Source organism: Triticum aestivum, chromosome 3D (assembly GCF_018294505.1).
Source record: "Triticum aestivum cultivar Chinese Spring chromosome 3D, IWGSC CS RefSeq v2.1, whole genome shotgun sequence".
Classification (NCBI taxonomy): domain Eukaryota; kingdom Viridiplantae; phylum Streptophyta; class Magnoliopsida; order Poales; family Poaceae; genus Triticum; species Triticum aestivum.
In genome coordinates this window covers 425,097,247-425,168,170 of record NC_057802.1, presented here as the reverse complement: position 1 = coordinate 425,168,170, position 70,924 = coordinate 425,097,247, and the positions used below count along the sequence as shown (strand labels likewise).

The window sequence follows — 70,924 nt, the reverse complement described above, 5'->3', positions numbered from 1 at the left end:
ATGTATGTTTTGGTGATCAACTTGCGGGTTCCGCCCATGAACCTATGCATATGGGTTGGCACACGTTTTCGTCTTGACTCTCTGGTAGAAACTTTGGGGCACTCTTTGAGGTTCTATGTGTTGGTTGAATAGATGAATCTGAGATTGTGTGATGCATATCGTATAATCATACCCACGGATACTTGAGGTGACATTGGATTATCTAGGTGACATTAGGGTTTGGTTGATGTGTGTCTTAAGGTGTTATTTTACTATGAACTCTAGGGCTGTTTGTGACACTTATAGGAATAGCCCAATGGATTGATCGGAAAGAATAACTTTGAGGTGGTTTCGTACCCTACCATAATATCTTCGTTTGTTCTCCGCTATTAGTGACTTTGGAGTGACTCTTTGTTGCATGTTGAGGGGTAGTTATATGATCCAATTATGTTATTATTGTTGAGAGAACTTGCACTAGTGAAAGTATGAACCCTAGGCCTTGTTTCCTAGCATTGCAATACCGTTTATGCTCACTTTTATCATTAGTTACCTTGTTGTTTTTATAATTTCAGATTACAAAAACCTTTATCTACCATCCATATTGCACTTGTATCACCATCTCTTCGCCGAACTAGTGCACCTATACAATTTACCATTGTATTGGGTGTGTTGGGGACACAAGAGACTCTTTGTTATTTGGTTGCAGGGTTGCTTGAGAGAGACCATCTTCATCCTACGCCTCCCACGGATTGATAAACCTTAGGTCATCCACTTGAGGGAAATTTGCTACTGTCCTACAAACCTCTGCACTTGGAGGCCCAACAACGTCTACAAGAAGAAGGTTGCATAGTAGACATCAACCTCGGAGTGTTCGTTTGCTAGGAGAGTTTCCCAGCCAGTTCCATGTGGAGTGGTGCCACTCCAAGTTTGTGTTGCCCCTAGATGTTGTCTTCCATTCCCGTTAAACTTGTTGGGGAACGTAGCATGCAATTTCAAAAATTTCCTACGCTCACGCAAGATCTATCTAGGATATGCATAGCAACAAGAGGGGGAGAGTGTATCCACGTACCCAAAGCGGAAGTGTTTGACAACGCGGTTGATCTAGTCGAACTTCTTCTCGCTCCGACCGATCAAGTACCGAACGTACGGCACCTCCGAGTTCTGCACATTTTTAGCTCGATGAAGTCCCTCGAACTCTTGATCCAGCAAAGTTTCGAGGGAGAGTTTCGCCAGCACGACGGCGTGGTGATGGTGATGGTGAAGTGATCCGCGCAGGGCTTCGCCTAAGCACTACGTGAATATGACCGGAGGCATAAACTGTGGAGGGGGCGCCGCACACGGCTAACAATGTTTGTTGTGTGTTCTAGCGGTGCCCTCCCCCCCTCATATATATAGGTTGGAGGAGAGGAGAGGCAGCCAAGGGGGCGCCCCAAGTAGGAGGAATCCTACTTAGGGTCCTCCCAATTCTGCCTCCCCCTTTCCTATTCCTATTCGGAGTAGGAAGGGAAGAGGGGGAAGGGGGAATCCTATTCCCTTTTTCCTTCCCTCCTTCCCCTTTTCTACTCCAATTTGTCCAGCCCATATGGGGGGCACACCAGCCCCTTAGGGGCTGGTCTGTCCCTCTCTTGGCCCATTAGGCCCATATAGTTTGCCGGGGGTCGCCCGGAACCCCTTCCGGTGACCCGATACGTACCCGATACCCACAGAACACTTCCGGTGTCCGAATACTATCGTCCTATATATGAATCTTTACCTCTCTACCATTTTGAGACTCCTCGTCATGTTTGTGATCTCATCTGGGACTCCGACCAACATTCGGTCACCAAATCACATAACTCATATAATACAAAATCGTCATCGAACGTTAAGCGTGCGGACCCTACGGGTTTGAGAACTATGTAGACATGACCGAGACACCTCTCCGGTCAATAACCAACAGTGGAACCTGGATCTCATATTGGTTCCCACATATTCTACAAAGATCTTTATCGGTCGTACCGTAATGACAACATACGTTATTCCCTTTGTCATCGGTATGTTACTTGCCCGAGATTCTATCGTCGGTATCTGCATACCTAGTTCAATATCATTACCGGCAAGTCTCTTTACTCGTTTTGTAATACATCATCCTGTAACTAACTCATTAGTTACTTTGCTTGCAAGGCTTCTTATGATGTGCATTACCGAGAGGGCCCAGAGATACCTCTCCGATACTCGGAGTGACAAATCCTAATATTGATCTATGCCAACCCAACAAACACCTTCGGAGATACCTGTAGAGCATCTTTATAATAACCCAGTTACGTTGTGATGTTTGATAGCACACAAGGTATTCCTCCGGTATCCGGGAGTTGCATAATCTCATAGTCAAAGGAATATGTATATGACATGAAGAAAGCTATAGCAATAAAACTGAACGATCAATATGCTAAGCTAACGGATGGGTCTTGTCCATCACATCATTCTCCTAATGATGTGATCCCGTTCATCAAATGACAACACATGTCTATGGTTAGGAAACTTAACCATCTTTGATTAACGAGCTAGTCTAGTAGAGGCTTACTAGGGACACGGTGTTTTGTCTATGTATCCACACATGTATCAAGTTTCTGGTTAATACAATTCTAGCATGAATAATAAGCATTTATCATGATATAAGGAAATGTATAAATAACAACTTTATTATTGCCTCTAGGGCATATTTCCTTCAGTCTCCCACTTGCACTAGAGTCAATAATCTAGTTCACATCGCCATGTGATTTAACACCAATAGTTCACATAGCCATGTGACCAACACCCAAAGGGTTTACTAGAGTCAATAATCTAGTTCACATCGCTATGTGATTAACACCCAAAGAGTACCAAGGTGTGATCATGTTTTGCTTGTGAGAGAAGTTTAGTCAACGGGTTTGCCACATTCAGATCCGTATGTATTTGCAAATTTCTATGTCTACAATGCTCTGCGTGGAGCTACTCTAGCTAATTGCCCCCACTTTCAATATGTATCCAGATTGAGACTCAGAGTCATCCAGATTGGTGTCAAAGCTTGCATCGATGTAACTTTTTACGACGAACTCTTTATTACCTCCATAATCGAGAAATATTTCCTTAGTCCTCTTTAGGTACCTAAGGATAATTCTGACTGCTTTCTAGTGATCTACTCCTAGATCACTATTGTACCCCCTTGCCAAACTCATGGCAAGGTACACAATAGGTCTGGTATATAGCATGGCATACTTTATAGAACTTATGGCTGAGGCATAGGGAATGACTTTCATTCTCTCTCTATCTTCTGTCGTCGCCGGGTTTTGAGTCTTACTCAACTTCATACCTTACAACTCAGGCAAGAACTCCTTCTTTGACTGATCCATTTTGAACTCCTTCAAAATCTTATCAAAGTATGTACTCATCAAAAGTCTTATAAACGTCTTAATCTATCTCTATAGATCTTGATGCCCAATATGTAAGCAGCTTCACCAAGGTCTTTCTTTGAAAAACTCCTTTCAAACACTCCTTTATGCTTTCCAGAAAATTCTACATCATTTCCGATCAACAATATGTCATTCACATATACTTATCAGAAAGGTTGTAGTGCTCCCACTCACTTTCTTGTAAATACAGGCTTTACCGCAAGTCTGTATAAAACTATATGCTTTGATCAACTCATCAAAGTGTATATTCCAACTCCGAGATGCTTGCACCAGTTCCATAGATGGATCGCTAGAGCTTGCACACTTTGTTAGCACCTTTGAGGTCAACAAAACCTTTGGTTGTATCATATACAACTCTTCTTTAAGAAATCCATTAAGGAATGCAGTTTTGACATTCATTTGCCAGATTTCATAAAATGCGGCAATTGCTAACATGATTCGGATAGACTTAAGCATCTCTACGAGTGAGAAAATCTCATTGTAGTCAACACCTTGAACTTGTCGAAAACATTTTGCGACAATTTGAGCTTTGTAGATAGTAACACTACCATCATCGTCCGTCTTCCTCTTGAAAATCCATTTATTATCAATGGCTTGCCGATCATTGGGCAAGTCCACCAAAGTCCACACTTTGTTCTCATACTTGGATCCTATCTCAGATTTCATGGCCTCAAGCCATTTTGCGGAATCTGGGCTCATCATCGCTTCCTCATAGTTCGTAGGTTCGTCATGGTCTAGTAACATGACTTCCAGAGCAGGATTACCGTACCACTCTGGTGCGGAACGCGCTCTGATTGACCTACCACGTTCGGTAGTAACTTGATCTGAAGTTTCATGATCATTATCATTAGCTTCCTCTCTTGTTGGTGTAGGCATCACGGAAATGGTTTTCTGTGATGAGCAACTTTCCAATTCGAGAGAAGGTACAGTTACCTCATCAAATTCTACTTTCCTCCCACTCACTTCTTTCGAGAGAAACTCCTTCTCTAGAAAGGATCCATTCTTAGCAACAAAGATCTTGCCTTCGGATCTGTGATGGAAGGTATACCCAACAGTTTCTTTTGGGTATCCTATGAAGACGCACTTCTCCGATTTGGGTTCGAGCTTATCAGGCTGAAACTTTTTCACATAAGCATCGCAACCCCTAACTTTAAGAAACGACAGCTTAGGTTTCTTGCCAAACCATAGTTCATACGGTGTCGTCTCAACGGATTTAGATGGTGCCCTATTTAACGTGAATGCAGCTGTCTCTAATGCATAACCCCAAAACAATAGTGGTAAATCGGTAAGAGACATCATAGATCATACCATATCTAATAAAGTACGGCTACGACGTTCGGACACACCATTACGCTGTGGTGTTCCAGGTGGCGTAAGTTGTGAAACTATTCCACATTGTTTTAAATGAAGGCCAAACTCGCAACTCAAATATTCATCTCCGCGATCAGATCATAGAAACTATATTTTCTTGTTACGATGATTCTCTACTTCACTCTGAAATTCTTTGAACTTTTCAAATGTTTCAGACTTGTGTTTCATTAAGTAGATATACCCATATCTGCTCAAATCATCTATGAAGGTTAGAAAATAATGATACCCGCCACGTGCTTCAACACTCATCGAACCGCATACATCGGTATGTATTATTTCCAATAAGTCATTAGCTCGGAACATTGTTCCGGAGAACGGAGTTTTAGTCATCTTGCCATTGAGGCATGGTTCGCAAGTATCAAGTGATTCCAAAACTCCATCCGCATGGAGTTTCTTCATGCGCTTTACACCAATATGACCTAAACGGCAGTGCCACAAATATGTTGCACTATCATTATCAACTTTGCATCTTTTGGAATCAATATTATGAATATGTGTATCACTACGATCGAGATTCAATAAACCATTTATATGGAGTGTATGACCATAGAAGGTTTTATTCATGTAAACAAAATAACAATTATTCTTTGACTTAAATGAATAATTGTATAGCAATAAACATGATCCAATCATATTCATGCTCAACACAAACACCAAATAACATTTATTTTAGGTTCAACACTAACCCCGAAGGTAAAGGGAGTGTGCGATGGTGATCTTATCAACCTTGGAATCACTTCCAACACACATCGTCACCTCGCTCTTAACTAGTATCTGTTCATTTTGCAACTCATGTTTCGAGTTACTAATCTTAGCAACTGAACCAGTATCAAATACCCTGGGGTTACTATGAACACTAGTAAAGTACACATCAATAACATGTATATCAAATATACCTTTGTTCACATTGCCATCCTTCTTATCCGCCAAGTATTTGGAGTAATTCCGCTTCCAGTGACCGTTCCCTTTGCAGTAGAAGCACTTAGTTTCAGGTTTGGGTCTAGCTTGGGCTTCTTCACGGGAGTGGCAACTTGCTTGCCATTTTACTTGAAGTTCCCTTTCTTTCCTTGCCCTTTTTTTGAAAGTGGTCTTGTTAACCATCAACATTTGATGCTATTTCTTGATTTCTACCTTCGCCGATTTCAGCATCGCGAAGAGCTTGGGAATCGTTTTTGTGATCCCTTGCATATTATAGTTCATCATGAAGTTCTAGTAACTTGGTGATAGTGACTAGAGAACTCTGTCAATCACTATCTTATCTAGAAGATTAACTCCCACTTGATTCAAGCGATTGTAGTACCCAGACATTCTGAGGACATGCTCACTAGCTGAGCTATTCTCCTCCATCTTGTAGGCAAAGTACTTGTTAGAGGTCTCATACCTCTTAACACGGGCATGAGTCTGAAATGTCATTTTCAGGTCCTGGAACATCTCATATGCTCCATGGCGTTCAAAACAATTTTTGAAGTCTCGGTTCTAAGCTGTAAAGCATGGTGCACTAAACTATCAAGTAGTCATCATACCGAGCTTGCCAGACGTTCATAACGTCAGCATCTGCTCCTGCAATAGGTCTATCACCTAGCGGTGCATCAAGGACATAATTCTTCTGTGCAGCAATGAGGATAATCCTCAGATCAAGGACCCAGTCCGCATCATTGCTACTATCATCTTCCAACTTAGTTTTCTCTAGGAACATATTAAAAATAAAACAGGGGAGCTATACGCGAGCTATTGATCTACAACATAGATATGCTAATACTATCAGGACTAAGTTCATGATAAATTAAGTTCAATTAATCATATTACTTAAGAACTCCCACTTAGATAGACATCCCTTGAGTCATCTAAATGATCACGTGATCCATATCAACTAAACTATGTCCGATCATCACGTGAGATGGGGTAGTTTTCAATGGTGAACATCTCTATGTTGATCATATCTACTATATGATTCACGTTCGACCTTTCGGTCTCCAGTGTTCCGAGGCCATGTCTGTACATGCTAGGCTCGTCAAGTTTAACTCGAGTATTCCGCATGTGCAAAACTGTCTTGCACCCGTTGTATGTGAACGTAGAGCTTATCACACCCGATCATCATGTGGTGTCTCGGCACGACGAACTGTCGCAAGGGTGCATACTCAGGGAGAACACTTATACCTTGAAATTTTAGTGAGGGATCATCTTATAATGCTACTGCCGTATTAAGCAAAATAAGATGCATAAAAGATAAACATCACATGCAATCAAAATATGTGACATGACATGGCCATCATCATCTTGTGCCTTTGATCTCCATCTCCAAAGCACCGTCATGATTTCCATCGTCACCGGCTTGACACTTTGATCTCCATCGTAGCGTCGTGGTCGTCTCGCCAACTATTGCTTCTACAACTATCGCTAACGCATAGTGATAAAGTAAAGCAATTGCATGGCATTTGCATTTCATACAATAAAGCGACAACCATAAGGCTCCTGCCAGTTGCCGATAACTTTTACAAAACATGATCATCTCATACAATAACGTATATCACATCATGTCTTGACCATATCACATCACAACATGACCTGCAAAAACAAGTTAGACGTCCTCTACTTTGTTGTTGCAAGTTTTACGTGGCTGCTATGGGCTTCTAGCAAGAACCGTTCTTACCTACGCATCAAAACCACAACGCTGATTTATCAAGTTTGTTGTGTTAACCTTCAACAAGGACTGGCCGCAGTCAAATTCGATTCAACTAAAGTTGGATAAACAGACACCCGCCAGCCACCTTTATGCAAAACTAGTTGCATGTCTGTCGGTGGAACCGGTCTCATGAACGTGGTCATGTAAGGTTGGTCCGGGCCGCTTCATCCAACAATACCGCCGAATCAAAATAAGACATTGGTGGTAAGCAGTATGACGATCACCGCCCATAACTCTTTTTGTTCTACTCGTGCATATCATCTACACATAGACCTGGCTCGGATGCCACTTTGGGGAACATAGCATGCAATTTCAAAAATTTCCTACGCTCACGCAAGATCTATCTAGGAGATGCATAGCAACGAGAGGGGGAAAGTGTGTCCACGTACCCTCGTAGACCGAAAGCGGAAGTGAACTTCTTCTCATTCCGACCGATCAAGTACCGAACGTACGGCACCTCCGAGTTCTGCACACGGTCGGCTCGATGACGTCCCTCGAACTCTTGATCCAGCAAAGTCTCGAGGGAGAGTTCCGTCAGCACGATGGCGTGGTGACGGTGATGGTGAAGTGATCCGCGCAGGGCTTCGCCTAAGCACTACGTGAATATGACCGGAGGTGTAAACTATGGAGGGGGGCACCGCACACGGCTAACAATGTTTGTTCTGTGTTCTAGCGGTGCCCCCCTCATATATATAGGTTGGAGGGGAGGAGAGGTAACTAAGGGGGCGCCCCAAGTAGGAGGAATCCTACTTGGGTTCCTCCCAATTCGGCCTCCCCCCTTTCCTATTCCTATTCAGAGTAGGAAGGGAAGAGGAGGAAGGGGGAATCCTATTCCCTTTTTCTTTCCTCCTTCCCCTTTTCCACTCCAATTTTGCCAGCCCATATGGGGGGGACCAGCCCCTTAGGGGCTGGTCTGTCCCTCTCTTGGCCCATTAGGCCCATATAGTTTGCCGGGGGTTGCCCGGAACCCCTTTCGATGACCCGACACGTACCCGGTACCCGCGGAACACTTCCGGTATCCGAATACTATCGTCCTATATAAGGATCTTTACATCTCGACCATTTCGAGACTCCTCGTCATGTCCGTGATCTCATCCGGGACCCTGAACAACATTCGGTCACCAAATCACATAACCATATAATACAAAATCGTCATCGAACGTTAAGCGTGCGGACCCTACGGGTTCGAGAACTATGTAGACATGAACGAGACACCTCTCCGGTCAATAACCAACAGTGGAACCTGGGTGCTCATATTGGTTCCCACATATTCTATGAAGATCTTTATCGGTCGTACCGTAATGACAACACACGTTATTCCCTTTGTCATCGGTGTGTTAGTTGCCCGAGATTTGATCGTCGGTATCTTCATACCTAGTTCAATCTCGTTACCGGTAAGTCTCTTTACTCGTTCCGTAATACATCATCCTGTAATAACTCAATAGTTACTTTGCTTGCAAGGCTTCTTATGATGTGCATTACCGAGAGGGCCCAGAGATACCTCTCTGATACTCGGAGTGACAAATCCTAATCTTGATCAGTGTCAACCAAACAAACACCTTCGGAGATACTTGTAGAGCATCTTTATAATCACCCAGTTATGTTGTGACATTTGATAGCACACAAGGTATTCCTCCGGTATCCGGGAGTTGCATAATCTCATAGTCAAAGAAATATGTATATGACATGAAGAAAGCTATAGCAATAAAACTGAACGATCAATATGCTAAGCTAACGAATGGGTCTTCACTGGTAGAGAATAAGCCTTTAGTCCCGGTTCGCAAAGGCCATTAATACCGGCTGTGCAACCGGGACTAAATATGTGCGACTAAAGGCCCCCCCCCTTTAGTCGCGCCTCTTACGAACCGCGACTAAAGGCCCGTCCACGTGGGCGCCAGGAGTCCGTCGGGGCGGAGGACCTTTAGTCCCGGTTCTCGTGGCTAACCGGGACTAAAGGCCTCCTCCGCAGGTTTAGGGTTTTAGCCCCCCTAAACCTGGTTTCTTTTTAATTTCTAGTGTTTTATTTCTTTTATATTTTATTTTGTGTTTTATTTTAATTTTGATGAAGTTTCAGTACACATATTCTACGCTACTATATACATGCATATGAAATTTCAAACAAGAAGAATTCAAGAGGAATATATAATATATATATTCAATCTCGGGTGACCATATACAACTTCGAACAAGTTTCCATACACAATTAGGATGGATGACCATATACAACTTCGGACAAGTTTCAATCTCGGGTATGCATATAAATTTCTTCGTCCTCGGTATAGTGTTCTCCTTTAGGATTGATGACTTCCCTCATGAAAAATCTTGCTAATTCATCTTGAATTGGTCGGAAGCGAGCTTCTGGACTAAGCCTCCTCGACAAGTTATCCGTCGCCTTCCGCACGCTATCCGATGCCTTCCGCTCAGAGGTGTGTCTCCGGATGTTCTCACAAACATAGTATCCACATAGATTGGTCCCCGGTGGCTGCTTATCCACATTAACTAACCTTCTAAAATCTAGCTCATGTTTGAATTCACCGAAAATTTCTTCTGAGAACCGTCTCCAAACCCTACAGGGCAAAGAAAATTAAATGAACAAGGGAGTTATTAGTTACTTGATATTAGGAAATGAACGAAAGAGACCGATCGATATAGAGCTCAAATGATTGAAAATAATTACTTTTGCAGCATTTTTCTCATGTCGGCCCAATGCTTTGAATCCGAATCCATAGAGTCCATGATTAGAACTCTGGAGGTGTGAAGTTCAATATTTAGCAGAATCCAGTGGAACCTGCGGACACGTTACATGCACAGTCATGCATAACTCATCGATTAGACATACCATGCATGGAGTAAACAAAAGAGAATGGGCACAAGAGAGAAACACTCACCCAAAATGGTAAGGAAATAGAATATGACTTTTGAGTTGATGCTTTCTAAGAAACTTGTACAAGTCTTTCTCCACGTCTTCGGGGTGATTTTGTAACACATGTCCATTAACGATATGTGGGTCAATGAACCCAACATCATGGATGTTTCTTATTTTGCATTCCCAAATCTTCAATCTGCATAATAGCGTACGCAACAATATAGTTAGGACAATATATATATATATAGTGCAGGCAATGAAGAACGAGATGAGGTAGAAATAAATCACTTACAGAACGTAGCAACTCAGGATAGATTTGTCGAGCTCGCGCAGATTGAACAGCTGGAACAATTCACTCATATGAACTTGTACAGAGTACCGTTTGGTGTGATGCTCCTCTGTAACATCCGCATAAACATATTCTTTGTCGGCCCATGTTATGAATGCTTGTACCAACGTAGCAGATTTCGCATTTGTGGTGGTAGACTCTTTTCCCGCGCAGGCTCGACGAGAGGCCCATTCCGCACATATTGTAATGCTATCTCACATACTGGCGCATCCTCAAGGCCTAAGAAGGCACGAAGAGTCAAACCCATCTCGGACGCTTGTTTCATGGCACTCGCTACAGTCAATCCAAGTGCTGCCGCAGCTGCTATGATCTCGGGGTCCTCTTCCGGACCGGCTTTCACTATGAGCGGGGGGATCGATTGTTTATTCTGCATCCCGAGCTGGTCAACTTGTTTCCCGCTTTTTTTACTTTCTTCTTTCTCCTCCTTCAATATTTTTGCTTGCCTACGAAGTTCATGTCCACAGTCGTCAGGCATATTCAGCTCGGCTTGGGACGGTGTCGTCAAAAAATCCTTAGCCCACTTCTTTTGCTTCTCAGTGAATACTTGCTTGGGCTCAGGCTCTTTTATCGCCTTCATATCCGCCTTCCATTTCTCATAATGAGCAGACGCGGCCAATTTGGTTTCAGCTTCACTAAGTTCCCAAGGCCTTGGGAGGAGAGGCTTCAGTGATGGCTCCGGTACCCTTGTGGTCTTAGGTACATAAGGGTCCGGGTTAATAGTCCAGGAGCGGGTTTCCTTGCTGTCCGCCTGCTTCTGCTTCTTCGCCGGAGGTGGATTGGGGGGCGTCGTACCCGCCGGAGGAGGATTGGGGGGCGTCGTACCCGCCAGAGGAGGATTGGGGGGCGGCGGCTGCTTACCCGCCGGAGGTTGTGGATCGGGGGACGGCGTCGAATGGCGTGAAGGAGGTGTAGGTGAACCACCACGACCACCACCACCGCCACCACCACCACCACCACCACCATCGGAGGGGGGTGGACTTGTTAGCCTTGACGCCTCGCCTGGAAACACTATGTACTTCTTTTTCCATAGAATGATCTGGCGCTTGACATCTCCAAGTCTTCTCTCCCCTTCGGGTGTAGCTTTGTCAATCTCCAGGTCCTCAAACTCTTGGACTATGTCTTCCACCGTGACACGAGCATAGCCATATGCAATGGGGTTGTTGTGGTGGAGTGCTCCAGGTGTACAGGGTAAAGCACTGCCGGTAGCTACCTTCGTGGAAACGTTCCCCACGGGATAATGCAGATCACATTCTTTCATCTCCTTTACATCATCCACGGGGTAGTGAGGCTCCGGTGCACGAATCTCGATCGTCGGTGCATTAGCACCAGGCGGGGCATCTGTGGAAGCCACGCTGCTTCTCCGCTGCTGGCTTCCGCGATCCGCTTCATGATCTTCATGCGGCCCTGCAGCCGATTTTTCTTTTACTAGTTCATGCACGGTCTGCTTCAACTCATGGAGTTCCGATGCAAACTTCGCCAAAAGATTTGCATCCCGGTCCGTCTTTCTCTTACGGCTTCTGTAACAGTACGGGTCATTGTCCTGGGAAAACCCTACTTTCCACGGAATTCTGCCTTTGCCTCGTACACGTCCTCCGTGTTCATCATTCCCGAGGGCTGTTGTCAGTGCGTGTTTCTCTCTGTTGAACTTGATCAAGCCCTCTTGAGCTTGGGTCGTTGCGTCAATAAGGGCTTGGGTGGGAGCAAACTTTTTCTTCCGGTGAACACACACCCCTGTCTCCGGGTCTAGCGATCCCCCATGCCCGTACCACCAGCTTTTGGCCCTTGGGTCCCATCCCTCTGTACCTAGAGGGATTCCTCGCACCCTCAGGTCCTCCTCCATCTTCTGCCACTTAGGCTCCGAAAGGCGGTATCCTCCTGGCCCCATAATATGATGGAACTTTTTCTTACTCGCGTTATCCTTATTTTTTCGATATTTCCTTGAAATGCTCCGATTTCTTTTGCCTCACAAATTCTGGCCAATCATCTTTCAGTTTCTCATGTTGTCCATTGAAATCAGGAGTCTTGCCCTTGTTGACATAGTCACGGGTTAAATTTTTCTTGAAGTTCCGGAATGCTTCGGCCATCTTCTGAAGAGCGAACTCTTTAACTAGCCTCCTCCTCTCACGTCCACCCGGAACCTCGTTACCGAATTCATCGACTTTGTTGTATTCCGGAGGTAGAATGAAATGTTCCATAAGCTTTCTCCAGCAATCCTTTTTCGTTCTCTTGTCGACAAAACTGAAACCAAGACGTGCCTTCTTTGGCTCCTTCCATTCCTGGACGGTGATCGGGACGTTGTCTCTAACAACGACTCCGCATTGGTTGATAAACTTTGAGGTGTGCTGTAGGGGCTTGCCGGTTTCACTGACAAAATCAATGGCATATGTTTCTCCTGTTTTCATCGCCTTGGATTTGCCACGCTTTGTCGTACTCGATCCGGCCGAGGGCTAAAAAAAGAAAGAGAGTCGCGCGCGTTAATACATATGTATTCACATTTCAGTAAGTTTGTATCACGAGAGGCTCAATGTATATATATACCTCGCCGGAGGTGGTTGCTACTTGCAATTCGAGATCGTCGTTTGTTGACGGTTGACCTCCGTCGACAATGTCCATTCCTTCACCTTCTTGATCATCGACAATGTCTGTTCCACCGTCAAGGTTCAGAAAAGAAGAGACTACATCCTCTTCTTGCTCATATTCTGAGCCCGGCACATAAGGAATATCGTTGTTTATGATGCCCATTAAATAAGGTTCGGCCTCCGGATCCCTAAGCGGCTCGGCTCTATCGTCCGCCATATGTCACTCCTGCATGTAGTAAAAATTAATTAAGTATAAAGGAATTAAAAAATAAGATTAAGGGGACATAGAGGAGGAGCAGCGACGGTTGAATGATTAAGAGCTATTAATTTTTGCTTTCATTTCAGCCATTTTTGGAAAACAACAAAAACAGAAATACTTTAGATGTCAAACTGCATGTATAAGGTTGAAAACATGTGCCAAATGTTTCACTGAACATTTTGAGGTATTAAACATAATTTTTGGATAATTATTTAATTAGTTATGCCATTTTCTTTTTCCTTTTCTTTTATGACCAAAACAGAAAATTGATGTTTTTCCTTTTCTTTTAATTAGTTATGCCATTTTCTTTTTCCTTTTCTTTTAATTAGGGGCGGTGGCGGCGGCAACTCGTAGGGCAGTTGCGGCGGCGGTGGCAGCGCAGGGAAGGGGCGGCAGCACGCGACGGCGCAGGGGAAGGGGAGCGGAGCTCACTGGGGGGCGGCGGCGGCAGCGCGCAGGGGCAGGGGCAGCGGTGGCGGCGGCGCGTAGGGCAGGGCAGGGGCGGCGGTGACAGTGCAGGGCAAGGGCGGCGGCGTAGGGCAGGGGAAGTGGGGGCAGAGCTCACTGGGGGCGGCGGAGCTCACTGGGGGAGCGTGCAGGCTCGGGGAAGGGCGGCGCAGCAGTAGCCTGGCGGCGTCGGGGCAGGGCGTCGGCGTCGAGAGGAGAATGGGAGGTGGGGGAAAATTTACTAAGTGTTGTATATATAGACAGAGCATTGGTCCCGGTTCGTGGCACCAACCGGGACCAATGCCCCCCTTTAGTCCCGGTTGGGGACACCAACCGCGACTAAAGGTACCCTTTAGTCGCGGTTGGTGTCCCCAACCGCGACTAAAGGTTCTTTCGTGCCGTTTTCGTTCCCGCGCGGAAAGAGCCTTTAGTCGCGGTTCGTGTCACGAACCGCGACTAAAGGTCCTTTTTCACATACTTTTCATTTTAAAATCTTAAAAATACAAATAATATATCAAAAAATTCAGAAAAATAAAACTAATTCATTTTAAAATCTTAAAAATACAAATAATATATCAAAAAATTCAGAAAAATAAAACTAATTCATTTTAAAATCTTAAAAATACAAATAATATATCAAAAAATTCAGAAAAATAAAACTAATTCATTTTAAAATCTTAAAAATAGAAATAATATATCAAAAAATTCAAAAAAATAAAACTAATTCATTTGAAAATCTTAAAAATACAAATAATATATCAAAAAATTCAAAAAAATAAAACTAATTCATTTTAAAATCTTAAAAATACAAATAATATATCAAAAAATCCAGAAAAATAAAACTAATTCATTTTAAAAATTCAGACCGATTGTTTTGTTCTACATCCTCGATCCCTTGAAGGTTTGACAAAAGGTTTGATACATCATTCAGTTCATCGACCAAATACAAATCATCCGGATTCGCCATCATACGTCCTGTCGTGCATTTGGTATGCATATATGCACTCAGTAGCCACGGCAGGGCTGTATGATGGCGATACCGATTGTTTTGTTCTACATCCTCGATCCCTTGAAGGTTTGACAAAAGGTTTGATACATCATTCAGTTCATCGACCAAATACAAATCATCCGGATTCGCCATCGTACGTTTTAATTCACATGATCCATTCAACAAAGTTTGGTACAATAAATTATTACACATCAATTCTTCCCTTGTGTCCCTGCTTGCTTACGATTGTGCCGTATCCATGGAGCATCCTCATCATTTAACTTAATGCTTGGGTCAGTGTTCACTTTGAGGGCGGAATTTCACCAAACATATTATAATCTTTTGACATGTCTGTCTTGTCCTCCACTCCCACGATGTTTCTTTTCTCTGAAAGAACAATGTGGCGCTTTGGATCATCGCATGATGTACTGATTGTTTTCTTATCTTTCCGTTTCCTCGGTTTGCTACTCATGTCCTTCAAATAAAAAACCTGAGCGACATCTTTGGCAAGGACGAATGGTTCGTCAAGGTAACCAAGATTGTTGAAATCCACCATTGTCATTCCGTATTGCTCGTCCACCTTTACCCCACCTCCTGTTAGCTTGAACCATTTGCACCGGAACAAAGGGACCTTAAAGGAGGGTCCATAGTCAAGTTCCCATATCTCCTCTATGTAACCATAATATGTGACCTTTTGCCCATTCTCGGTTGCTGCATCAAAGCGGACACCACTGTTTTGGTTGGTGCTCTTTTTATCTTGGGCGATGGTGTAAAATGTATTCCCATTTATCTCGTACCCTTGGAAAGTCGTTATAGTCGAAGATGGTGTCTTGGCCAACATGTACAGCTGATCTCCAACATCATTGCCATTCATTAAATGTTTTCGCAACCAACTGCCGAAAGTCTCCATGTGGGCCTTTCTAATACAGGATTCAGGCTTCCCCGGGTTGTCCGAGCGTAAAATATTCTTGTGTTGCTCGAAGTACAGAGCCACCAAGCTGGAATTTTGCAGAACTGTGTGGTGTGCTTCAGTCATAGAATGACCGTCCATACATATCGTTGATTTCCTTCCGATCGTGCCTTTTCCACTTAGTCTCCCCTCGTGCCGCGATTGAGGAATACCAATCGGCTTAAGGTCAGGAACATAGTCAATACAGAACTCAATTACCTCCTCATTTCCATAGCCCTTGACGATGCTTCCTTCTGGCCTAGCACGGTTACGAACATATTTCTTTAATACTCCCATGAACCTCTCAAAGGGGAACATATTGTGTAGAAATACAGGACCGAGAATGGAAATCTCTTCGACTAGGTGGAGCAGGAGGTGCGTCATAATATCGAAGAAGGATGGTGGGAACACCAACTCGAAACTGACAAGGCATTGGACCACATCGTTCTGTAACCGTGGTAGATCTTCTGGATTGATTACCTTCTGAGAGATTGCATTGAGGAATGCACATAGCTTCACAATGGCTACTCGAACATTTTCCGGTAGGAGCCCCCTCAAAGCAATCGGAAGCAATTGCGTCATAATCACGTGGCAGTCGTGAGACTTCAGGTTTTGGAACTTTTTGTCCGCCATGTTTATTATTCCCTTTATATTCGACAAGAAGCCAGACGGGACCTTCATACTGCTCAGGCATTCAAAAAAAAATGACCTTCTCTTCTTTGGTAAGAGCGTAGCTGGCACGACCTTGAAACCATTCCGGATGCCGGTCATCTGGGTCTTTCAAAAGTTGCTGGTCCTGCCGTGCTTCCTTTGTATCATTTGTCTTCCCATACACGCCCAAGAAGCTTAGCAGGTTCACGCAAATATTCTTCGTAACATGCATCACGTCGATTGCAGAGCGGACATCTAGGACTTTCCAATATTCTAGCTCCCAAAATATAGATTTCTTCTTCCACATGGGTGCGTGCCCGTCAACTCCCCGCGGAACTGATTGTCCGCCAGGACCCTTTCCAAAGATGACTTTCAAATCCTTGACCATATCAAATATCTCAGCACCAGTACGTTCCGCAGGCTTCGGCCGGTGATCTGCCTTGCCGTTGAAATGCTTGCCTTTCTTTCTTACGTTATGATTTCGGGGAAGAAATCGACGATGACCCAGGTACACGTTCTTCTTACAATCACCCAAACGTACACTTTCAGTCTCATGTAAGCAGTGCGTGCATACATTGTATCCCTTATTTGTCTGTCCCGAAAGGTTACTGAGAGCAGGCCAATCGTTGATGGTTACAAAAAGCAACGCTCGTAGGTTAAATTCCTCTTCTTTGTGCTCATCCCAGACACGTACACCAGGTCTGCCCCACAACTGTAAAAGTTCATCAACTAATGGCCTTAGGTACACATCGATGTCGTTCCCGGGTTGCTTTGGACCTTGGATGAGCACTGGCATCATAATGAACTTCCGCTTCATGCACAACCAAGGAGGAAGGTTGTAGATGCATAGAGTCACGGGCCAGGTGCTATGGCTGGAGCTCTGCTCGCCAAAAGGATTCATGCCATCAGTACTTAGACCAAATCTTATGTTCCTTGTGTCAGCTGCAAAATCTTTGAACACTCTGTCGATCTTTCTCCATTGCGTTCCATCAGCGGGGTGTCTCAACTCCCCGTCGGACTTACGGTCCTCTTTGTGCCATCGCAACGACTTGGCATGCTTTTTGTTCCTGAACAGACGTTTCAACCGTGGTATTATAGGAGCATACCACATCACCTTGGCGGGAACCCTCTTCCTGGGTTTCTCGCCCTCAACATCGTCACCAGGGTCATCGCCTCTGATCTTATAACGCAATGCAGTGCATACAGGGCATTCATTCAAATTCTCGTATTCACCGCGGTAGAGGATGCAGTCGTTAATGCATGCATGTATCTTCAGAACCTCTAAACCTAGAGGGCAGACAATCTTCTTTGCTTCGTACGTACTGGCGGGCAACTCGTTATTCTTCGGAAACATATTCTTCAACATTTTCAGCAAATTTTCAAATGATGAGTCAGCTACCCTTCCCGTGCCTTCCATTTTAGCAAATCCAGTGTGCAGCCCAGCTTTTTCAGACTATTATCGCATCCTGGGTACAACGACTTTTTGTGATCCTCTAACATGCGATCTAAATTCTCCCTCTCCTTGTCAGTTTCGCAGCGTCTCCGTGCATCAGCAATGGTCCGACCAAGATCATCAGCGGGCTCATCATGTGCCTCTTCTTCACCTTCACCTAACCCTTCCCCACCTTCAGCATCATCCTCCATGAAAGTATCACCGAAATGATCATGATAGTTGTCATCGATATCATCCCCTTCTTCATCTTCTTCCATTCTAACCCCTCTTTCTCCATGCTTGGTCCAACAATTATAGCTTCGCATGAAACCGTGCCGAAGCAGGTGCATGTGAACGTCTCTTGAGGAGGAGTAACCCTTCCGATTCTTACAGACAGCACATGGACAGATAATAAAACCTCGCTGCTTGTTCGCATTTGCCACTACGAGGAAATCTTTCAAACCCGTAGTGAACTCGCCGGAGAGTCGGGGACCGTACATCCATTGCCGATTCATCTGCATTATTATTATATAAAGTATATAATTAACCATCATGCATTTGTTAAACTAACTAGCTAGAAATAATACAAATTAAACAATGAACTACACACATGCATATTTTATCAATGACACATGAAAGGTTCAAGTTGCTAACCGCGATCGCGGAGGAAAAATAAATGAGAAAGCTCAAGTGTGGCTCGGACACTTCATATCATGTTTGTTTCATGCTCTCGGGCATTTCATCGAACACCTTGTGTGCATAGGAGGAACCAAAAGCAAACCCACCACCCCCCTTCTGAATTGTGGCTAAGTGAAGTGAGCTGAGTCCTATATATAGGGATGGGCCTTTAGTCCCGGTTGGCCTGGCCAACTGCGACTAAAGGCCTTCGGGCCAGCCTGAGGACCTTTAGTCCCGGTTGGCCAGGCCAACCGGGACTAAAGCCCCTCCCGTCCGCGAGCTGTCGACCGAGCGCGCTGGGCCCAGATAGTTGGTCGCGGGTCTCCTCCCGAACCGCGATTAAAGACCCCTTTGGTCGCGGTTCGATTATTTTAGGGACTAATGGGGGCGTATGGAAGCCTCTTTTTCTACTAGTGCTTGTCCATCACATCATTCTCCTAATGATGTGATCCCGTTCATCAAATGACAACACATGTCTATGGTTAGGAAACTTAACCATCTTTGATTAACGAGCTAGTCTAGTAGAGGCTTACTAGGGACACGGTGTTTTGTCTATGTATCCACACATGCATCAAGTATCCGGTTAATACAATTCTAGCATGAATAATAAACATTTATCATGATATAAAAAAATATAAATAACAACTTTATTATTGCCTCTAGGGCATATTTCCTTCAAAACTCTGATATAGTGTCATCTGCCACATTGTTGTAGTAAAGAAGCCACAATGGCTTTGTTTCTCTTTAGTAAGGTCTGTGTTGTGATCATCATGTATGTCAGGTGGCACCAACCGATACCTGGGCTGGAGTGTGCGACGCTCCAATTAGAGAATTGGTGTATGACACAGATGCAGGTAGTTTGGTAGTTATGTTTGGGGCTACGAGGATCCCGCTGTTACAAGGAACACATCTCCCATAACAGTTGAATTCCGGACATGTCACCCCCCTCTGAGTGCCTACTCGGGTGCGACGTGACACAAGGCTCCGGAGTCCATATGCACTTGTGACTCAGTCCGTGGCATACCCGTACGACATCCTCCTCTGGCAAAGTATCCTTACTCACTGTTACACATCTAATTTTGGTCATATCGGCATGTCCCACTGTTACTCATATGTCTCACTGTTATTGGGTTTCAATTCTACCCCTCGTCCTTGAAAGAAGTTACAAAAGTATCCGTTGATACTTCACGACATTTATTCTCAATATGTATATCCGCGTTTCTAATAGCGCAATCATAAGGCAAATTAATAAACGATATCTTCGTTCGCAAATAAACATCTTCCTAAAAAATATCGCATCGACGCCTATATATACGCGTCGGTTGGGTTGCGTGCCCCGCCCTCGTGATTCTTTCTCTTTCGATCTGTCCCCTCCGTCGTTATTAGCTCTCCCGACGCCTTCTCCACTCCTAATCGCCATTACAATCCTCTTCCGCCGCCGCCGCTTAGACCTCGCCCCGTCGAAACCAAGCGATCCAGAACCACACCGCCGACCGTAACAAAAACAAGATCCGCCGCTAGGCCTACGGTCAACATCATCGGCGGATCTAGGCGACCCCATGGCCGGCGCCCCTGAATCGCGTGGCTCTGGCGTCCGCCGCATACCATTGAGGCGCGTTTGGGCGTCAACTTCAAGTTCTTCTTGCCCTTGCTGCTGCGACAATTCTCACTGGGGGAGGAAGGACAAAAAAGGTACAATCTCCTCGGAATCCAATAAGTTTTGAGTCGGCAGATGTAGATCAAAGTTTTTTTTTTTTTTTGAGAACTAGATGTAGATCAAAGTTTGGTAATTTGTTGAAGCGTTTGTGGAAAGTTTGGGATGGGCTTTCCCGGCGCATGGCTCAAAGCCCCCTTGGGTGTGATCTGAAAGTCCAATTTGCCCCCTCCGGCTTTCCGGCCTCCGCCTCCGGTCGGTCCCCAGAATTGCCCAGCAATCCGTGGTCCGCCCGCACGGGCGCGCCGCATCTCGGGTCAGAAAAAGAGTACCTGGCCCTTTTTTTTCTCCTCCGCTCTGGAAATTCGTACCGGACCTCTGTGAGTGTGAGGAAGAACGGGACACATCGCACGCCTCATCCCTCGTCGCCGATATATATAAATTCCCCAATCCAAATATTCTCGTCACTTTCTTTCTCTCCCTCCCTGTCTCCTGTCTGCCCATTTCGTCGCGCCGCCGCCGCCGCCGCCAGAACACTTTCTCGGCTCGCCGTTGCGGCCAGCTGACGCAGGTAAAAGCCTAGGCCGCCCCTGGAGTCCACCGGATCGGCGCCCCCCTGCCCACCGGTCGCCGGCGCGCAGCGGTAACGCTTGCGGCGGATGCCCGTGGGGACTGGGGGTTAGGGTTCGAGGGTTAGGTTCCGACCTGTTTGGTCGGCGATTGGGCGTTACAAGTCGTGAATGAATTCTCCTTGGCTGGTGGGAAGGCGTGCTAGGTTTTTTCCATCTGCTTTTAGATACGACCTGTCTATCTGTCAGTAAAATTCGGTGACAGAGTGCCCCTGAACCGGGTTAATCTGGCTTTACCAGGAGCCTTGATGGTTCAGTACACGTTCGTTTTGAGGTACTATTGGTGTTGGGTTCAGCCTAAACTCATAATTCTGTTGTTTTGTTGCACAGTTGTAGCGAAGCTGAAGCTCGACCTCTTTGTCAAATCCTTGAAGTCTGGAGCCATGTTAGGTGATGCGTTGGGGGATGATGATCAGAGTGTGTCCGGTGATTCCATGTCTGAATGGCGGTCCTGCGACCAGATCGACAATGGGAGCCCGTCGACGTCCCCTCCCTTCTGGGACACTGATGGCGAAGATGATGATCCTGGTGAGCAATAGACTTTCTTAGCCTAATATGCTTTTCATTATGTATAAGATGGGTAGGCATTTGTGATAGTAATTTGTTCGGTGGTAATGTTGGCTACGTTTTCATTTAGCTGATGTTATTATCTCAGGGCCCTGTCCTTCAAATTTATTCGGGCGACATACTTGGAGAATTCAGAACTTCTCAAAGGAGAAGAAGAGAGAAATGAAAAGTGAACCATTTGAAGCTGGTGGTTTTAAGTGGTAGGTTCCTAATGGTTAATTAAAATACTGGTGTTATTATATTTCTTTTCCCCACTTCTTTTTGGGTCTGATGATGAACCAAGGTTGAATTGTGTCTGGTTTATTATTCCTTTTTATGTCCTATCATGGATTCACAAGTATTATTGAACTTTCTTAACTTGAATGATTGTTGATTGCTAGTACAGTGCTTTCCGGCTCATGTTCTTTTCTTGACAGTGCTGTAAGTAAGAGCCTGTTGCCTGTGAAATCTTTCATAATGGTGTTTAAACTCTAGTTCCCTCGTTGTTAGTGGGCTAGTTATTATTATATTGAGCATGGTTCTAGATTCTTCATTTTGATTGTACACATGCTTAATTGTTCACCGAGTCCTGAAAAGAAAGCTTCAAGTATCTGTAAGGAACCAGCTGTATATAGTTAAAGCTTGCAATTATTGCTGATGTCTGATACAAAGGAGGTTGATCTATAGCTTGAATATCTCCGTTATGTTGAAAAGCTTTCTGTGTCTCAAATGGTTTCTGTTTGTTAAATTTCTTATGGTTGTGGTGCATCTTTGCTAGCATTAGGCATGGCACTGATTGATGTATAACATACTACCTTCCAGTGCGGCTATTCTAAAAGTGTTTTTCATTGTGTTTCACCTCTTCCCAACATTGAACTAAAACCAAGACAAGTATTATGGAACGGAGGGAGTAGTAGACAATTTTTGCACTCCAAATTTTCTTCTTCTTTATTCTTGTAATTTTCATACTTGCAAGACCCTTGAGCCAGTTAGTGATGCAAATTTTAAACTAGCTTTATTCCCTTATGGCATGCTATATCATTATCATATGTTGATACCTTAGTATGCGATCTTTATTTTTTGTAGGTATATTCTAGTTTACCCTCAAGGGTGTGATGTCTCCAATCACTTGTCACTGTTTCTATGTGTTGCTGATCATGACAAACTCCTTCCAGGTTTGGTGTTATTGTTTTACCATGTTGCCTAAGTAATATTTTGTCCCCAAACTTATTTTTCGGTCACTGGCTTGATACTTTCAGGATGGAGCCAGTTTGCACAGTTCACCATAGCTGTGGGCAATCTTGATCCTAAGAAAGTTAAATATTCTGGTAAAGATTGATTGGTGGTTTTTTCTCCATGGGGCTAAATAACCAATTAGAGGTTAACTAAGTAATTTTGCAGACACCTTGCACAAATTCTGGAAGAAGGAGCATGATTGGGGATGGAAGAAGTTCATGGAGTTGTCAAAGATCCAAGATGGTTTTCTTGTTAATGATGTTCTCGAAATCATAGCCCAAGTTCAAGTTATTAGGTAGTATTGAATTTCAGGATTGATGCTTCAAACAGTTTTTCTTACTTTGGCAGTACTGAAAGTCTTTAATTTGATTGTTCACACTGCACACTTGAGTTTAGTTGTTTTTGTTAGCATTTGATGCTTTCCTAGATAATTAAACTTTTAATGTTATGTTGTGATCTTGTATGTCCTAATTTTATCCTGGTCCTGTTAGAGGCTGTAGTTGCATATTGCTCATGCATGCATGTAGATACCTTGTTGAGACTGTTTCTGATTGCAGTATCCAGAGTTACTTCTTATGTTCAGTCTGTCAAGTCACTTCTGTATTGTTTAATACATGCCTACTATTATGTGGTCGGCCATTTGGATATACTGAGAATCGTACTCTAGCTACTGTCTCTAATTTTCTTAGCACTTAATTCTTATTAATTGATCGCAAAACATTATGTAACTCCTTTTCTCTGTCTTTTTTATCAAATGGAGGGAGAAAGTGGACCGCCCGTTTCGTTGCCTTGAGCGTCCTTATCGACGAGAATTACTCCGTGTCTATATGACAAATATAGAGCAAATTTATCGTCGCTTTGTTGAAGAACACAGAAGTAAACTTAGCAACCTCATTGAGGACAAAATGAGATGGTCCGGGTTAGTCAGTTACTTCTAGAATTTTATACGTTGTCATCTTGTGAATAGTTAAATATTTATAACTTTAATTGCAATGCATTCTTCCTTGGTGTTGCAGTTTTTGTGCTTTCTGGCTTGCAATTGACACAAGCACAAGATATCGCATGTCCAGAGAGAAGAGCGACGTCATATTGAAAATAATTGTGAAGCATTTCTTTGTAGAGAAAGAGGTCACTTCAACACTAGTTATGGACTCCCTGCATACGGGGCTGAAGGCACTTGAGCACCAGTGCAGGGGAAAGAAAGGTAGAGGAAAATTAATGGACTTGGAGGAGTTATCTGCGCCTATGGTCCATGTTGACATGGACACATTTGCTTTAGCTGGTGATGTCCTAGCTTTGCTTGAGAGGGCAGCTTTAGAACCCTTGCCTTGTCAACCTCTATCTCCAAAGGATGACAAATGTTCCCAGAGCCGCACTAAGGTAGTATTGGTGTATTGATTTATTAGTGCAATTTTTAGGCTTTTACGGTAATTTAGGCCCCCCCCCCCCCCCAACCTCCAACAATGAATTCTACCATGACGCCATTTTCCTATCCTTGGTATTTCTATTATTTGGCCGCAATGACATGGAATTAGCTTCTTTTAGCTCAGAATTTGTCTGCTTTATCCTATGATGTGATTCTTCCCTTGTTTCCCAGTCAACATGATTGTTTTTGTTAATTTTCAGACATCTTTTTGCATAATGAAGTTTCCCGTCCATCCGGAGTTTATTTTCTTGAATCTTCCATTTGCAATGGAGGTTCTTGGTTGAAGCTGGCCGCATAATTTTTAGATGAGCTATATCAATTCCAATTGTTCTTATATGGTCATTTGGTTTAGCTGGCCAGATAAACTTATGCTGCAATCAGTGGAAAATGCACCACACTTTATATTGGTAGACAGTACCTAAGTGCAATTATCTAGTTAGATTATTAAGCCGCTCAACCCGGTGTATCCGAATGAATGCATTTCTAAAGACTACCCCAGTATATTCCTATTTGTTTCTAGACTAGACTCATCAGTGTGCTAATTAGTTATATTATGTTTGATGGTTGCAAGCATTACTTTTATTTTCTGCAGTATAATTATTGTCATGCTGCTAATTTTTCATTGTTATCATCTTTGTAGGCTGGTAGTTCTGGCGAAGTTAAAGTTTCAATTGAGCATGAAGAAAAGCGCCTAACTGAGTTTGGTCAGAAGATACTTGAAACATTTGCTCTATCTCATATATTTAGGTAAAAGGTTTATCTATTTTCATCTTGTAACCTCCGCCTGATTAGGTTACTTGGTAGATATCATTAATTTGGACAACAGTTTATTGCCTTTGCTATGTCTTCCTATGTGTGATTTGTTAGTACCATCATGTGTGCAGTCCTTGATCAACTCGATGATTTATGTGGTCCTGCATTAAAGTTTTTACGTTGCTGAGTAACTATTAAATTGTTCAGTGATTTCCTGCTGTTTAGCATTGAAACTGTACCTTTAAGTTATACCATTGCTGAGTAATCATGAAATGTTTTCTGCTATTTTGCATTGAGATATACCTCTAAAATCTTAGGAAAACTAAATAAATTATTTTTTACAGCAAATTTGAGCCTGTCCTTTAGTTCTGCTTAGAAATATAAGGATGTAGTCTGATATCTTTGATATTTGCACTAGACAACATTGCATGCTTTGCATCACTTCTGTTTTGTTTTTGTGTTAGTGGGATTGAGGTCGCTTATCAAGAAGCTGTCTCTTTGAAGAGGCAAGAAGAGCTTATTCGTGAAGAGGAAGAAGCTGGGCTCCTTGAAAGTGAGATGAAGGGGAAGCGCAACAATACCACTGAAAAGGAGAAGCGTGCAAAGAAAAAACAGGTCATACTCTTAATGTTGTTCAGCACACGTCCCCTCTTTTTAATTCCTTGCATTGACACTGGTTCAAAAAAAAAACTTGCATTGAATGGCCCATAGCTGGTAGCAGGTAGCAGGGTGAGATGACGACAGCTTTTCTTTGGTTTTAGTTTACTTGAACAAGTTTGAACGGGAAGAATGCCTAACCACTTGAACATATTGAAAGGAAATTTACTGTTGGATTCTTCGAATGATTATTCTTGTTTTTCACTATATTGTATCGTTTTGTTTTTGGTTGGCTTGCTGTTATGGTAATTTTCCAGTTAAGAGTTCCAATCTTTGGTTGAGCTCACATCTCTTCTCCCCTGTTATGAACGAGCGGCCAGTAGTGTTTCGTGCTGGGACTGATCCAAATTAACAAGATTTACGGGCTGGAATATGAAACAAAAACAAGTTGCCCCTATTTCTAAGTTGAAATTTGCTGCTCCCGTATGGCATTTTACTATTTTCCTTGTAAAAAGCATAAATCGTTAAATTGCCATTGTGAGCTAATGACCACATGCCTGTTGTAAGCACACACCTGAAATTCTGGCATTAATTTATGCATAATTGACGAATGTTAAACTTCTCTGTTGAGCCTAAACATGCATGGTCCAGTTTGACTAGTAACTCTTTATTTTGTTTAATTGATCATTTCATGCTAGTCTTATTTTCTTCTGAATTTACTTCCAGATTTTGTTGAGACATTCAAGCTGCAGAAGCTAATTGTTCTTGTGAATACGTTACTAGGATAAGAATTAGTTGGATTTTGCCTCATCTCTTTATCTAGTTGGATTTTTCACTTGCATAATCTTGAATTACTTTTCCAGGCCAAACAAAAAAAGAACAATCGGAAGGTTAAAGACAAGGATAGAGAGGAAAAATCTGATTCAAATTTTGCAGAGAAGGATCAAGATGAAAGCACAATTCATGATAGTGAGGATTCTAAGCAGGCAGGACAAGTAGCCATGAAAGTTGATACCTCCGAAGAAGGTGCTTCAGACATCTCAGACAATTTAGATGGATCAGCTGAGGCATGTCAAACTGATGCAGGTGACAAAATTGCACAACCTGTGAATGGGGTCAATGATGTTGGTATTGAGACGAAAAATGTGCATACTGGGAAGAACTCTACTGTGGAGCACAAGCCACTGCCGTGTTTATCGGAATCTGCTACTATGAACATTATGCAAGGCAAAAGAAATAACTTGCTAGACAGTTCTGGTCAGAAATCACTTCATAGGTTGGTTAGCACTATCTCAAGTTTTTATCGCTTCTCTTAGCATGGCATTCGCAGCGTTTTTAATTGAATCTATGTACAGAGGGAAAACTCAACGGACGAGGGTCATAAGCAGCAAGAACGTTCCCAAAGATGAGGATGATCTCCCCTCTAGCACTACAGGTGGTTCAGACCGCAATACATCTGGCTGTGGACCAGCACCAAAGCCTGATCAGGAGACTGTTCTAATCACCTTAAAAGATAAGCTTCGGAAGCTTGGGACACGCCTACATGAGGTCAGAATAGTTTTCCTTAAGCAGTATTGGGCATTACTTTCTTACCAGGTTTTTAGTAGTGATTGACTTATCCTAGTTGTGCAAATGGTCATCTTAATCATTCCATAATTATCCTTAGTTTTGTACTAAACATATGGCTTATCATTAGTTTGTACTCCCTCCGTTTCTATAAGCCCTTTTAGAGATTTCAATATGGACTATATACAGATGTATATAGACATATTTTAGAGTGTAGATTCACTCATTTTGCTCCATATGTAGTCCATATTGGAATCTCTAAAAGGTCTTACATTTAAGACCAGAGGGAGTAGTTCTTTTTTAATCTGGAGGCTATTGATAATAGCTTAATGCCTGCACGGTATGATTTTGTAAAAATTGGCAACATGTTTTGCTATAAGTATTGTGTCGGAGTTTGAATGGTTACACAATTAAATTGCAGTAACATACACCAGACAGCTATTCCTACTATATAGCTAAGCCTGTGCTTTGCTACGATTAACAAAATTAATAATGATCACACTAAAAAACTATTTTTGCTTTAGTGTCATGCTCTGCGTTTGTGCTCCCTGTCATCTCCATTTTTTAGAGATTTTCTGGGAGTTGGTTGAGTTAGTTTCTTTGGGTGCTAAATTGTATTTTAGTTAGTTAATTTGTTATCTTTTTTTAGAGATTTTTAGTAACTGGGAGGTCGAAGGCGTGGACAAACAGCATGACACCAGTTCCCATTTATAAGATACAGTAAAAATCATGGATATCTTTAGCTAGGCTTGTAGTACTCTTGGAATTTCTCCTCTTTTCTTTATACGAATGATCGCATGAACTGCGGGCATAATCTTTGAATAAAAAATATCCAGTTTGCATGTTAGTTCATGCCACCAAATAAAAATTCAAAATCTCTGAAGACAACTAATTTGCTCAACAAACTTCGTCCTCTTTCGTACTATTTACATTTGGTGGAAGTTCTGCATGTGGGAAAATGCAAACGATTTCAAAACACAAGTCATCTAATTTTGCAGTCCTTTTTGAGGGAGTACTTATCGGGATTCACTTCTTGAGTCAGAATTTTGTTTACGATCTTTCTAGTCATTTCATAGTAAAATTCCAACATATTTAACCATTGGTTCCTATGTAACACTTCAATGAGTTGTTTCTTTACTTTGTTTTTGTACTGCCAAAGGTTGATAAGCCTGTTTCCATTTATGCATGTTTCAGAAGGAAAATGAGGGCAGGAAACTAGAGGGACATTTGGAAAAGAAAGCAGCAGCTGAGGCAGTGTCCTCATCATCCTCATCCAGTTCTTTGGAAAAGACTCCTAATGTTGTGAACAGACCAGAGCAACCTTCCGTGACTAGTCCTGATGCAAGTATGTATGCACCACCTCATTCTCAACCTGTAATCACCAATGGTGCTAATGGAGCCATTCCAGCAAAGCCCAAAACCACTGTAAGCACAAAATCTGGACCTACTGTTGCTCCAAGTAAGGTCAAACCAGCTTTGAATCTGAAAATAGATAGAGCTACTTCAGTCACCCCAAGATCGCTGCCAGTTGATAAAGCTGCTACACTTCCTTCAAGCTTGTCGCTAGCAAACAAAGCTATTCCAGTTCCCCCCCAATCGTCTGCACCATGGGTTGCTAAGGCCGCAAAAGGTATTCCAGCCCCCCCAAAACCGTCTGCACAGGCTAATAAGGTTACTAAAGCTGCTCCAGTTCCCCTGAAGTCACCTACACCACAGGTTGAAAAAGTTGCTAAAGCTATTCCAGCTCTGTCTAATTCACCTGCACCTCAGGTTAATAAGGTCGCGCCACCTAATGCAGCGCTACGGCAGTTGCCTTTGGTGTCTTATTCAGAAGCTCGAAAAAGTGCAGTTCCTAAAAAGATTGTTGGCACTTCTGTTCCGCGAACTTCTACTGCAGTATCAAGGCCTTCAAGTGCTCCTCTGTTCCAGGTACCAAGGTCAACTTTGCCACCCATACCCGGAGCTCAAGTTCCCCCATCACAGTCACGTTCGTTGACTGCATCTAGACGATCCAGCAATGAGCCCTCTGCTCCTGTGCCAAGTTATGTACCGCAGTCCTACCGAAATGCCATCATCGGTAAGGGTAGTCTTGATACTACCTTGTCAAGTTCTGATAAGGTAACCTCTACAGGCCAAAGCGATGCGATTTCTCAGCCACTATCAGCATATGCATTGGGAACATCTGCCATGTTGCCTCCTGTTGGAAGGAATGGCCAGTTACCCGGTAATCAAGGATTCATATCTGGGCAGGGCAAGTTGGATACCCTTGATAGCTGGCACCCATGGAAAGGTATTAGTGATGCTAAAGAACACATGCCGAGGGATGATACTACATACCAACAGATGACCAATGGTGATGCGCGCATACGCCCATGGAGTGACAATTCTTATCAGCAAGCAAGCAACAGTGGAACAGAAGAACAAGGCAGATTTGGGGGAATTCAACATAGGCAGTTCCAGAGTGAGATTCCTACAAATTTTGACTCACACCAGCTGCAGGGTTCAGTGGGGGAGGAATTCCCGCATCTTGGCATCATCAATGACTTACTTGAGGAGGAACAAAGCAATGTGAGCATGGAAGAGCCTCCTATCCATGAATACCATCCATTTGGCTTGCCATTTTCTCCCGGAGGCAACTTCGCAGAGGCTGACATGACTTCGTCAAGTAGTTCTGGCCAGTTGAACTTGAACGGCCATTACTATGACAGGCTGAATGCTCTACACAGGCTGGGAGAGGGGCAATTTTCCACATTGGGTGCTTATTCCAATGGAATGGCGGACTCTTTTTCATCCAAGCCTTGGCTGTATAGCTATCCTAATCCAATGGTGAATCCTGGAGTTAACGGGTTTTCACAGCAGATGGGGGACTACACCAATTATGCAAGTGGGAGAGCGAATGAGGAATACATGTATCGCCGTGCCAACGGTCAATGGTGATGCTTGTATTACACCAATTTCCATAATGAATGCTGCTTGTAAGTTGTAACCGAACATGGTGCAAGTCCAAGGTTCGCTCAACCGTAACTTCTCATTCCAAAAGGAGAGAAGAAAAAAGGATACATTATGTAAAGTGTTGCAGTCTAGTCAATTAACTGCTTGTCAGAGTGCTTATATGTTTCTTTCCTTTTTCTCTGTTTTGCTTTGTTCTGTCTTACTGTTATATGACTGCAGCTAACAAATGGAACCTGGGGTTTTGTCGCCGACAGAGAGCTGTTAGGAACCAAGGTAATAAGTGATGTGATTTTGCAGCATCTGCACTTCTTTGGTAGGATGCCAGGATCATGGAACTTAGACAGAATTGTAGATACTATAGAAGTCACAAGTCTCAACCAGGCTACATGCGCGCGCGCGCGCACACACATACACGCACTTCCTGTTGAGTCCCAAGTACTGATCACTTGTTTATAACAAAATCTATAGGCCACTTGGTATGTTGTTACCCACTTACTATGTTCACATCCAAGACAAACTGACTCGTCTCACAAAGAAAAGAAAACAAACACATGCCAGTATACTTGCCAAGTTCTTTTGTGTAAAATCTCCCTCAATAGCCAAAAACAAAATTCCTAGATGTAGCGACCTAACAACAATTTCTTTCCTTTTGGGGCACAAAAATATACAATGTACAAGTTGGGTGGGAATCTGGTGCACGAAGAGGTTTTGTGTGAAGAGCTAAAATCCACAATGCTATTTGCTCTCAATGGCAATAGCTCGGAGTTCTCTGAGGTTGCAGGCAATTTCCCTTATGAATTGTGCGCCTTCTTTTCCATTCTTAAGGGAGTTTATGCTGTGCTCGAGGAAATCGCGGTCTCCTTCTAGAGTCTTCAATCTTTTATTCAAGCTCGAGATTTCCTCTTGAAATGTGGATAGGTCAGCCTCCCCCTTAGCCAAGAGAATGGACTCTTGTGTCCCCTCTATAGCATCTGAATTTGATAAATCTGTAGAAGTATTGTTGTTGGAGTACAAGTGAAGCTTCTTCTCCAGCTTCCTCAAACTTTCTGATATGTATGCCCTCTCATCTTCAAGCAAAGCTGCAGTGCTATGTTGTTCTTCAAAGGGGAGCTGATTGTCTTCTTTCTCTGTTGGCCCTCCGCCTCCAGACTGTGTCCAGCACTTTTCAAGCTCGGCTTCCAATTCCTGTATTTGATCTTCTCTTTGAGCAAGTAGCTCGTTAGCTTCAGCGAGCGCTTCGCCATCGTACTCTGCTTGCTCCTCCATCATCCTCTGGTAATGAGACGCTTCCATCTGCATTGCAGCCTTCTCATCCTGCAGCCTGGTGATCATGGCCAGTGCTTGGTTTGCAGCGATCGCCGCAGCATTCCTCTCTTCTTCCAGCTCCCTGCAGAGGAGGTGTATCGACTTCCGGTCTAGATCAATCTGTCGTCTCAGCCGGTCGATGGTGCTCTCACCTTCCATTTCGCTGATAATGCTTCCGTCCAGTGATTCCAGACCAGAAACATTTCTCTCGAGCGAGATTCTTCTTGTTATGTTCTGCACTATCAAATCATCACCACGCCCATATGTGCGTGGGCTAGGGCCTGGATCAAGCCAAGTTGCCTCGAGCCCCCTGGAAGCCGAGAGTTGTGAAAGCAGTAGCCTTAGTTCTCCATTTACACTAGCCGAAGAGCCTTTTCCAAGAATCACATCAGTCAAGGTTGGGGATGGGAAACCACTCATGCCAATGGCAAGATTGTAGGCTTCGTTCATGCTAATCTGAGTGCTAAGAGATGGTCTCCTTTCAGCAACCGTTTCAATTGTTTGGGGATGTTCCTCAATGGCATCAAGACCCTGAGATACCTCACCATTTGATCTGGCAGCAACTGGTGGTATATGAGGCTCTTTCGCATCTGATCAAAATGGTTAAATATAAGGACCACATTTAAAATACTGTGCTGGATGGAAGGTACAGACTAACAAACCTTTTGCTGGCAAATCTTTGGAAGTTGAACTGGAAGGATCATGTGATGTCAGTCCATTTATTCCGGTATCACCAGTCCATTCAGCTTTTTTAGGATTATCTTCAACTTCAGCAGGAGTTTCTGAATCGACACCAACCTGTGAAACGGGGATATCCCCGAAATTATCTGAAAGAGAGTAGAAATGAATCCCGAGATTCAGTTAAGATAGATAAGCGAATGCTACAGTGGAGAAAGAGAGGCAAAACTAAGAAACCTTTCGGATATGTTTCTTCTGAAGCAACATAGTGATAGTCCTTGGGTACTTGTTCACTTGTAACTGGATCATTAGCCAATGTGCTTCTCTGGTGAAACATGCCACTTGATATAGCAGTGATTTCTCCCCCCTGAGCTTCTTCTGGATCATATTAACAATTATTTGCTGTGTCATGATGGTTTGATGATAAGAAATAAAATGTCATTCATTTGGTATGAGTTATTATCAGGATACCATACCTTTTATATTTTTGTCCGCTGCAACAGCATAGTGTTGTTCGAGTATTGTGAATTGAGATGTATATGGATCGACGATGCTGTCATTCGTCCTCTGACATGATTCAGTTTCACCAATAATCTTAGGTAACTCATCAACTGGTGCAACTGGAATTTGGGGAACAGTGGCATCTGCACAATTATCCATGCAATTATAGGATCTGTCAACACAAAAACAAAAGTGGAAATAGTGGAAGTTATCCAGGTTGGGAAATATGATTTTACCTTCTAAAGATAACTCTTCAATGGCAATTAGAGGGTCATGCTGTGATGCTCGTCTTCTGGACGAGATGTCCTCTGCTTCCATCTGGCTCCCACTAATCACACTGTCAGGGTCATAATTGGGAACATGATCTGCCGAACATGCATCACCGGAGTCAGTCACTTTTTGTTCTTCCTGAACATTCATTTCAGATGGCTTGGCCACCTCAGGGTGTGGAACACCTGGTATCTCAAAAACTGCATCTTCCTGAAAGTCTCTCTTTTCCATATCATAGGCTTCATGAGGGGGAGAATCTCTGCCATCATCAGCACAAGGAACCTCAACCTCGGAGTCAGATGTCATCTGTAGAGCACTGTATCTCTCATGAGATGTATGATCACTCTGGTGGTAAATGTCTTTGGTTTCAAATGATTCGTCCAGTTGCCATGATACAGGATAATCCGTGCAAATCTTTGGTGACTTAGCATATTGGATCTCTCCACTCTTCTGAGAGAACAGCGATACGCTCCGTTGTTCAAAATGTTGTGCACAACATGAACAAATTCTTGTAAGAGGAGAATGTAACACATCATCACCCCCCTGAGTAGTATTGAGTACATCGACATCCACGGCGGGCTCATCTGTGTTGTCATTGTTGTTTTGTTTCACTTTTGGAGCAAGTGAGCTACTGCTGCATCCATCGCACATACTTTCCGCGCCCACAAGTTTCTGGTGTAGGCGGCAGAAGGCCAAGGATGAGAGCTCTGACTTGTGAGTTTTGCAGATCAGTTCCCTGTAGAAGCATGGTTCCTCATTGCCGAGGACATGATCTAGCCTTGAGCAGAACGGACAAGGTACCGGTAGTTTGCAGAGACGGGCAAATCTGGTGATGAGGAAGGAGTAAACTGCGTCGATGAATAGCAGAAGCATCAAGATCCACTCGAGCAATGCCGATGACAGTGCGATGGGCAATCGTCGCAGGACTGTCATCCTTGTTCCCATTGTCCAACAGTATACTCGAATCTTCACGACAGTCGCTCCAACGCGCTGTTTAGATGGTCAGAGGTGGTTGGTGTTGAAGCAGGACCTCTACAAGAAGTCAAAGCAAAGTTAATAATCAGCAAAGTGTCTTACAGTTAATCAGCTTGGTGATAGAATTAACAAGATTTCACTGGAGCTGTAGGCTAGAGACATCAGGATTCGGTACGATTAAAGCCTTTATCCTATCATTGAGAAGGTGAATGGTAGTGTCATTGCAGCGATATAGGTAGGTTTGGTGAAGCATAAAGCCAGTCTTAGCTGGAGTGAGAGACCGAATGCCAGGTTGGAAAAGCAATTGATAGCAGCAAGTGTCGGGCACCAACTACAGTGGCTAATTGGCAATCGCAGATACACGGGACCAAGAGAATGCTGGAAGATTTTAGCCTAAAGCCATCTCACATGAACAGGAATAAAAGAAAAGGTTTTTTCGGAGGAAAATAATAGCTGGAGAAGCACGGACATAAATTATGCAGGACAGATGATCCCCAGAGTAAGCCGAAACCTGTTCAGAGCTAAGCAGCTAATGTCCACTAAGCATCGTCCCAAATTCCACATAGAATTAGCACCGTATCCCCAAGAAATCATCAGGATGAGTACAGAATCAAGCAAAAGCAGCCATGGAATCAAAGCTAATAAGGAAAGAAACAGGGTAAGCATAGTTGATTCCTTGCAAGTTGAAAGACACTGTCCCGAAAGCAAACTAAGCTCAAATCACGGGTCAGCCACGGAACAAAATCACAGGCCGAGCGGAGATAGAATTAGTAGAACCTCGCCTTTCGATCCAAGCCGATAATCAGCACGCCGCGAGGGATCCCGATCTGCGGCGGTGGTCGGAGCAGACGCCAAAAAGGAAGGGGGTGGCGGGCTTAAGGCTGAGCAGAGCAGCATGAGGAGGAGGAGCAAAATGATGAGGCGGAAAGGTGGCAGGGAAATATATTCTCCCCACCGCCGGAACGAGCCAAAACCGAAAGCGGGGGCAAGTGGCCGGTGGCCGGTGGCGAGGCCACGACGGGGCGGCGTACCGAAAGGGAGAAAGCCGGCCTCCGCGGGCCGGGCCGGACAGCGACGCGGGGCGGTCAGACGAGGGCCGCCCAGCCGAAAGGCGTGCGGTGGTTGAGCTCCTCCGTCTCTTGGTTTTAGTTGGTCTAGTGGTCACTCACTGCTGCTGAGTAGACTAGCGCTAACGGGGTTGTTTAGGCTGCCCCGCGGAGAATGACGTCTCGATGTGAATGGAGGAATCATATCAATAATGGAGGACTTGAATGGATGATGGCGGTATTAATTGGGAGTCTGACTCTTCACGCCTTGGGGGAGTTTGGCCCGGTCTTCAGGCTATCAAGCTAGAGAAGAATGAAATTCGCACGGCCACGCGGGGCAGGCGCGTGCATCCAAGAAACATCTGCAGAGCGATCGATTTGCTTCGTGATCTAAACGTATGTTTTCATGGAAATTGGCTGAAAAATGGATGAAAATTCTTAATATTTAGCCTGTACAAATACTTTCACGGTCCGTTATCATACGTCTTTCTACCCACTGGCAAATCTAGGACGAAAATATATTAATTTTTGAACAAATTTTTAAACCTGCTTAGCTAAATAGCCATAATTTCCTAGTCCATTTGTCAACCTTCCGAGAATACTACTAGAAACATGTAGTATTTACTGGGTTTTTTGAACCAAATTTTGTTTCTGCTTAGAGCATCTTCAGCCGGCTAAGGCAAATTCGGGCCCTCAACCGCCCTCGGACGCAAGTATCTCATATCCGATCATATATCCATACTAAACCATGCAACATTGATGGAAACTACATAGATCATAGCCGGACGTAGAAACGGACATACAAATGCACAATCCGTTCACCAAAAGATCACAATCGGGTTTGCGCACGGGCCGGGAGGGGCCAGCGCTGGCGGGGGAGAGGCGAGGAGGCAGATCCGGAACCGTCCCCTCCCCCCTCCCGTGTCCACCTTGGATCTCTCGGGGGCAATGCGGAGGGCCAGCTCCTCGTCGATGTCGAGGTCAGAGCCGGAGCGGCTGCCAGAGCTCGACATGCTCGCCGGAGTCGTCGGATCAAATCGAAGAAATCGGAGTAGGGGAAGATGAGACGGAGCGAGAGCGGAGTGAGGTAGGGTTACCGGATTGGGGATATTTGTGGGGATGGAGTGGGCTCGGGGTGGGCTGGGCTAACGTGGCGGACGTGCCCGGGCTGCCCCATGTCCGCGCTATATTTGGACTTGATATGAGGGGCGCCGGACGGCCCAGGCGTTTGAGGTCCGTTTGAGGCACCTGTCTGGATCGAAATTTCGTGACCAGTCAGTGACCAGACCGTCCGCCCCGGGCGTTTGAGGCGGATTTGAGGCGTCCGGCTGTAGATGTTCTTAGCTAAATAGCCATAGGCCCTGTTTGGTTCAGAAGTCCTAGGACTTTTTCTAGTCCCAACTAAAAAGTCTCTAGGCCCTAAAAAGTCCCTCCCTGTTTCAGGGACTAAAAAGTCCTTAGTCCCTCCCTAGAGGTTATTAAATGACATGTAAAAGACCATGTTACCCCTACTATACAGAAAAATATCAACCAAACAACACCATGGGGCGGCGGGGCAATGAGTGCAGGGAGAGGCATTGTTGGAAAAGTCCCAAAAAGTCCCAAAAAGACTCTCCTTAAGAGTCTTCTTCATTTAGTCCCCAAAAGCAACTTTTAGTCCCTAGTAGTCCCTCCGGTTTGGTTAAAAAGTCTCTAAGAGAAACTTTTTCTAGTCATACACCAAAAAGTCTCTGAAAACAAACACCCCCATAATCTCCTAGCCCATTTGTCCAAATGCCCTCAAAGTTTTTCCATAATACTATTGAAAACATGTACTCCCTCCGTCTCATAATGTAAGACGCTTTTTGACACTAGTGTAGTGTCAAAAAGCGTCTTACGTTATGGGACGGAGGGAGTAGTATTTACTATATTATTTTCGGATTTTTTAAGCGAGTGTAGCCATCTTTTGTGATAAAATGGATTGCACTTGTGTTCGCTCAGGAAGATATGCTGCACTACTACTGTTCGCAATGACTATGGGCATTTAGCAGTTAGCAGTTGGCTGTTGCTATATGTACTGTTCATCTATAAAGTCCGTGATTTTTTTTTACAACTCACAATTCAAGGTATCTCATCTTGAAATTTTTCACACATACACTTTACATCTTTGCATACATGTATTTGTTTTCAGAATTTTTTTAAACTGAAATTTATGAATTTTTAATTATTCAAAATAAAGGGCTCCATGGAGTTTGGTCTTCAAAATGCCCTACTCATGTAGTAGTAAAAATAAAACGTGTTTTTGAGAGTAGGCTAGAGCCTGTTTAAGCCTAGGTACTGGACTCGCCACTGTTTCTACATGTGCGCATGTTACATCACAGATTCCGTTACATACCTGTCCGACGAGTTCCTTACACCGTTCATCATCTTCTTTCTTCTTTCTTATTCTGTTTCCTCTTAGCTTCCTGTTCTATTTCCTCCTCTTTTTCCATATTTATTTTTCTTGTGCAATTACTTTCCTTTACGTGATGTGGACCCATCCCTTCATCCTGTCCTACCTTTTCGCAAATTCATGTCATTGTTCTTCCCCTGAAAATTTGCTACTTTTTTTGCCAACTTTCGATTTTCTCCTCTTAAATATTAATCCTTCTATTCTTTACAGTTGCATGCTTATATTGTGAAATATTAATTTGTTGAAAGACTTCGTTGCCTTCCTCATGAAATTTCCCCTACCAGATATCATTTCCATTTCGTCCTTCAAAGTGCACTGTTTTTTCTATGATTTGATTTCATTTCTAGTCCTAACATTTTGATTCTTGTTCTACGAAGTTATAGTCTACGAAACAGACTTTTCTTTTTTCGAACCAACCTGTGGTTGGATGGTTAGACGGACTGTGGTATCCCCAGCCCACCAGGGTTCAAATCCTGTGCTCGCATTTATTCCTGGATTTATTCCAGGATTTCCGGCAATGCACATTCAGTGGGAGGAGACGTTCCCGTTGACGACGAGATGCCTACGGTAACTTCGTAAATTTCAAGATGATATACCGGCTCAGTCTTTCGGAGGTGCTCATGGGTAGGGTGTGCGTATGTGTTCATATGGGTGAGTGTATGCGTGTGTATATAAGCGCTTGCATCTGTACCGTGTTAAAAAAAAAGCAGACTTTTTTTCTTCTGGAACTTACCTAGTAGCTTCAGTTTTGTAGTACGTAGCAACTTGTGCCCATTCTGCTGCTTAAATTTCTAAAAACTTATTACTGCAAATAGCCAACAAGTCGTGCAGCCGAGGTACCTAAAATTAATTTTTGTGGTCTGTAGTTCGCAGACGCCTCAACTTCTTTCTCGCTCTTCTTTTCCCCTCATCTTATTTCTTTCTACTATTATTCTGTAGATCTACTCTCTTCATACTTCTACTGGACGTTGCTGCCATTGCTTGTCGGATGTCGATGATGACAATCATCGACGAGCACTGCAACTACTGCCGGTGGTACGTCCCCCTTGCAAGTCGCGCTACAGAAGAAAACCCCAATGGACCTCAATGCAAATCATGAAATGGAGGTAAATCTCCATGTATCCTTAATCTCGTTCAAATCAGGTCCGAGTACTTTTCTTTTACTAAACCGGTTGTTGGCACTTTTCTAATGCCCAATTTCTAACGACTTCAGCGGCTTGTGCGACGAGGACAACATTCTGAAGAACAACTACCTTTCCCTCTTTTTTCCACCAAACTGTAAAGAAAGAAAGGCAAGTTTGAAATATTTATTCGAATCTTGTTCATCAGATGTCTAATTTATTAGTTAGTTAATTATATTTTTTTCATAACTATGTGCTCCCTTATTGACTGGACACGATGTATATCCAATATTCTTTCAATTGCCTCTAATTATTTCATTATGTTTCCAAAGTTTTGCCTTTTAGACCAACCCACATGTCCTTTTAGTATGTCCTGATTTCATACAGACTTCAACATAGAACTCGTACCAACATTTTACGGACCAATACCTAGGGATACATAAATTCTGTTTGGATACCAATTTCATATTCATGTCTACCTATTTGTAATTTTCATGTTTTGTCACATGACACATTGTTATCTGAAGTATAGTCTTTTAGAAAATAATATCACGAACATACAATCTTCTTTCTGTAAGAATATTCAGTTCATAATTCTCTGTAAGAATACTTGGCTTTTTCTTCCATTTTTCTCAGGCTATCCCCTGCTTTGCAAGAAATGATTTCTTAAAACACATCAACATTATGAGATATGTTTTAACTCAAGTTACATCTTTGCTTGAGACAAAAGAAGGATTCGATTTTGTTGTCGATGTCACCAATAATCAAGAAAAAACATATTTCATCGGCAACTCTTGGAGAGAGTTCTTATATGTGTACAACCTGAACCTGGGATTTCATAAGGAGATGGACCTCACTTTGTGTGTTAAAAATGATGTCAGTTCTGTATATTATTTTGTTTGTGCGTTTATTTGCACTGATGGCGACTTTTGATGCCTAGTGTATGTAATCTGCTGTCTGGTTGTGCTTTATTATCATGGGTGGCGAACTTTGATGTCCAATGGATGTACTATGCCGTAATTTCTTTATCGTATAGTCTAGATTTATTCTTAGGACATGTACAAAGGTTCTATCTTAGCAATGCCACATAGGATAAATGATGAGGTGGAGGAGAGAGAAGTCATAAGAAAAGGTTTGTCTTCTCTTATTTAAGAGAAGACAAGAGATGATTTATTAGCACAATATGTCTCACCACGTTTTTAGGAATAACTAGTTATTGAAGATAAGGCTAAGAGATAACCCATTATAGACATTTTTTTTGTCATCTCCAAATTACATACAAGACTTAAGATAAGACTATTTTATCAACCATTGTACATGACCTTAGTTACTACTCCCTCCGTTCCTAAATACTTGTCTTTCTAGGCATTTCAACAAGTGACTACATACGAAGTAAAATGAGTGAATTTACACTCTAAAATATGTCTACATACATCCGTATGTGATAGTCATTTGAAATACCTAGAAAAACAAGTATTTAGGAACGGAGGGAGTATAATCTTCGGCGGAGGCCAACGGGTCAGAACATTATCTGTTTGTCATCAGTATAAAAAAAAGAGAAACAAAACGAGCAACCAATATCTTGCTATATATGGGCCGAAATGAGTATTGGGCCCATATTGGACTTCATGGGCCCAGGTATGGCCTCCTCCGCTAAAACCCTAACAAACCCCTCACCCCTCGTCGCCGAAACCCTTCCTCGCCCCCGCCCCCGCCCCCAAACACCCATCGCCATGCGGCCACCGAGAGGCGGCGGAGGTTTCCGCGGACGCGGCGGCGACCGAGGTGGCCGCTTCGGTGGAGGCGGCCGCGGCGGCGGCGGTAGGGGCCGCTTCGGTGGAGGCGGCGGCGGGTTCCGCGACGAGGGCCCTCCAGCCGAGGTCGTCGGTGCGTGGTTTCTTTCAAGTCCTAACTGTCCGAGCCCTCTTCTTTTCGAGACTCCGGTGAGTTTGATGTCTCTTGTTTTTTTGTTTGTTTATTATGCAGAGGTGTCGACGTTCCTGCACGCCTGCGAGGGGGACGCGGTAACGAAGCTGACGAACGAGAAAGTGCCCTACTTCAACGCGCCCATATACCTCCAGAACAAGACCCAGATCGGCAAAGTCGACGAGATCTTCGGCCCCATCAACGAATCAGTAAGCGCTTCCTTCCCCTCATCATCAATATAGTGCCTGCAAAGTTTTGACCAACTGGTCCATCTGTTGTTAGGCAGGATTTTTTGCTCGGTTGGAGCTAGCAGTTTACCACTTCAAATTTAGAGTCTTGAATCTCAAGGCATGTGAGAACTGAGTTTGGTTCTCCATTTAGTACAGTTGAAAATGTTTGTTTTGGCTGTGTGGCAATGCCGTAGCGTGTTTAATAATTAGGTGCAACTTTTAAGATGACTGAATGCCTTACCTGATTGTTTTTTTACCTCTGTTGTTACCATTGCTCTAAATTTTAGGTCTGCTCATGCTGCATATCTTATAAGTTTGTATCGTCTGTAGTATCATGCTGCATATCTTATAAGTTTTGTATTGCCTGTAGTATTTCTCGGTCAAGATGTTCGAGGGAGTCATTGCAACATCTTACAACGAAGGTGACAAGTTCTTCATTGACCCCATGAAGCTGCTGCCCCTCTCACGCTTCCTGCCGCAGCCAAAGTAATGATCTGTTTACCTGTCATTTCTTTTGCATTATTTACTCTTCAGTCTTGAATATGGAACTTAGCAACATGTCTTTTCATGGCTAACTCTTATTCAGTTCGTAGTGTATTGATAAGTTTGAACTGACTACGTTCTTCAAACTTGAAACCATCAGTGTCAAAACTCTTGCAGACAGTCTGTGTGAAAGAGGTTATAGGATTTTCCTAAGTCAAAACTTTGCTAAGTTTGACCAAGTCTGTATAAAAATATCAGCAGCATTCTTAGCATTAGTATGAAACGAAGGGAGTACCATTAGTGTACATGTGGAAAATGCATATGAGAAACCAAATAAAGTGTTCAGCATTTGTCTAGTTACAGCTTGATAACTTGTTAGTTGTTTGATAGTCTTTTGCTTTGCTTGTTGTATATGCAGGGGCTCGACTCCAAGAGGTGGTGGTCGCGGTGGAAGAGGTGGTGGTCGCGGTGGATTTGGTGGCCGTGGTGGATTCCGTGGAAGAGGTGCACCAAGGGGTCGTGGACCTCCCAGGGGTGGAGGGCGTGGTTTCAGAGGACGAGGCAGATTCTAGGATGTAGTTTTTAGTTTGCTGTTTGTTGAAACATGATGCTCTACATTATCTGTTCAGCTGGAAACATTATGCTAAGTCAGCTGCGAGCGCACTTTGTGTGGAAGTTGATTCAAAGTGCACTCCCAGGGGTGGAGGGCGTGGTTTCAGAGGACGAGGCAGATTCTAAGATGTAGTTTTAAGTTTGCTGTTTGTTGAAACATGATGCTCTACATTATCTGTTCAGCTGGAAACATTATGCTAAGTCAGCTGCGAGCGCACTCTGTGTGGAAGTTGATTCAATATTTGTATGAATGAAATGTTGTCAAGTGTTGAGTTAATGTTGGTGTATCATAATTACTTGTAAAGGTGCTTATATAGTGATAACATTCTCGATATTGGTATATTATCCGATTAGTATGCCGCAATTTGGTGATGCGATATCAGTGTGTGTGTACAAGTAGTTTTACATGCTGTCCTGATGCGCCGGCCTGGTTGCTTTCTGTGCAATCATCATCAACGGAGCCGTCGTCATCATCTAAATGTGGCGCGTAATTTTAAGACAGCAACAATTTTATGAGTGACATCTAATATTGTGATCCACCACAAAGACAGCAACAATCCGGACTGGTATTCTGTGACATCTAATATCAGGGCCTTCAATTTGTTTTCCCGTGGCGCGTAAAACTACTGTCCTAATGGAGCCGTCGTCTATCATCTAATTTTTCTTCGGGGAAAGCACCAGTGTCCAGTCCTTGCGATTGAACTGCCATCTTCAGTGTGTGTACAAGTAGTTTTACATTGCATAATACAGTACACTAGAGGACTGCGGTGGAGGATGCGCCAGCTCGGTGCCGTGCAGGCAGCGGCGGACCCAGGAATTGAAGTTAGCCGGGGCGAACATTTAACGTCTAATTTTTTTGGCACAAATGCAACTCTATTCAACCAAAACTCATACTCCCTCCGTTCCTAAATACAAGTCTTTTTAGAGATTCCTATACGGACTGCATACGAAGCAAAATGAGTGAATCCACATTCGAAAACATGTCTATACATTCGTATGTATTTTGTATTGAAATCCCTAAAAAAAGATTTATATTTGGGAATGGAGCAAGTATCATTCAACAACAAAAGAATAAAAAAGATTTTAAAAACTAGTAAACTGCTAACGTGGATTCTTGTTGCTTGAAATGCTCACTTATTCACAATATGATCCCATTTCAATTTCCAAACGAGCTACAAAATTGATTGGGGAACGGCTGGGTCTGGCTAGGTCGAGGGGAACGGCTGGAAGCGATTTCTCTATCGATTGGGAATTTCCTTCTCTGTCGTTCATCAATTGCAGTACAGATCGATTGGGCACTTGGGCCTGTACAGTGGGCTGTAGTAACTATAAAATGTAGCCCAGTCCACTAGCGGACCAGCCCAAATCTCTGAAACAGAGAAACAGCGCCACCGGAGGAAAGATAAGTAGATGGGGTTCGATACTCCGCTGCCGGCGACCCGGGGCGGCCGCCCCAGCTCGCCCCAATGGTGGGTCCGCCACTGCGTGCAGGCGCTCCTCGAGGTGTCTTGCTGCTCGGCAGCCCCCTCGCAATCCCACGACTCGTCAGTATGCTCAGCTGCCATTGCATCTGGGAAGTTACATCCTTGTCATGTTTAGACAAAAATGAGCCTGATATCGACAAATATATTTCCATTCATTAAAACGAGTCTAGTAAATTGATTCTTCCGTTGAAAGAGCTACACGATAATTGTTTGCAGGATCAACGAGGAGCCAGCGGCAGATTCATCTTAGGTGATATCTTCTTATATGTGGATCCACCAGACACAGTTTGTCAGCACCTTTATGATTGACAAAACCTTCTGGTTGCATCATATACAACTCTTCTTTAATAAATCCATTAATGAATGCAGTTTTGACGTCCATTTGCCAGATTTCATAATCATAAAATGCTGCAATTGCTAACATGATTCGGACAGACTTAAGTATCGCTACGGGTGAGAAAGTCTCATCGTAGTCAACCCCTTGAATTTGTCGAAAACCTTTTTACGACAAGTCGAGCTTTGTAAATAGTGACATTACCATCAGCGTCCGTCTTCTTCTTGAAGATCCATTTATTCTCAATGGCTTGCCGATCATCGGGCAAGTCCACCAAAGTCCACACATTGTTCTCATACATGGATCCTATCTCAGATTTCATGGCCTCAAGCCATTTATCGGATAGCTTCTTCATAGTTCGAAGGTTCGTCGTGGTCTAATAACATGACTTCCACGACATGATTACCGTACTACTCTGGTGCGGAACGTGTTCTGGTTGACCTACAAAGTTCAGTAGTAACTTGATCTGAAGTTTCATGACCATCATCATTAGCTCCCTCTCTAGTTGGTGTAGGCATCAAGAAAACGGTTTTTTCTGATGTGCTACTTTTCAATTCGAGAGAAGGTACAATTACCTCATCAAGTTCTACTTTCCTCCCACTCACTTCTTTCGAGAGAAACAACTTCTCTAGAAAGGACCCATTCTTGGCAACAAAGATCTTGCCTTCGGATCTGTGGTAGAAGGTGTACCCAATAGTTTTCTTAGGGTATCCTATGAAGACACACTTTCCGATTTGGGTTCGAGCTTATCAGGCTGAAGCCTTTTGACATATGCATAGCATCCCCAAACTTTAAGAAATGACAGCTTAGGTTTCTTGCCAAACCATAGTTCATACGGTGTCGTCTCAACAGATTTAGATGGTGCCCTATTTAACGTGAATGCGGTTGTCTCTAATGCATATCCCCAAAATGATAAAGGCAAATCGGTAAGAGACATCATATAACGCACCATATCTAATAAAGTACGGTTACGACGTTCGAATACACCATTACGCTATGGTGTTCCAGGTGGCTTGAGTTGTGAAACAATTCCACATTGTTTTAAATGAAGGCCAAACTCGTAACTCAAATATTCACCTCCACGATCAGATCGTAGAAACTTTATTTTCTTGTTACGATGATTCTCTACTTCATTCTGAAATTCTTTGAACTTTTCAAATGTTTCAGATTTCTGTTTCATTAAGTAGATATACCCATATGACCTAAACATCATGCAGAGACACCAATATGACCTACCTCTCAATTCGAAGTTTGGTATGCTACATCCTAAGTGCGAAGGGGTCATGGGCCAATCGCCCTAAGCACTCCTGCATGTTGCGTGGACGACCAGGATCAATCCTGGCTACCTCTTTATACAAAGCAGGTGCTTACGCGGACCACCCTGGCGCGTGCCGCTCAATTGTGACGTGTGTAGAGCTTTCGGAAGAATCGTACGATGCCGAGGGCCCATACTTATTCCCGCGTGGTGGTTAGTACGAAAAGGCCAGAGGCCTACAGATCACATATCCAAACCCGTTAATGTCTTGGGAGCACGGGGAGACGATCAGTGATCCTGTCGCCTTGTCTCGAGGACTTACGACAAGGGTTAGGCCCGTCCCTCTCTAAGCGATCTGCCTGCCTGGCTGTGCCTCATAATTATCTCGTAGGTACCCTCCAGGTCAACCCGACTCACAAGAAACCATCGGGAACTCAGGTCCACCTCTGCCGGGGGTGGTACCACCTGTCCCTTTAGTCGCGCGGAAATAGTAGACAGGGAACGGGTAAGGGTAAAAGTGTGTCCGTGTTCTTCAAAAGTGTGTCCATGTTCTTCAGAAATTATCTCATGTGCAGCCTTCTTAGTTATGTCTTTATAATAGCATACCAAACTTCTGTGGATCGTCATTAATGAATGTGAATAAGATTGGACTGCATACATCAACTTACAATATGATGCGCACATCGTTCTTGTTTACATAAATAAGCTTAAGTAGCACCTAGGTTTTTAGCAAAGATCATGATAAGTTTCTCTAGAAAGAAGTGAGTGGGAGGAAAGCAGAACTTGATTAGGTAATTGTACCTTCTCTCGAATTGGAAAGTAGCACATCAGAGAAAACCGTTCGCGTGATGCCTACACCAACTAGAGAGGAAGTTAATGATGATGATCATGAAACTTCAGATCAAGTTACTAATGAACTTCGCAGGTCAACCAGAACACATTCCACACCAGAGTGGTACGGTAATCCTGTCCTGGAAGTCATGTTATTAGACCACAACGAACCTTCGAACTATGAAGAAGCTATGATGAGCCCAGATTCCAATAAATGGCTTGAGGCCATGAAATCTGAGATAGGATCCATGTATGAGAACAAAGTGTAGACTTTGGTGGACTTGCCCGATGATCGGCAAGCCACTAAGAATAAATGGATCTTCAAAAAGAAGACGAACGCTGATGGTAATGTCACTATCTACAAAGCTCGACTTATCGCAAAAGGTTTTCGACAAATTCAAGGGGTTGACTACGATGAGAATTTCTCACCTGTAGCGATGCTTAAGTCTGTCCGAATCATGTTAGCAACTGCAGCATTTTATGATTATGAAGTCTGGCAAATGGACGTCAAAACTGCATTCGTTAATGGATTTCTTAAAGAAGAGTTGTATATGATGCAACCAGAAGGTTTTATCGATCCTAAATGTGCTGACAAAGTGTGCAAGCTCCAGCGATCCATCTATGGACTGGTGCAAGCATCTCGGAGTTGGAATATACACTTTGATGAGGTGATCAAAGCATATGGTTTTCTACAGACTTACGGTGAAGCCTATATTTACAAGAAAGTGAGAGGGAGCTCTCTAGCATATTGTTGATTGGAAATGATATAGAATTTCTGGATAGCATAAAAGGATACTTGAATAAGAATTTTTCAATGAAAGACCTCGGTGAAGCTGTTTATATATTGGGCATCGACATCTATAGGGATAGATCAAGACGCTTAATAGGACTTTCACAAAGCACATACCTTGACAAAGTTCTGAAGAAGTTCAAAATGGACCAGTCAAAGAAAGGGTTCTTGCTTGTGTTGCAAGGTGTGAAATTGAGTCAGACCCAAAGCCCGACCAGGGCAGAAGATAGAGAGAAAATGAAAGGCATTCCGCATGCCTCAGCCATAGGTTCTATCATGTATGCTATGCTGTGTACCAGACCTGATGTGTGCCTTACCATAAGTTTGGCAGGGAGGTACCAAAGTAATCCAGGAGTGGATCACTGGACAACAGTGAAGAACATCCTGAAGTACCTAAAAAGGATAAAGGATATGTTTCTCGTTTATGGAGGTGACGAAGAGCTCGTCGTGAATGGTTACGTCGATGCTAGTTTTGACACTGATCCAGATGACTCTAAGTCACAAACCGGACACGTATTTATATTGAATGGTGGAGCTATCAGTTGGTGCAGTTCCAAGCAGAGCATCGTGACAGGATCTATGTGTGAAGCGGAGTACATAGATGCTTCAGAAGCAGCACATGAAGGAGTCTGGATGAAGGAGTTCATATCCGATCTGGGTGTAATACCCAGTGCATCGGGTCCAATGAAATCTTTTGTGATAACACAGGAGAAATTGCCTTAGCGAAGGAATCCAGGTTTCACAAGAGAACCAAACACATCAAGAGACGCCTCAACTCCATTCGTGAAAAGGTCAAGGATGGAGACATAAAAATTTGCAAAAATACATACGGATCTGAATGTAGCAGACCCATTGACTAAATCTCTTCCGCGTGCAAAACATGATCAGCACGAAGACTCCACGGGTGTTAGATTCATTACTATGTAATCTAGATTATTGACTCTAGTGCAAGTAAGAGACTGATGGAAATATGACCTGGAGGCAATAATAAAGTTGTTGTTATTATATTTCATTATTCATAATAAAGGTTTATTATTCATGCTAGAATTGTATTGACCGGAAACTTAAATACATGTGTGGATACATAAACAAATACCGTGTCCCTAGTGAGCCTCTACTAGACTAGCTCGTTGATCAAAAGATGGTTAAGGTTTCCTAACCATAGACATGAGTTGTCATTTGATAATGGGATCACATCATTAGGAGAATGATGTGATGGACAAGACCCACCCATTAGCTTAGGATATGACCGTTCAGTTTATTACTACTGCTTTCTTAATGTCAAATACATGTTCCTTCGACCATGAGATCATGCAACTCCCGGATACCGGAGGAATTCCTTGTGTGCTATCAAATGTCACAACGTAACTGGGTGGTCATAAAGATGCTCTAAAGGTATCTCCCAAGGTGTCTGTTGAGTTGGCATGAATCGAGATTGGGATTTGTCACTCCAAGTATCGGGGAGGCATCTCTGTGCCCTCTCGGTAATACACATCACAAGAAGCTTGCAAGCAAAGTGACTAAGGAGTTAGTTACGAGATGATGTATTACAGAACGAGTAAAGAGACTTGCCGGTAATGAGATTGAACTAGGTATGAAGATACCAACGATCGAATCTCGGGCAAGTAACATACCGACAGACAAAGGGAATTACATATGTTGTCATAAGGTTCCACCGATAAAAGATCTTCGTAGAATATGTAGGAACCAATATGGACATCCAGGTCCTGCTATTGGTTATTGACTGGAGAGGTGTCTCGGTCATGTCTACATCATTCTCGAACCCTAAGGTCCGCACGCTTAACGTTCATTGACGATATAGTATTATATGAGTTATGTGATTTGGTGATCGAATGTTGTTCGGAGTCCCGGATGAGATCACAGACATGACGAGGAGCTCTGGAATGCTCTAGAGGTAAAGATCGATATATAGGACGATAGCATTTGGTCTCCGAAAAGGTTTCGAAATGCACCGAGTATTCATCGCGTCAACGGAAAGGGTTCCGAGAGACCTACGGGGAGTATATTGACCTAATGGGCCAAGGGGATAAACACAGCAGCCCACAAGGGGCTGGCGCGCCCTCTCCCTAGCCGCCGGCCCTATAGGAAAGGAAAGGGGCGGCGGCTAAGGCAAGGAGCAGCCCCCCTCCTACCTTCTCCTCCACCCCCTAGGAAGAAAAGGGGGGCGTCATAGGGCAAGCGCCCAAGAGGGGCGGCCGGCCTCCTTAGGCGTGCCTTGCTGCCTCCCCTTTCCCATCTATATATATAACAGAGCTATTCTGTTACTATGGTGTCTATAGGGCCCGATCTGCACAAACCTCCCCACGCCCCGATCAAAAACTAAGAAAACAGACAAAGCCCACCCAGAACCCACGCACATCCACTCCTTTCTCGCACAGCACCGCCCGCCCCTCCCTACCCACGCGCTGCCGCTGCCGGCCGCTAGCCCCTCCCTACCCACGCGCTGCCGCCATCGGCCGCCCTCCCCTCCCTACCGACGCGCTGCCGCCGCCGGCCGCCCTCCCCTCCCTACCGACGCGCTGCCGCCGCCGGCCGCCCTCCCCCATACCCACACGCCGCAGCCAGCGCCGGCCGCCCATCCCTACCCACGCTCCGTCGTTCTCCATAGCCCAGCCAGCCTCCTCCCCCCGCCGTCACGCACCTCCTGGCCGGAGCTCCCCACTGCACGGCGCGCCGCCGCGCCCTGCGCACCACCACCCATCCCTCACCGTTGTTGCCCGCCAAGATCCAAGGCAGGGGATCTGGCCAGTCTCTCCTGCTCCCTTTGTCAGCCCCCCAAGCTCGTTGCTCGTCGGCCACCAGCTCCATCCAGGGACCCCCAGAGTTCCTACTGCGACGCCTCAACCTCCTGCTCTTCCATGGATTATTGCCATCCACCACGCCATCAGGAACACGATTGGTGAGAAAACACCTTCGTGCTTCTCCCCTCCCACTCTCTAGTTCACATACTGCCATCCATGGAGGCCATTTTTCTTGTAATCTAGATTTTTGATCCAACAGAAAGTTCAGGAGTTCTTCAGGGGACTGCTCATAGATGCAAACTACAATTCACTTGGGGGATGCTTTGTTGTGATGAGTATAACAAGTGTGATAGTGACAATTTTCAAAAACTTTAATAGTTCAAGTACATAAGAAAACATAAGTCCACTCTATAAAAACGACAATAGACGCAGAAAGTTCAGTTTTGCTATATACGATTGGTAATTCAGATGTGTTTTTTTGTGGTTTAGATGTCGGCAGTAAACTATGCAAACAATTTAAAAGTACTCAAGTCCAACTTGCAAACCAGTAGCAGTCCTATAGTGCAACATGCATCAAATTCAAAAAAATAGCAAACCTGACTTGAAGCAAATTGGCATCTGGTTGTTTATTTTGTAGCTCATCGTTTCTAATGTAAGCAAATGCTTCTATTCTAATCCAGTTGTCTTTTTAGCTCGCTTTTTCTAATATAATGTTAAAAGTCCACTAGATGAAAAATTCTGTGTGTTAGCTAGATCAGTACTAGTGCTCATCAGTACGACAAGCAGCAGTACTGATCAATACAATTTACACAAATACTAGTACTGATCAGTACTATTCTTAATGTTAAGAGTAACATCCATATAGGAAAAATGCTTCTATTATAACACACAATTTTTTGGAAAAAAGAGCACTAGTACTGTTGCGTCGTACTGACAAGGATGCCGTCTACAATTTTGAACTTATTGTTGAGTCGTACTAGTACTGATGAAAATGGGAAGCAAGTGTCACATGAATCCTCAATTAAATGGGAAGCAGGGCTGCAATGAGACCCTGGAAAATCACTATTTATTCTATCCTTTGTTCTTAGAAAAACATGGAAACATTTCTCTGTGTGTTAGAATATCAGTTCATGTAGAGAAGAATATGTTTCCTATTTGAAAAATTAATACATTATTATCAGTTCAATGTGTATTTTGTCTTTAGTTCATACAGAACAACCGTAAAAAATATTTTGATGTGTGTTAGAGTTTGACTTTATATTATATGGCAGCCCACTCCCTCCGTGATTGCACAATAGTTTGGCAAGAAAATTCACATCAGTTCAGGGACGCCCGCATCATGGCCTCACCGTGCCACCGCAATCTCTCCTTGATAACGCCACCGGACGAGTGCCTCCTCACTTAAAAGATGCATAGCTACTAGCCATAGGAACTTAATTCTTCAATGGTTGCAAACTGGTAATGTTCTTCTCCTTAAAAAATTTCTTTTGATTTTTCTATAGGTCTTCCCCTGTGGCTCCTGCCCTTCCTCCGACGTCATCCACTTTGAAGACACCGACGCACCCCATCAGGTGGTGGAGCAAGCATGGGGGAAAAAAGGACTCGCATCCCGCCGTCGCGCAAGCCCTACTTCCCGCTGGTGGCCATCTCCACGTAAGTTCGATCTGGGCACTGCCCTGCTCATGCAACCCATTGTCGCCGGCAGCCGCTGCGGTCCCGTGCCTGGCACTCTCTGTGCGCACTGCCCAGGCCATTCACTGCCTCCACACAAGGCCGTTTGACGACGCAACTCTCAAGCAGATCACCCTTACCAGCACAAAGCCGTTCACCTCCGCCACAAAGGGAGTTGCTATTTCTTTTTGCTGATGCTCATGCAAATCTCATGCTACTTATGTGCTAAATTTGATGCTCTATAGTTGCTAGTCGAAATGCCTACGAGAACCAAACTATTTTGATAAAATTTGATGTTGTTGTTCCTATATTCTAGATGAATTTTGACCATACAATTTTGCTACAGCGGGGGATGCTTAGTTCAGTTCAAAGACATTATCATGTGATCATGGATGAGAGTCAGAGTCATCACGCATCCAATTTCTTTTGTTCAGTTCAAAAGCTAAAAATTATTTCAGTTCAATTCTTGATGTCGTCTTCCTGGTTACTTCAAACGTATTCCTTGCTTTAATAGTTTTTGCACTTTCCTCCATTTTCATGTGACACTTGTTAGATTGCTCTCAGTATTTGATGTATTTCATGCAACACTTATTTGATTGCTCAAGAGAAGTGTTATTTATTAGTGAATTTTCTTTTAGTGTAGATGTTCAATATGTATTTATATCAACAGCCCGTAATGAACAGTACAATCTATGTGTTAAAACATAACAGATCAGTTCATTGTCAGTACAGGCTCTGAAACTGCTCAGTACAGGTTGGGGAACATTTTTGGAATCACATATATATAGCGGTTGCTTCCAAATGAATTTGTCGTTGCTAGTACATTTTTGGTAGCAGATGCTTCCAAGTGAATTGCCGTTACTACTATCTACGATGTTGCTGCCATGTTTTGTTTTTCTTTGAATTTACTATGTAACCACTACTCATGGTAACATCAAACAACAAATTTTATATGCCTGGCATGTTTGATCTGATTTGACTCCATGACCGTAGTGCAAAACAAAAAACTACAGTATCCTTGCTAGCTTGCAGCTGTAATTTTGATTGCACAGCAGTTTAATTGCATCGCCATCTCCTGGTGGGGCTTTGCTGCCGGAGCACCCTGGCCGTTCACAGCCACCACTCCAGGCCATTCAACGCCACCACCCCTGGCCGTTCATTGCCAGCAGCACCCTGGATCCCACCCCTCACCCTAGTTGTTTCAGTTATCGAGTGAGTTTCAGTCCAACTTGAGCTCCTTGAGATGATCATATAATTAACTTCAAAATTATTACATGGTCCATGTATTTTACAGAAAGTCCATGTAGTACTACATGGGAAGTACAAAAATTACTTCTAGTGAGAGTTCATTTAAATCTACAGGGTCCAGTCCCATATATCTTTTAACCAGGTTCATGGTGAAGCCCAGGGTGCTCGTCGGCGTTCACAAGAAGCAGGCCATCGAGAAGGAGCTGGGCGACATGGTGCAGCGGTGTGGCCAGTTCAACCACCTAGCTAATAGATCATGATTTTCTCTCTTTTGCCTATGTCTCTTAGTGTGTTACCCCTTCCTCTTTTCATATAGCGTATTCTGAACATCAGATGCTTTAAAAAATGTGTCGCGCAAGTTCAAGTATAGCTGCCGCAGGAGTTCAAAAATCTGAACAGTTTAAGCTCAACCCAATTTCAAGAACTGTTTCCTTTATAAATTGTTTGAAGTTTGTGATTTTGGCTCATGGCAGGAGCTCGTTGACGATGAAGGATGTGAAGCTTCACCACCATTCACAACTCCAGTATGGTCCAGTTCGTCATGAGGATTTGGAGCTTCAACTTTTCCAGTTCATCTTTCATATGCTTTTTAGTACATCTACTTCCTCATTGTAAGTCCAATTTCCCTTTTATGTTTCCAGCTTCCTATAGAACAAACGTGTGCTTGTGGTTAAGCATGAGAAATGAGCATCTGTACTGTCTCTTGGTTTATCAATTTGTAGAGCAAAACATGTACCAAAGTCATATTCTCAAAAAAGGCTCTTCTTTGCATCTTTCAGTGCTCACTTAGGTTGGCATCAAATTATTTGTTTCTTCCGATGCTGTAAAACTAGAATTTTGGGTATATCTTTTGGTGCATATTTCTGTCTGTATAAAACTTATATGTTACATTTTCTTGAGGGTGCATATTTCTGTCTGTATAAAACTTATATGTTACATTTTCTTGAGAAAAATGGATGCAACATTCACAACCGTTTTGGATAACTAAGTAGAATGACTAGTACTGAGAGCAAGTATTCTACAAATGTACATAGTATGATTTTATTAATGGATAAGGACATGAAATCATATCTTACTTCAAGTTTGAGCACACGACTATTTTGTATCTTTACTGTTTCTAATAGCAAGTTCTGCAATTGATCCGTCCAGATGGAAGAAGGAAATCAGTCCAACAGGTGCATCTAAAGTGACATGTCGTGCACCACCCACTCGTCCTCAAGCTGCTCGTCGTGTCATGCCGGCTTGCCATCAACCACAGTTGTGGCTCAACTCCCACGGTGCTTCCACGACCACCACACGCAGCCTCCCTCTATTGTTGCCCTCACCATGCTCTCCTGCGTATTGGCGGCCTCAACGAGCTGACTATGGTTGCCGCTCCTGCGTGCTGCAGTACGCCGTCGAGCTGGTCACCATTTATATTTTTGTTTTAAGTTCATTTGTGTTCTTGTTGTCAGGTCGCCTACAAATTTGTTATCGTTGTTAGTTCATGTGTGTTCTTGTTGTTAGGTCCTGTGCAAGTTTGTTATCAGTTCATGTGTATTGTGTTTCTTTTGTCGCTTCATTAGTACATATCCACCTACAGCCCGTTCAATGATGTAAGCCACACAAGTTCGAAAAGAAATGGATAAAACAATGGTGGTGGTGAAAAGAATACAACCCATTCAATGATGTAAGCCATGCAAGTTTGAAAGGATTCACATCAGTACAAACTCTAGAGGGCATGTATATTATTTGCCCCACGGAAATTCAAAATGGTAAAAGTTTAAGATGTAAAATGAGAGAAGTCCAGACCATCGTTGAAGTTGAAAAAAAAGAAACACACAAAACATTTTCTTTGTTTTAAGAAAATGTTGAAGTTGAAAAAAATGAAACACACAAAACATTTTCTTTGTTTTAAGAAAATTTCATTCAGTTCAACGATATAAACCAGGCAAGTTCGGGGATGATGATACCACTTTGATCAATGAATAAAGGAGGAGATATTTGTCAAAAAAGGGTATGTTGCTACTCTTTTGAAAGAAAAAAAAGCAATTCTCGTGAAAACACGCTCAGTACAAAACCATACGGACATCAGTGCAAATACTCTTTTTTTGGAATCTTTCTAAATTACTCTATGAAAAATACATCAGTACAAACACACACACATATCATTACAAGTACTCAGTTTTTTTGACAGGAAAACAACACGACGCGTCTCACCGTATTCGAAATTACTCATCAACGATTGCGAATTTGAGAAAACGTTCAACATGACTAAGTTTCGCATTTTCGATAGCCATCCAACGGTATATTATTTGCCCCATTTTGACAAAATTTTTAAAAAAATCGCATTCAAAATCAAATTTGACCGTATTCGATTTTTTTAAACCATAAGGAATTAGAAAAACATTTCAATACAAAAAAGTTGCCCATTTTCCATAGCTTTCCAATGCCGTATCATTTGCATCAATCCAACAAACCGTTTGAAAAAAACGCGAAAATACGTTTCGTCCAGAATTTCACCATTTTTCAAATTACTTTTAAATTGTGTATAATTTGAAAAAACTGTAGGTACATGGAAGATGTGGATTTTTACCAGCTTTCCAACGTCATCTTATTTGCTCAATTCTGACAAACCGTTTGAAAATTGAGTCCAAAATACGATTCGCGTTTTCGGTCTTAAAAAACATTTTTTTTTTAAAATTGCTCTTAAACCATGATGATTTTGCAAAAAATTCCTATATGACTGTAATGTAGATGTCAAGAGCTTTCCAACAATATATTACACGCCCCATTCCGACGAAAAGACGATCAATTCGAAGAGATGAAAATCATCAGTACAACTATGTGAAACCATCAGTTCAAGTAGGGTAACAGAATAATATGCTGTTAGGCGAAACAGAATAGCCCAGATATATGAGAGGGAGGGGGCGCCACACAACCCACGACAATCCCTGAGCCTTGTGCGGCGCCCCTCTCCACAGTTTCATCCTCCGTCTAGTTTTCTGTAGTGCACGGCGGAGCCCTGCAGGAACAAGTTCACCATCACCGTCACCACGCCGTCGTGCTGTCGGAACTCATCTACTACTTCGCCCGTCTTGCTTGATCAAGAAGGCAAGGACATCATCGAGCTGAATGTGTGCTGAACACAGAGGTGCCGTACGTTCGGTACTTGGTCAGTTGGATCGTGAAGGTGTTCGACTACATAAACCGTGTTGATAAACGCTCCCGCTTAACGGTCTACAAGGATACGTAGACACACTCTCCTCTCTCGTAGCTTTGCATCTCCATGGATAGATCTTGTGTGTGCGTAGAATTTTTTGTTTTCCATGCAACGTTCCCCATCAGTGGCAGCATGAGCCAGGTGTATGCATAGATGATATGCACGAGTAGAGCACAAAGAAGTTGAGGGCGGTGAAGGTCATACTTCTTACCGCTGACGTCTTATTTTGATTCGGCGATATTGTGGGATGAAGCGGCCCGGACCAACCTTACATGTCCACGCACATGAGACCGGTTCCACGGACTGACATGCAACTTGTTTTGCATAAACGTGGCTGGCAGGTGTGTGTTTCTCCCACTTTAGTTGAATCGAATTTGACTACGGCCAATCCTTGAAGAAGGTTAAAACAACAAACTTTATAATCACCGTTGTGGTTTTGCGTAGTTAAGAGCGGTTCTGGCTAGTTGCCCGTAGCAGCCACGTAAAACTTGCAACAACAAAGTAGAGGACGTCTAACTTGTTTTTGCAGGGTATGTTGTGATGTGATATGGTCAAGACGTGATGTGATATACGTTGTTGTATGAGATGATCATGTTTTGTAATATCGACAACCGGCAGGAGCCTTAGGGTTGTCTCTTAATTATTGTATGAAATGCAAGCGCCATGTAATTGCTTTTACTTTATCGCTATGCATTAGCAATAGTAGTAGAAGCAATAGTAGGCGAGACGACCCCGACACAATGATGGAGATCAAGGTGTCGAGCCGGTGACGATGGACATCATGAGAATGCTTTGGAGATGGAGATCAAAAGCACAAGATGATGATGGCCATATCATGTCACATATTTTAATTGCATGTGATGTTTATCCTTTATGCATCTTATTTTGCTTAGAACGACGGTAGCATTATAAGATGATCCCTCCACTAACTTTCAAGATAAAAGTGTTCTCCCCAAGTATGCACCCGTTGCTAAAGTTCATCGTTTCGAATCACCTCGTGATGATCGGGTGTGATAGACTCTACGTTCACATACAGCGGGTGTAAGCTAGTTTTGCACAAGCAGAATACTTGGGTTAAACTTGACGAGCCTAGCATGTACAGACATGGTCTCAAGACACTGGAGATCGAAAGGTCGAACATGAGTCATATAGTAGATATGATCAACATAGAGATGTTCACCGTTGATGACTACCCCATCTCACGTGTTGATCGGACATGGGTTAGTTGATTTGGATCATGTTTCACTTAGATAACTTGAGGGATGTTAATTTAAGTGGGAGTTTATTAGTAATTTGATTAATTGAACTTAATTTATCATGAACTTAGTCTTAATAGTTTTTGCATATCTATGTTGTAGATCAATGGCCCGTGCTACCGTTCCCCTGAATTTTAATGCGCTCCTAGAGAAAGCTAAGTTGAAAGATGATGGTAGCAACTACACGGACTGGGTCCGTAACTTGAGGATTATCCTCATTGCTGCACAGAAGAATTATGTCCTTGATGCACCGCTAGGTGACATACCTGCTGCAGGAGCTACTGCAGATGTTATGAACGTCTGGCAGACTCGATCTGATGACTACTCAATAGTTCAGTGTGCCATGCTTTATGACTTAGAACCGAGACTTCAAAGACATTTTGAACGTCACGTAGCATATGAGATGTTCCAAGAGTTCAAGTTGATATTTCAAGCTAATGCCCGGGTTGAGAGATATGAAGCCTTCAACAAGTTCTATAGCTGCAAGATGGAGGAAAATAGTTCTATCAGTGAACACATACTCAAAATGTCTGGGTATCATAACCACTTGACTCAGCTGGGAATTGATCTTCCAGTTGAGAGTGTTATTGACAGAGTTCTTCAGTCACTGCCACCAAGCTACAAAGGCTTCGTGATGACCTACAATATGCAAGGGATGACGAAAATGATTCCCGAGCTCTTCACAATGCTTAAGGCCGCGAAGGTAGAAATCAAGAAGGAGCATCAAGTGTTGATGGTTAACAAGACCACCAGTTTCAACAAAAAGGGCAAAGGAAAGAAAGGGAACTTAAAGAAGAACGACAAGCAAGTTGCCGCTCTCGTGAAGAAGCCCAAAGCTGGACCCAAGCCTGAGACTGAGTGCTTCTACTGCAAGGGGTAATGGTCACTGGAAACGGAATTGCCCCAAGTATTTGGTGGATAAGAAGGATGGCAAAGTGAACAAAGATATATTTGATATACATGTTATTGATGTGTTCCTTACTAATTCTCGTAGTAGCGCCTGGGTATTTGATACTGGTTCGATTGCTCATATTTGTAACTCGAAACAGGAGCTGCGGAATAAACGAAGATTGGCTAGGGGCGAGGCGACGATGCACGTCGGGAATGGTTCCAAGGTCGATGTGATCGCCGTCGGCACGCTATCTCTACATCTACCTTCAGGATTAGTTGAGCTCAATAATTGTTATTTGGTGCCAGCATTGAGCATGAACATTATATCTGGATCTTGTTTATTGCGTGACGGTTATTCATTTAAGTCTGAGAATAATGGTTGTTCTATTTATATGAATAATATCTTTTATGGTCATGCACCTTTGATGAATGGTCTATTCTTGTTGAATCTTGATCGTAGTGATACACATATTCATAATATTGATGCCCAAAGATGCAAAGTTGATAATGATAGTGCAACATACTTGTGCCACTGCCGTTCAGGTCATATTGGTGTAAAGCGCATGAAGAAACTCCATACATATGGACTTTTGGAATCACTTGATTATGAATCATTTGATACTTGTGAACCATGCCTCATGGGCAAGATGACTAAAACTCCATTCTCCAGAATAATGGAGTGAGCTAATGACTTATTGGAAATAATACATACCGATGTATGCAATCCGATGCGTGTTGATGCACGCGGCGGGTATCATTATTTTCTAATCTTTATAGATCATTTGAGTAGGTATGGGTATATCTACTTAATGAAACACAAATCTGAAACATTTGAAAAGTTCAAAGAATTTCAGAGTGAAGTAGAGAATCATCGTAACAAGAAATAAAGTTTCTACGATCTGATCATGGAGGTGAATATTTGAGTTACGAGTTTGGCCTTCATTTAAAACAATGTGGAATTGTTTCACAACTCACTCCACCTGGAACACCACAGCGTAATGGTGTGTCCGAACGTCGTAACTGTACTTTATTAGATATGGTGCGTTCTATGATATCTCTTACCGATTTGCCTTTATCATTTTGGGGCTATGCATTAGAGACAACTGCATTCACGTTAAATAGGGCACCATCTAAATCCGTTGAGACGACACCGTATGAACTATGGTTTGGCAAGAAACCTAAGCTGTCGTTTCTTAAAGTTTAGGGATGCGATGCTTTTGTCAAAAGGCTTCAGCCTGATAAGCCAAATCAGAAAGTGCGTTTCATAGGATACCCTAAGGAAACTATTGGGTACACCTTCTACCACAGATCCGAAGAATGGGTCCTTTCTAGAGAAGTTGTTTCTCTCGAAAGAAGTGAGTGGGAGGAAAGTAGAACTTGATGAGGTAATTGTACCTTCCCTCGAATTGGAAAGTAGCACATCAGAGAAAACCGTTCCCGTGATGCCTACACCAACTAGAGAGGAAGCTAATGATGATGATCATGAAACTTCAGATCAAGTTACTACTGAACTTCGTAGGTCAACTAGAACATGTTCCACACCAGAGTGGTACGGTAATCATGTCTTGGAAGTCATGTTATTAGACCACTGCGAACCTTCTAACTATGAAGAAGCTATGATGAGCCCAGATTCCGATAAATGGCTTGAGGCCATGAAATCTGAGATAGGATCCATGTATGAGAACAACGTGTGGACTTTGGTGGACTTGCCCAATTGTCGGCAAGCCATTGAGAATAAATGGATCTTCAAGAAGAAGACAAACGCTGATGGTAATGTCACTATCTACAAAGCTCGACTTGTCGCAAAAGGTTTTCGACCAATTCAAGGGGTTGACTACGATGAGACTTTCTCACCTGTAGCGATGCTTAAGTCTGTCCTAATCATGTTAGCAATTGCAGCATTTTATGATTATGAAATCTGGCAAATGGATGTCAAAACTGCATTCCTTAATGGATTTATTATAGAAGAGCCGTATATGATGCAACCAGAAGGTTTTGTCGATCCTAAAGGTGCTGACAAAGTGTGCAATCTCCAGCGATCCATCTATGGACTGGTGCAAGCATCTTAGAGTTGGAACATATGCTTTGATGAGGTGATCAAAGCATATGGTTTTATACAGACTTATGGTGAAGCCTGTATTTACAAGAAAGTGAGTGGGAGCTCTGTAGCATTTCTGATTTTATATGTGGATGACATATTGTTGATTGGAAATGATATAGAATTTCTAGATATCATAAAAGGATACTTGAATAATTTTTCAATGAAAGACCTCGGTGAAGCTGCTTATATATTGGGCATCGACATCTATAGGGATAGATCAAGACGCTTAATAGGACTTTCACAAAGCACATACCTTGACAAAGTTCTGAAGAAGTTCAAAATGGACCAGTCAAAGAAAGGGTTCTTGCTTGTGTTGCAAGGTGTGAAATTGAGTCAGACTCAAAGCCCGACCAGGGCAGAAGATAAAGAGAAAATGAAAGGCATTCCGTATGCCTCAGCCATAGGTTCTATCATCTATGCTATGTTGTGTACCAGACCTGATGTGTGTCTTGCCATAAGTTTGGCATGGAGGTACCAAAGTAATCCAGGAGTGGATCACTGGACAGCTGAAAGTGCAACTAATCCCCGGGTGGTTTTGGTAATTCATAACAACATATAGCTCATTAAACTAATATCCTTTCAAGTTAAATATTTGAGAGAGTTTAATGAATGGCATGGCATGGACTAGGAATGTGGACCCCTCAAAATGCTAAGGACAAAGATTGGCAAAAGCTCAAGACTCTTCATCTTTGTCTTAGTGATCCAAGATCACATTGATTCCATAGGAAAGCCAATACTATTAAAAAGGGATGAGGTGTTGCTTAATGGCTTTCTTGCTCAAAAGCTTAGTGATATTGCTCCAAAGCCCTGAATCACTTTCTCATTCCAAATATGTCCAAAACCTAAAGTCAAACTCGGCCCCACTGATTCTTTCTATACGGCGCCACCGAGTTCATATGACATAGCCACAGCCAAAAACCCTAACAGTTCGGTCACACCGATACAGATCTCGGTCTCACCGAGATGGCCTTGCCAGCGTGCTGTGGCTTGTTGCATTCTTTCGGTCCCACCGAGTTAATGCAATCGGTCTCACCGAGTTGGCTTGACATTTGCTCTGTTGCCTATTGTTTCACTTTGGTCTCACCAAGTTGATGCAATCGGCGCCACCAAGCTAATGTTTGCCCTAAGCCCTAGCACATCAGTCACATCGAGTTGTTCCAGTTGGTCCCACCAAGATTCCTAACATTCACATTTTGAACTAATCGGTCTCACCGAGTTCATCTATTCGGTCTGACTGAGTTGGGTCAAATGTGTATAATGGTTGGATTTTGTGTGGAGGCTGTATATACCCCTCCACCCCCATCTCCATTTGTGAGAGAGCCATCAGAACGTGCCTACACTTCCACTACTCATTTTCTGAGAGAGAACCACCTACTCATGTGTTGAGATCAAGACATTCCAATCCTACCACAAGAATCTTGATTTCTAGCCTTCCCCAAGTTGCTTTCCACTCAAATCATCTTTCCACCATAGCCAAATCGGTGAGAGAGAGTTGAGTGTTCGGGAGACTATCATTTTAAGCACAAGAGCAAGGAGTTCATCATCAACACACCTCTATTACCTTTTGGAGAGTGGTGTCTCCTAGATTGGTTAGGTGTCGCTTGGGAGCCTCCGACATGTTGTGGAGTTGAACCAAGAAGTTCGTAAGGGCAAGGAGATCGCCTACTTCATGAAGATCTACCCGAGTGAGGCAACTCCTTCATGGGCGATGGCCATGGTGGGATAGACAAGGTTGCTTCTTCGTGGGTGGATCTCTCCGTGGACTCGCACAGCCGTTACCCTTTGTGGGTTGAAGTCTCCATCAACGTGGGCGTACGATAGCACCACCTATCGAAACTACACCAAAAATCTCCATGTCCACATTGCGTTTGCCTTCTCCAAACCCTTCCCTTTACCTTCATATGCAATGTGTTACATTCTGCTGCTATACTCTTAGAATTGCATCTGTAGGTTGATTGCTTGACTTGTGTAAATAGATAAAATCTGCCCACAACTAAAATTGGGAAAATGACAGATTTTTAATTGATCAATTGTCTAATCACCCCCCTCTAGACCTACTTTCGGTCCTACAAGTGGCATCAGAGCTTTGGTCTCCATTAGCCTTGATTTCCATAGCTTTGGTGATCATAGCCTTGGTTTTACAACCTAGGAGAGTATGGCGTCTAGCGAGGGAAATTACGACCATAGAGGTCCTTACTTTGATGGTACTAATTTTGCTAGTTGGAAGCATAAAATGAAAAATGCATATTCTTGGCATAACCCCACCGTTTGGGTTGTTGTTCGTATTGGCTTGCAAGGTGAATACTTCGAGGATGGAAAAGAACCGGATCAGGAAGCCATCGTGGATGAATGGAAGATGTTGCAATACAATGCTCAAGCTTGTGATATTCTCTTCAATGGATTGTGCCCTGAAGAATTCAACAAAATCAGCCGCCTTGAGAATGCAAAGGAAATTTGGGATACTTTGGTTGATTTGCACGAAGGTACCGAGTTCGTCAAGGAATCCAAGTTGGATGTGCTCCAAAGTCAACTTGACAAGTTCAAAATCAAGGATGGTGAAGGAGTTGCCGAAATGTACTCTAGGCTTGCTCTTATCACAAATGAGATTGCCGGCTTAGGAAGTGAAGGGATGACCGACAAATTGATCATCAAGAAGATCCTTAGAGCCTTGGATGGAAAATATGACACCGTGTCCACATTGATCCAAATGATGCCCAACTACAAAGATCTCAAGCCAACGGAAGTCATTAGTAGAAGTTTTGCTCATGAGATGTCACTCAAGGATAAGGATGAGCTCCACAACAAGTCAAGTTTTGCTTACAAAGCTTCAAGTGATGCTCCTACAGCATCAAGTGACAAGCTAGTCTCCAATGAAGAATTGAGCTTAATGGTGAAGAACTTTAACAAATTCTACAAGAATAGAAGCAAAGAGAGAAGTTGCAAGTCAAGGTCCTACAATGACAAAAGATCTTCTAGTCGTGATCGAAATTGCTACAATTGTGGAAGACCCAGACACTACTCCAATGAGTGTACGACTCCCTACAAGAAAAGAGAAGACTCGCCTAAAAGGAGGAGTAGAAGAGATGAATCACCTCCAAGAGAGAGAAGGAGTAGAGATGATAGTTATGAACGAAGACCCTCTCGTAGAAGCAAGGATTCGGAAAGGAAGGACAAGTCATCAAAGAGCTACAGAAGACGAAGACATCAAGCTCATGTTGGTGAATGGGTGTCCGGTTCAGACTCCGACAACCACCCTGAGAGAAGTTATCACTCCGACTCCGAATATACTCAAGATGAAGGTGTTGCCGGTCTTGCACTTGTGTCATCCAACTCCTATGACATATTTGACTCATCAAATGAAGGAATTGGAATATGCTTCATGGCTAAAGGCCCAAAGGCATCACACCCCGAGTATGTTGATTTCAATAGTGATGAAGATGATTTGGTAGGTGATAATGATTTACTTGTTGACAACATTAGTGATGAAACCTATGATGAAATTGCTATTAATCATGCTAATCAAGATGAAACGAATGATAATTGTCGTGGTATTCTCACGGGGGGGGGGGGGTGCGAGGCGACAGATGCCACAAGGGCTTAGTGTGAGGGTAAGACTGCTGCTGATAGGCCCGGGAGCGGGTATGCGAGTAGTACGCGCTAGTTTACCCAGGTTCGGGGCTCTCCGGAGAGATAACACCCCTACTCCTGCATGTCTGTGCATATATATCTGGGGTGTACATCGGGCAGTACAAAGCGCTCCTAGAGCTGTATCTGGGGGCAGTGCCATGGGCATCTACCTCCATATATGTGTGCACAAGGCACACTTTAGTGGCCGGCCATGAGCATGGCCGTATGTGTGCTTGGGCATGCTTGCCCGTGGGAATGGACGGATGGATGGCTAGCTAGCTCTCTTGCTAGCTAGCTTGCTTGTTGTGTGTACGTGAGTCCCTCCATGGATGGATGGATGTGTGTCTCCTTTTATAGGAGAGGGTAGCTTAGCATGTAAGCTAGCTAGTGGGCATGGGTAAGGCATGGTGCATGTCATGCTTGTCCCCTGGGTCACTTCATAAATAGTGCCAGGGGACAAGTGACACTATACATGATGGCGGGGATGACACGTGAATAGTGCTCGGGTATGACCATCTCGTCGGTGTCTTGTCGATGCCGGGTCGGACTGCAGTCGGCAGCCGGCTAGTCGATGCAGTCGGTCAGCTGGCAGCCGGCCGGGTGGAGCAGTCGGACGGGGAGCCGGCAGGAGCGGCCGGGCAGTCGGACTGAGGGGCTTTGAGCCCTGATGTCTTGAAATATTGTCTCGCCGTCTTCGGGATACCCGTGTCCAATTACTCCGACAATAATGATAAGAATGAGATTGAGCGTCTAACTAAGGAACTAAACACTCTTAAGTTAGCTCATGAAACTACCTTAGAGGATCATCGAGAGCTTTTAAAAACTCATGAGAAGCTACGCTTTGAGAATCTCAATTTAGAGCAAGAGCATGGGTTCTTAAAAGCAATCAATGATGATCTTCGAAAGAAAAGTTCTTCTTACATTGCCTAGCGTTTACTCTTGTCTACTTACATGCCACAAGTAAATCTAGCAACAAGAACAAGAAAGATTCGTCTTCTAGTAGTAACAATAATCATGCTAAATCCAATATTGTTGCTTCTAGTAGTTCTCTTGATTCCACTAATGATTCTCTTAGCCAAGTTACACTTGAGCAATAAAATAGCTTATTGAAGGGAATTATAGAGAAAGGCGTTTACAAGAGCCTTGCCGGAAGTAAGCAATTTGAAGAAATTGTACGGAAGCAAGGAAGGCACCGGAAGAATCAAGGTGTTGGTTTTGAATGAAAGTTCAATGCCAATGGAGTTGAGTGGGAAGAAGATCAATACCCCAAGACGAATTTTGTTCCTCAACAAGAGAAGTATGACCCCACTTCCTTCAAAGGAACACAAGCTCAAGATGATCTTCCACCACAAGACCACAAGCTAAAAGGCAAGGACAAGCTTCAAGAAGAGATTGATGCATTTGAAGAAGCTCCCAAGGCCTTGGTCAAGTGGGTTCCCAAGACTACATCAAGTTCTACTTCATAAAGTACGACTACAACTCCAAGGATTCCCATCAAGTTGATGTGGATCCCAAAGAAGAAGAACTAGAGAGTTCTTGAGGGTGACTCCGCCAACATACCTCACTCATATTCATTTTGGCAAGGACAAGTGCAATCAACTTCCATATCTTGCACTAGTTCAAGGAGTCACAAACCCTCTTGTTGGTAAGACAAGGGACAAGGTAACCTAATGCTTTCATGGACATCATCATATGTGTATTTCACTCTATGTCTATGGATATCCTTGTGTGTTCCTTGTGGGACTAACCCATGTAGATATTGAAAGTGCAACTCACTCCAAAGGATTGCTCCAAATGATCTACATCAACATTGAGCATCCACATCTTCAACATCTACATGAAGTCATCATCGACAAAACCCAAGGTTAGTTCATCCCTCTAAGGGAGGATATCACATCTAGGGGGAGCTTTACTAAAAAAATTGAGCTAAAGCAACTCTAATGGTGTGAACAAAACAATGCTTTATGTAAAAGTGGCAACCCCACTTGTGCTTAAACGATGAGTATGACCTATGATCAAATGTTCTCATTTGACTCCTAAGTCAATATACTCATATATAGATGACCTAGTCATCGCCAATTGCTTGATAGATGCTAGAGTGTTTGTGCATGCTTTGCCACATATTTCATTTGGTATCTTATTGTGTGAGCATGTTGGTTGCATAATTTTCTCCATTTGATGACATCCATTTGTTGCTTTGATTGTTTGGTTTTTCTTTTTGCCAAATGGATGGACAAGAATGCCTAAGTACTCCCTCTAGCTATCTATGCTTTTCTCGTCTCAAACTCTATTCATGCTACATCACAAAGTTTGAACAAGTTGAATTCGGACCCTCCGGGTGAGGAGCACTCGGAGCCACCGATCCGTCAAGGGCTTAAACTTCAAAAACCTCTTAATGCATCTCGGTCAGACCAACTTTTCCCACTCGGTCTCACCGAATTCATTAAGTTGATCTAGGTTTTCATCTCGGTGCAACCGATTAGAACCATTCGGTCACACCGAGTTGCAGTAACTATTAGCAGTTTTGCATCTCGGTGCCACCGAGTCATTCCACTCGGTCACACCGACAGTGACTGGGTATATACACCGTGGTTGAAATTCAGAAATTGCTTCAAACACTCAACCAGGCATTCCCAGCTCTGCCGCCCCCCTTTGGTCTCCGGATCGTCACCGTCGTCGCCAGTGCCTCCTGCCGCTTGTCTCTGTCGCTGTCAACGGGAATCTCACCGTCGTTGTCGCCGTAGCGAGTTCGTCGCCAAGTTAGGTGATGTCTACTATGCAGCTTTATTCTTGTAGACACGTGTTGGGTCTCCAAGCGTAGAGTTTTGTAGGACAGTAGCAATTTTCCCTCAAGTGGATGACCTAAGGTTTATCAATCCGTGGGAGGCGTAGGATGAAGATGTTCTCTCTCAAACAACCCTGCAACCAAATAACAAAGAGTCTCTTGTGTCCCCAACACATCAAATACAATGGTAATTTGTATAGGTGCACTAGTTCGGCGAAGAGATGGTGATACAATTTTAGTAATGATAGTAGATATTGATTTTTGTAATAAGAACAATAAAGAACAGCAAGGTATCAAGTAACAAAAGTGAGCACAAACGGTATTGCAATGCTTGAAAATGAGGCCTAGGGTCCATACTTTCGCTAGTGCAATCTCCCCACAATGCTAATATAATTGGATCACATAACCATCCCTCAACGTGCAACGAAGAATCACTCCAAAGTTCTTATCTAGCGGAGAACATAAGAAGAAATTGTTTGAAGGGTTGAAGGGTACGAAACCACCTCGAAGCTATTCTTTCCGATCGATCTATCCAAGAGTTCATACTAAAATAACACCAAATAATATCAGATTCAAAATACTCAAACCAACACAAAGAACCTCAAAGAGTGCCCCAAGATTTCTACCGGAGAAACAAAGACAAGAACGTGCATCAACCCCTATGCATAGATTACCCCAATGTCACCTCGGGAATCCACGAGTTGAGTGCCAAAACATATATCAAGTAAAACGAAATCTCAAAGGGAAAACTCAGTTCATCACAACAAGAAAGAGAGGGGGAAACACCATATGATCCAACTATATTAACAAAGCCCGCGATACATAAAGGTCGTGCCATCTGAAGAACACGAGAGAGAGATTAAACACATAGCTACTGGTACAAACCCACAGCCCCGAGGGTGGACTACTCCCTCCTCATCATGGTGGCCGTCGGGATGATGAAGATGGCCACCGGTGATGATTCCCCCTTCGGTGGAGTGCCGGAATGGGGTCTAGATTAGTTTCTCGTGGCTACAGAGCCTTGCGGCGGTGGAACTTCTGATCAACAATCCGACCAAAAGCGGAAGCGTTAGCACAACGCGGTTGATGTAGTCGTACGTCTTCACGATCCGACCGATCAAGTACCGAACGTACGACACCTCCGAGTTCAGCACACGTTCAACTCGATGATGTCCCTCGAACTCCGATCTAGCCGAGCTTTGAGGGAGAGTTCCGTCAGCACGATGGCGTGGTGACGATGATGATGTTCTACCGACGCAGGGCTTCGCCTAAGCACTGCTACGATATTATCGAGGTGGATTATGGTGGAGGGGGGCACCGCACACGGCTAAGAGATCCAAGGGATCAATTGTTGTGTCTCCAAGGGGTGCCTACCTCCCCATATATAAAGGAGTGGAGGAGGGGGAGGGGGCCGGCCACCCTAGGCGCGCCCCATGCGGAGTCCTACTCCCACCGGGAGTAGGACTCCCCCCTTCCATGTGGGAGTAGGAGAGGAGAGGGAAGGAGAGAGGGGGAAAAGGAAAGGGGGGGCGCCCCCCTCCTTGTCCAATTCGGACTGGGGGGGAGGGGGCGCGCGGCTGCCCCTTGGCCGCCCCTCCTCTTCTCCACTAGGGCCCAATAGGCCCATTAGTCTCCCCGGGGGGTTCCGGTAACCTCCCGGTACTCCGGTATATGCCCGATACTCCCCGAAACCATTCCGGTGTCCGAACATAGTCGTCCAATATATCAATCTTTATGTCTCGACCATTTCGAGACTCCTCGTCATGTCCGTGATACATCCGGGACTTCGAACTACCTTCGGTACATCAAAACACATAAAACTCATAATATAACCGTCATCAAACTTTAAGCGTGCGAACCCTACGGGTTCGAGAACTACGTAGACATGGCCGAGACACGTCTCCGGTCAATAACCAATAGCGGAACCTGGATGCTCATATTGGCTTCCACATATTCTACGAAGATCTTTATCGGTCAAACCGCATAACAACATACGTTGTTCCCTTTGTCATCGGTATGTTACTTGCCCAAGATTCGATCGTCGGTATCTCAATACCTAGTTCAATCTCGTTACCGGCAAGTCTCTTTACTCGTTCCGTAATACATCATCCCGCAACTAACTCATTAGTTGCAATGCTTGCAAGGCTTAAGTGATGTGCATTACCGAGTGGGCCTAGAGATACCTCTCCGACAATCAGAGTGACAAATCCTAATCTCGAAATACGCCAACCCAACAAGTACCTTCGGAGACACCTGTAGAGCACCTTTATAATCACCCAGTTACGTTGTGACATTTGGTAGCACACAAAGTGTTCCTCTGGTAAACGGGAGTTGCATAATCTCATAGTCATAGGAACATGTATAAGTCACGAAGAAAGCAATAGCAACATACTAAACGATCAAGTGCTAAGCTAACGGAATGGGTCAAGTCAATCACATCATTCTCCTAATGATGTGATCCCGTTAATCAAATGACAACTCTTTGTCTATGGCTAGGAAACATAACCATCTTTGGTCAACGAGCTAGTCAAGTAGAGGCATACTAGTGACACTCTGTTTGTCTATGTATTCACACATGTATCATGTTTCCGGTTAATACAATTCTAGCATGAATAATAAACATTTATCATGATATAAGGAAATAAATAATAACTTTATTATTGCCTCTAGGGCATATTTCCTTCAACTAGCAACATTGCAATCATGCTCATCATTCATGGATTCTATGCCAAACATTTTATAGCATTCTTCTTCTAACAATTGGGCACAATTTTCCTTTCCATCATTTTCACGAAAGACATTATAAAGATGAATAATATGATGCAACCTCAATTCCATTTTTTTGTAGTTTTCTTTTTATAAACCAAACTAGTGATAAAACAAGAAACTAGAAGATTCTATTGCAAGATCTAAAGACATACCTTCATGCACTCACCTCCCCTGCAACGGCACCAGAAAAGAGCTTCGTTGACAGGATGTGAGTGCCGCTTACCTAACCTCCCCGGCAACGGCGTCAGAAAAGAGGTTGATGTCTACTACGCAACTTTATTCTTGTAGACACGTGTTGGGAGTCCAAGCGTAGAGTTTTGTAGGATAGTAGCAATTTTCCCTCAAGTGGATGACCTAAGGTTTATCAATCTGTGGGAGGTGTAGGATGAAGATTGTCTCTCTCAAACAACCCTGCAACCAAATAACAAAGAGTCTCTTGTGTCCCCAACACACCAAATACAATGGTAATTTGTATAGGTGCACTAGTTCGGCGAAGAGATGGTGATACAAGTGTAGTAATGATAGTAGATATTGATTTTTTTAATAAGAACAATAAAAAAGAGCAAGGTAGCAAGTAACAAAAGTGAGCACAAACGGTATTTCAATGCTTGAAAATGAGGCCTAGGGTTTGTAATTTTGCTAGTGCAATCTCTCAACAATGCTAATATAATTGGATCACATAACCATCCCTCAATGTGCAACGAAGAATCACTCCAAAGTTCTTATCTAGCGGAGAACATAAGAAGAAATCGTTTGAAGGGTACGAAACCACCTCGAAGCTATTCTTTCCGATTGATCTATCCAAGAGTTCGTACTAACATAACACCAAATAATTTAAGATTCATAATACTCAATCCAACACAAAGAACCTCAAAGAGTGCCCCAAGATTTCTACCAGAGAAACAAAGACAAGAACATGCATCAACCCCTATGCATAGATTACCCCAATGTCACCTCGGGAATCCGCGAGTTGAGTGCCAAAACATATATCAAGTAAAACGAAATCTCAAAGGGAAAACTCAATTCATCACAACAAGAAAGAGAGGGGAAAACACCATATGATCCAACTATATTAACAAACCCCGCGATACATAAAGGTCGTGCCATCTCAAGAACACGAGAGAGAGATTAAACACATAGCTACTGGTACAAACCCTCAGCCCCGAGGGTGGACTACTCCCTCCTCATCATGGTGGCCGCCGGGATGATGAAGATGGACATCGGTGATGATTCCCCCTCCGGCGGAGTGCCTGAACGGGGTCTAGATTGGTTTCTCGTGGCTACAGAGTCTTGTGGCGACGGAACTTATGATCTAGGGTCTCCGTGAGGGTTTTCGGAATATTTGGGAATTTATAGGGCGAAGAGGCGGCAGAGGCGGCGCGTGAGGCCATCGAGGTGGGCACAACCCACCGGGGCGCGCCTGGGTGCCCCCCTCGGGGCACCCCCAGGTGTTGCTCTGGCCCATTGGATGTCTTCTGGTCCATAAAAACGCCACAAAAAGTTTCACGGTGTTTGGACTCCGTTTGATATTGATTTCCTGCGATGTAAAAAACAAGCAAAAACAGCAACTAACACTGGGCACTATGTCAATAGGTTAGTCCCCAAAAATGATATAAAGTTGCTATAAAATGATTGTAAAACATCCAAGAATGATAATATAATAGCATGAATACTTCATAAATTATAGATACGTTGGAGACGTATCATTAGGGTACGAACTCGACCTCTTTGTGCGTTCTCTTATTCCGATTCTTGCACAAAGATCATTGCCATTATTCTTACCACAAATGAGATCAATCTATCCACCACAATCTCCATTAGAATAGATTTGATGCAAAAACTTAGGGTTAGTTTCTGCCGAACTCATCTCGGACCGACCGATCTGAGTATCTCGGTCTCACCGATTTGGCTCAGGCCATTGCACAAGTACAACTCGGTCCTACTGAAGTGTACTAATCGGTGTGACCGAAATCTTTTACTATTTTAAACCCTAGCATCTCGGAGTCACCGAAATGCGTTTCGATCTGACCGAAACTGTATGTTTAGACTCTTTTTGTGCTTCGGTGTCACCGAGTTTGTCATATCGGTAGCTGATGACTCCCTAGCAGTGGTGCTAGAAAGTTCCTGTCTGCTAGAACTACGTCGGTATTTCCCCAAAGAGGAAGGGATGATGCAGCACAACGACGGTAGGTATTTCCCTCAGTGATGAAACCAAGGTTATCGAACCAGTAGGAGAACCAAGCAACACAACGTAAACAGCCCCTGCACACAGATAACAAATCCTCGCAACCCGACGTGTTAAAGGGGTTGTCAACCCCT

The 70,924-nt window shown here is 43.5% G+C and overlaps 4 protein-coding genes across 15 annotated transcripts; 3 read left to right on the top strand and 1 right to left on the bottom strand.

The window, feature by feature from the left end:
• The first annotated feature begins 20,067 nt into the window (after positions 1-20,067).
• Positions 20,068-30,180, top strand: LOC123079349 (TNF receptor-associated factor homolog 1b). 2 transcript variants are annotated; one of them, XM_044502110.1, is made up of 13 exons: positions 20,068-20,354; positions 21,276-21,473; positions 21,601-21,712; positions 22,578-22,666; positions 22,751-22,819; positions 22,893-23,022; positions 23,488-23,646; positions 23,744-24,107; positions 24,794-24,900; positions 25,371-25,521; positions 26,367-26,779; positions 26,859-27,051; positions 28,264-30,180. In XM_044502110.1, the coding sequence occupies exons 1-13, from the start codon at positions 20,222-20,224 to the stop codon at positions 30,004-30,006; spliced, it is 3,861 nt and encodes a 1,286-aa protein (XP_044358045.1). In that variant the 5' UTR covers positions 20,068-20,221; the 3' UTR covers positions 30,007-30,180. The 2 variants fall into 2 exon arrangements, with proteins under 2 accessions (XP_044358045.1, XP_044358046.1); XM_044502111.1 differs by lacking the exon at positions 20,068-20,354 and adding an exon at positions 20,665-20,887.
• A 265-nt stretch (positions 30,181-30,445) lies between these two features.
• On the bottom strand, positions 30,446-34,948 carry LOC123079350 (probable myosin-binding protein 6). Of its 4 annotated transcripts, none has more exons than XM_044502114.1 (6): positions 34,782-34,948; positions 32,742-33,807; positions 32,481-32,648; positions 32,242-32,382; positions 31,989-32,153; positions 30,446-31,916 (listed from the first exon to the last, which is right to left on the bottom strand). In XM_044502114.1, the coding sequence occupies exons 2-6, from the start codon at positions 33,718-33,720 to the stop codon at positions 30,757-30,759; spliced, it is 2,613 nt and encodes an 870-aa protein (XP_044358049.1). In that variant the 5' UTR covers positions 33,721-33,807; positions 34,782-34,948; the 3' UTR covers positions 30,446-30,756. The 4 variants fall into 4 exon arrangements, with proteins under 4 accessions (XP_044358049.1, XP_044358047.1, XP_044358050.1 ...); XM_044502112.1 differs by lacking the exon at positions 34,782-34,948 and adding an exon at positions 34,533-34,772; XM_044502115.1 differs by lacking the exon at positions 34,782-34,948 and adding an exon at positions 34,533-34,772 and having other exon boundaries at positions 32,242-32,379.
• A 5,049-nt stretch (positions 34,949-39,997) lies between these two features.
• Positions 39,998-41,876, top strand: LOC123079348 (putative H/ACA ribonucleoprotein complex subunit 1-like protein 1). Its single transcript, XM_044502109.1, has 4 exons — positions 39,998-40,235; positions 40,335-40,483; positions 40,875-40,990; positions 41,406-41,876. The coding sequence occupies exons 1-4, from the start codon at positions 40,082-40,084 to the stop codon at positions 41,557-41,559; spliced, it is 573 nt and encodes a 190-aa protein (XP_044358044.1). The 5' UTR covers positions 39,998-40,081; the 3' UTR covers positions 41,560-41,876.
• A 6,739-nt stretch (positions 41,877-48,615) lies between these two features.
• On the top strand, positions 48,616-53,479 carry LOC123079347 (uncharacterized). 8 transcript variants are annotated; one of them, XR_006437949.1, is made up of 5 exons: positions 48,618-49,213; positions 50,558-51,938; positions 52,135-52,197; positions 52,448-52,585; positions 53,124-53,479. XR_006437949.1 is itself a non-coding variant. In XM_044502107.1 (5 exons), the coding sequence occupies exons 2-5, from the start codon at positions 50,641-50,643 to the stop codon at positions 53,455-53,457; spliced, it is 603 nt and encodes a 200-aa protein (XP_044358042.1). In that variant the 5' UTR covers positions 48,623-49,213; positions 50,558-50,640; the 3' UTR covers positions 53,458-53,479. The 8 variants fall into 8 exon arrangements, 2 of the variants coding, with proteins under 2 accessions (XP_044358042.1, XP_044358043.1); XR_006437948.1 differs by having other exon boundaries at positions 52,089-52,197; XM_044502107.1 differs by having other exon boundaries at positions 48,623-49,213; positions 50,558-50,708.
• Positions 53,480-70,924: the final 17,445 nt, after the last annotated feature.

Bases quoted from the DNA above. Each gene is read 5' to 3' on its own strand.
- LOC123079349 (XM_044502110.1), top strand. From the start codon at position 20,222: ATGGCCGGCGCCCCTGAATCGCGTGGCTCTGGCGTCCGCCGCATACCA. The intron at 21,474-21,600 runs GTGAGCAATAGA...TTATTATCTCAG, and splicing joins TGGCGAAGATGATGATCCTG to GGCCCTGTCCTTCAAATTTA. The intron at 23,647-23,743 runs GTTAGTCAGTTA...TTGGTGTTGCAG, and splicing joins GACAAAATGAGATGGTCCGG to TTTTTGTGCTTTCTGGCTTG.
- LOC123079350 (XM_044502114.1), bottom strand. From the start codon at position 33,720: ATGGGAACAAGGATGACAGTCCTGCGACGATTGCCCATCGCACTGTCA. The intron at 32,383-32,480 runs GTATGGTATCCT...AATATGATCCAG, and splicing joins AGCGGACAAAAATATAAAAG to AAGAAGCTCAGGGGGGAGAA. The intron at 31,917-31,988 runs GTTTGTTAGTCT...CATTTTGATCAG, and splicing joins CAAAGATTTGCCAGCAAAAG to ATGCGAAAGAGCCTCATATA.
- LOC123079348 (XM_044502109.1), top strand. From the start codon at position 40,082: ATGCGGCCACCGAGAGGCGGCGGAGGTTTCCGCGGACGCGGCGGCGAC. The intron at 40,484-40,874 runs GTAAGCGCTTCC...TATTGCCTGTAG, and splicing joins TCGGCCCCATCAACGAATCA to TATTTCTCGGTCAAGATGTT. The intron at 40,991-41,405 runs GTAATGATCTGT...TTGTATATGCAG, and splicing joins CGCTTCCTGCCGCAGCCAAA to GGGCTCGACTCCAAGAGGTG.
- LOC123079347 (XM_044502107.1), top strand. From the start codon at position 50,641: ATGGGGGAAAAAAGGACTCGCATCCCGCCGTCGCGCAAGCCCTACTTC. The intron at 50,709-52,134 runs GTAAGTTCGATC...GGTGAAGCCCAG, and splicing joins CCGCTGGTGGCCATCTCCAC to GGTGCTCGTCGGCGTTCACA. The intron at 52,198-52,447 runs GTGTGGCCAGTT...GGCTCATGGCAG, and splicing joins CTGGGCGACATGGTGCAGCG to GAGCTCGTTGACGATGAAGG.